At 41.1% G+C, this 72,089-nt stretch overlaps 1 long non-coding RNA gene across 1 annotated transcript; it reads right to left on the reverse strand.

Moving 5' to 3' along the window:
• Window positions 1-18,293: 18,293 nt before the first annotated feature.
• Window positions 18,294-51,024, reverse strand: LOC135981753 (uncharacterized). The gene is made up of 3 exons (XR_010598918.1): window positions 50,840-51,024; window positions 45,970-46,109; window positions 18,294-24,747 (listed from the first exon to the last, which is right to left on the reverse strand). It is a non-coding gene; the product is annotated as an uncharacterized LOC135981753 (long non-coding RNA).
• Between the last annotated feature and the right edge of the window lie 21,065 nt (window positions 51,025-72,089).

Consider the following 72,089-nt stretch of genomic DNA (forward strand, 5'->3'; position numbering starts at 1 on the left):
TTTCCCCTTAGAGTTCACAAAAGAATATGAAAGAAGAGATGCCAAAAGCAACGTTAGAGACTATAACCAGGGAAGGCAGAAAGAATCTTGAGGAAAATCTGGATCATGTACTTGATGAATAAATAAGAATGGCTGAAAATAGTTAAAAATCTTGCATCAGACAGGGTTCATCTACACTAGTATGGGTGTGTTGCCAGTGGATCTGCATGGTCGTGGACCATTGGCTATGACTCGGCCTTATACTTGCCCTGCTCGTGCTATGTAATGAGAATCATAATGGAAACCTTCTGTCCGGTCTCTCAATGATTTCCCCTCCTCGCTCCTAGTTCAGTGGTACCATATCAATTCCACTGTACTTATGTATGTGGGGAGCAGGATTAGTCCCTTAGGAAGTAAGGAATTCACTGTAAAAGAGCAGATAATAGAATAGTTGGAAAATTTCAGCATATACAAATCTGCCCTGTCTCCCATACCATGCCTGGTCTCTTGTACATCTGGGATCTGCACTACACAAAGCGTGTCCACCTACATCTAGACCCTTTCTTCCTATCTCTTGTATCTCACCATGTCCCAAAACCTTACTGGTTCTGCTGCAACAAGGTACTCTACAACCACTGGGTTCGAAGATAGGCTTTGACCCTAAGCAGCTAATGATGTATTGTAGCACTTTTTATACTTTCTTTCAAAAATCATATATAAATGGAGAGGCAACAGAAGATTTGGAGGAAATTGAGGCTGATCATCCTGGGAGGGGGGACTCCTGACACTGATAACTATCATGTTGTGGAACACTTTCCCAAAGGAAATGATAGAGCCGTAATCATGTGGGAAATTTAAAGTCGGACTGGAAAAAACACTTGAAAATGCACTGGAGGGACAGCTGTACATTGGCAGATGGGTGGACTGGATATCCCTTTCATGTATCTATGTGTGGGTGGAGAAGAGATATGGGGAATTCACAGAGATGAATGGAGAGGAGTCTAAGACAGAGGAAAGGATAATTTGGTGAACAACAGACAGGAAGAGAATCAGTAGAAGAGGAAAGGAGAAAGATAGGGACCCTTAACACTCTTCCTTTGGACTTATAAAGTGAGAGAGAGAAAGGAAACGGTATAGGGAAGGGGGGGGGGAAACAGGATGAGAAAATAACATGCAAATTAAAAGATCTAAAATATTGGAAAAGACCAAAGGAATGAGAAACTCAAAATTAAAAATAGATTAACAGGAGAACATATCTGTAATAGGAAAGAGATGGGAAGGAAGGAGTTTGTGAAAAATGAGCAGCAGTTTAAAACAAGCCAGTTGCATAATACAGAGGGAACAGGGTCATTTTTTATTTTAATGTTACTGAATAGAACAAAGAAATTATTTTGATTAATATGGTTAATGAAATGAGACACACTATGTGTATTAGGAAATTGATTTGTAATATTCCGATTTTAACCTGTTGAGCTTGCCACTGTTGTATGTATTAGATGGAATAAAGGGCCTGCAATGGGGTATACCTGGCCCTCTGTGGCCCCGTTCTGAATGCCCTGCAATCATACTACATCCTGCCCCAGGAAGGAAAAGAGGAAGTGAGTCCTTTAGGCCTGCCTAGAGAAGCCTCATGGAAGCAGCCAATCAGAGCCCAGCAGGCTCAGATAAAAGCGTCTGAAGGGGATGAGCAGGTCAGTTCCTGGCTGGGACTAGAGGGGTCAGCAGGGGGCTGTGTTCTGGCCAAATGAGCTTGACTGGCTGCATTTACTGGACCTGGGAGAGAGAGGACCTGAAGACTCTAACCCTGAGGTAACTGGATGAAGGTAAAGGTACCAGATGGAAAGAGGTGCAGGGAAGGCATTGGTTACTAATTAAAGGAAGCATGTCTGCTGTTTGTAGGGCCCCTGGTCGGAACCTGGAGTAGTGGGCAGGCCTGGTTTCCCCCCACTGGAAAAGCAGTGTAAGCCCCAAGAAGGGGCATGAAGAAGCCAGAAAGAAAAGTACTGGCTTCTAAGGCCCCAGAGATGGGGCTGAAGACCCAGAGGAGGGCAGACTGTTTACTGAACTTCTTGCTACCTGGAAAGGGTTCTCTTTTGACTGTGTGACTTGGCTGGGGGCTGAGCCACTGGAGAGCTTCCTTGCAAGAAAGGCAACCTAGGGGGGTGCTAGAAGCAGGAAAAAGATTGCACTACCACACCCATCTGCTAGGAGGTACTCAGAGGTAAGTGCCCCCTATGACAAGGCCCAAAGACTCAAAGTTGTTACCATGACCCTTTTACTGTCCAACATTAAACAGTTTTAAACAGAGACCTCAGCCTGCTTAGTACAATGGCAAACTCTATAAAATTCATGCCAAAGGTTAGAAATGTATTGATTGAATCACACAAAAGGAGAAGAAGATGAGGAAAAGAGCATTGAAACTGAAATTGATTTATGCAAAATAAGCTTAATGAAAATCTGTCAAAGTCCCTTTTTGGAAGCAGTGAATATTGGTTAAAGTCTCTTATTCATTCAAACAGTCCTTCTTGATGGGGAAGAAAAGGGTCAGTTCTGTTGTTGAATTCTTAGTTGAGAAGAATAGTCACTTTCCTGCTTCTGACAAAAGACAGACACAGAAGGAAGAGATGATAGGAGAGTTAAGATGGGGGGAAATATGGCTTTTGTTGATCTTCTCAAGATACAGGGTGGCTGGTCAGTCAAGGATGTATGTTTAGGGGTGACATGTTGGCTGCAACAGCTGTTGCTCTGTCCCTTGGCTGATCTCCCCAGTCAGGGGCATAATCTGGTTGGTCTGATCAGGTCCATCTCCTGCACTAGTGCTTTTCAGTCCAAGCAGAGCTGGAGGGGCTGTCTCATCACACACCATGCTGGTTCCATCCAGTACAGGATCAGGAAGAGAGGGAGCTTGTGTGAGACTGACTGACTGACTGGACAGGAAGAAGATGGGGGAGGGGGACAGAAAGGACATGAGAGAGTGGAAAACAGAGCAGGATCTCACATGTATCAGGTTGGGATCCTCACTGGTGCAGCGATGATGGTCAAACATCCTCAGAGAAGTATCAAAGTTTGGTGTCATAGCAACAGTCCTCCCCCAAAGTCTTTTTGTGGCCCTTAAAAAAAAAAAAAAGGCAACGGGAGGAATAATCCATCATTTCATTATTTTGTCCGCCAATTAGGCCTAATTTCTGATACATCTGTTTTGGTTACTTAATTTTCAATCCTCTACCCCTCTTCTTTACCCGTCATAATCTTAAAACAGTCCCTGAGTGGTATCAGCAGTCCCTTTCTGTTTAAGTCAGTCTTTCTGTCTCTTCACATCTTTTCTTAGTTGTGAATAATAGATCATTGTAACAATTCATGAACCTTTACCATTTTTTCACTAGTTAGGCTAACAATTAAAGTAGGACTGCTAGGCCCCAGCTATAATACCACACAAGACGATTTGGTGTGTCTTAACAATATGGGTAAAATCAATTAGAGATTTTGCTGCCACCAAATTAAAAACTTATTTTTAGTGTTCATATTTACCAGGCTTAAGAGAATCTCCCTGGATTCCCATGTAATAATAAACAGGGTACTTGGAAGGGTGGCCTGTTATAGCTTCTATTTCTCTCTGCTCCCACAACCCACCATTTTTTATTATTGCTATTATTATTTTAAAGGAATCAATTTTTTTTCCAGGGAATGGGGGGAAATAAAAAAAGATGGCTTTTGTATTGAGCTCTAGCTGGTGGTAGATCTCTCAGGAGTAAAATTTGAAGAAACAGAGGTCCTTATTGGTCTAATGCAGTGCATTAGACCTGGTGGTGCGAGATGCCCTTTCTGGGTGTGCGAGACACGACAGACTTTTTTAGAAGGTAAATCATCGTACAGGCACGTACGTATAACTACTTTGTTTCATCAAACCTATGTATTTATTAACATTATAGATTTTTAATGATTACTGTAATATACAAACAAATATATCTAGATTTAAGGGGTGCGAGAACATATTTTTTAGGTCTAAAGGGTACGAGAACATATTTTGATTTTTGATAAGGGGTGCAAGAACATATTTTAAGAATCAAAGGGGTGAAGGCTGCAGTAAAGGTTAAGAACCACTGGTCTAATGTATCATTCACAGTGGAGATGTGTCTCACCTTTCTTTGATTTGTTTGGCAGTGGCAAACTGAACTTACCACAGGTGATTGTTTTCTACAAAACAAATATCCATTTGATGTCTTGTAAAACATTAATTGAGGGTGGTTTGGAAACAACTCACAATTCTTTGGGTCTTCCTCACAAAATCAGGGAGGGGAGTAGAATTGGACAAAAGGTCCCAGTTTTGGACCATCTGTGAAAGTTCACCAAATTAATATGCCATTTCTATTATGATTGCTGTAAGACTCTTTAGAACAGGTGTGTAATGCATCTTACAGTATTATTAAAGCAACTTTTCTGAACTCTGTACTTCTAGCTAATTATACAGTATATAATCATAAAATTATTAAAGACCCTGCTTATTCAAGTAAACTTCCCTCCTTCCTAATACATATCCAAGTCAACCTCTACTCCTAGAAAAATCTGTCTAAATAGATGAAATTTACATTATGCCCTGAAAACAATGAAATCCATTAGCACGACGACACTGGCATAAAGAACAATGGTATTAATTTATGACCCTTCTTTCATACCTGGTACATTTTTTATTTCCCCCCCTCACCCCCATTTTTCTCCTCCCCTGGCAGGGTTGCATTAATTCTCTTCAGCACATGATCTTCAATACCTTTTCTGTCATACTATTATATGAACCTGATTAAGCTAAATAGTTCTAGTCGACCATCGATAGTGATTAACACTTGGCATATTTACTAAGTATACAACGCTTCCAAATTATACTACTTCTGAATTTCAAAAAAGGCAATGGAGACTATTAGAAACCCATTACTGATTATCAACCTACAGGTCATAGTTGATAGATTTTCTGAAGCATCCCAGCTCTTTGGCCTCACCATCAGTCTCGGGAAGACAGAGGTCTTGTTCCAACCAGCGCCAGCCATCTTCATCCACTGCACACAGCTGAAAACTGTGGATCAGTTCACACATTTGGACAGCACAATCTTGAGTGATGGTTCCCTTGATAAGGAAATTGCCTCCAGAATCAGTGAAGCCAGTCAGGCTCTTGGCCGACTTTAAATAAAAGTCCTTAACCATTCATCTCTCTACCAAATTAATGATCTACACGGCAGTGGTCCTAACATCTCTCCTGCATGGATGTGGGACATGGACTCTTTATAGATGGCACATTAAGCAGCTTGAGTAATTTCACATGCACTCACTCCGCTCAATAATAATGAGCATTTGCTGGCAGGACAGAGTGACCAATATTAAGGTCCTTGAGAGAGCAAACAACCAGCATTGAGGAAATGCTATTGAGAGTACAACTAAAGCCTTGTCTACACTACGGGGAAGATCAATCTAAGTTAGGCAACTTCAGTTATGTGAATAACATAGCTGAAATTGATGTACTTAGATCTACTTACGCAGGGTCCACACCGTGGTATGTCAATGGGAGATGCTCTCCTGTCGACTCCCCTGGTGCTTCTCATTCAGGTGGAGTACAGGAGTACAGGAGTCGACTGGTCTTCACTGGACCCACTAAATCGACCACTGATGTATTGATTGCTGCACGTTGATCCCCTGGTAAGTGTAAACAAGCTCTTAGGTGGACCAGATATGTCATCAAAATGGAAGACCATCATCTCCCCAAACAGGTCTTCTATGGGGAGCTGAGGCAGGGCAAAAGAAAGAAGGCTTGTCTGTATGAGTGCTTCAAAGATAAACTGAAGAACAGTCTCCAGTGAGCTGACATCAGCGTCAAAGAACTTGAGCAAATGGCTCAGAAAAGGACTCTCTGGCAGTCTTTGATAAGAACATCATGCAACAAGTTCAAGTGGGATTGATGAAATTGTCTCCAGGCTGCACACAGGCTAAAAAGTGCCACAGAGCTGCATCATCAAACATCATAGATAAGGACGTGCCATGTCCTCAGTGCAACCGACTCTGTGCATCAGGGTTCAGACTTCAGTTGTATGCAGAGCCATAGATGAGAATTGAGACAATATTGTTCTCATGGTCAGCAATGGACTACCAACAACAACACAGATTACTGAATAATGATATGGAGCTTATCATATGCAAACTGCCAGAAATACAAATGATCACATATCAAAATTTTAAATTCTGGAGTACTCAAATTCCAGTCTTGAAATTGTGGCAGGTAATCATAGCACTGCAATAATTGTATTGTAATGACTAAGTCACACTTTTTAAAATAGATTAGAATCAGCATGACGGAACAGGAAGTACCTGGGGATGGATACTACTGCTGTTACCCTATAATAATAATAAATGTAATACATACAGTACAGCCACCACTTCCTTCGTTTATAATTTTATTTGTGCCCTTAAGTGTGTGCATGTATGATGGTCACCCTCTTGGCTGACTCATTGGAGACTGAACTAGTGACCTTAAGGCCAAACTGTGTTTTTGATAGATGATCTGTTTGCTTATATGACTTCTATTGCAATAGTATCTGGATGCCTCACACATTTAAAACAAAAAATAGCAATAACAACTTCCTTCCCACTCTGTAGACAAAATAGCTTGATTAGTTGACAGAAGTTGTGGTGGGTGAGGGGAAGATGAGGAGACTTAGGGCATGTCTACACTGGAGCTGGAGGTGTAATTTCCTAATCAAGTAGATGTACGTGTGCTAACTCTGATCAAGCTACTACACTGAAAATGGCAGCGTAGCCTGTGCTCATGCAAGCACAGCTAACTGCCCAGACCATATACCTAGGGTTTCAGACAAGATTGTGTTAGGGGCCACTAACTTGTCCTTCTCCTCACATTGCTTCAGCGATAGCATACTAAAAGTAGCAGTATCTCGATCAGAGCAGCCTGGGTATGTCTATCTGAGCTGGAAGTTACGTCTCCGCTCCAATGTAGACATAGCTTAGTTATGGGAACTTGGGTGACTAAAGAGACTGGCTGATGCATTCTGTACCACTTGGAAATTTTTCAAGGAACTTGAATGCATTGCTATAGTTAAGCATGATGGTCACACATGTAGGGGTTACTGTGGCCAGCTTTGTGTCGCACAAAGTGGTTCAAGATGATTCCAACTGTGGAGCAACTTGACCTGAGGACAGTGTAGAGTTGACCTGAGGACTGTGGACCTGAGGACTGTGGCAGACGGAGCATTGGAACATCTCTTTGAGCACATTGTTTCCCAGCACTCCCCAGAGCATATGGACTGAGTGCACACTGCAGCACACTTGGGAGGTGGGGAGCAGAGGATGCAACATGCATTCCCTTCCATGGGCCTTAACTTCTAGTCAACCACTCCCATATTAAAAGAACAAGGAAATAGTCAATTAAATGGAAAGGTTGGGAGTTCAGGACAGAGGGAAGGGAAAATCTTTGGTATAGTAGGCTTAATTAGCCTGTGGAACTCGTCACACTACTATTGAAGCTATGAGCTTAGTAGGATTGAAAAAAGATTGGGCTTTTATCTGGATAACAGAAATACCCATACTTAAATAGTAGTCCCTATGAGCTTAACATAGGACTTCTTGCTGCTTTCTGGGGAGCAGCTTGTGGTAGCCCTTTTCAGAGAGGATCTCAACCAGATGGACCACTAATCTGATCCAGTATGGCAATGCTTATGTTTCTTGTCCCTTGGGGATATTAACTCCCCCAGGGGAAGGGGCAGGGAGCAGGGTAGTAGGGAGCAGGCCTTCAGGAGAGTGCAGGAACTGAAAGTTTGTCTGCCTCCTGATGGGGGGAGGTTAGAAATGGGAAGGGAGGTTCTTAGTAGCCTCCCCCATCAAGCATTCACATAACTTCATCTTCAGTGTTAGTTATAGATCAGTAACCACTGTTGTCAGATGTTTGGCTGCATGTGCTCCTCTGTATCCATCCCAGCTCTGTGCAGGTAGTTGGCACATCAGACCTTAAGCAAACCGCCCAATGAGCACAAGATCCATTGAAGTACAAAGGCACCTGGCTAGGTTTATTCTCGGCAAAGCATAGCAATAGCGCCTAGCAGACTCTACGAGGATACTACGACATGTATACCTGTGACAATGGACACAGCTTGGCTGGCCAAAGACACTCCTTTTGAGACGCAATTTTTTACACCAGTACAAACAAGTTACATATTGCCCCTCTGATGAGGTTAGTTACTGCCCTTTGATGTGGGTTCTTACCATCCATTACCTTGTACATGTTGGTTTGATCAAAATATCTCTATCCGCAACACTGTCATCCTGACCTTATCTTTAGGAGGGGGTCAATGTGTTCTCATTACCTTTGGGAAGGGGAATGTTTGTACCATACTTGGTATTGGGGTGTTCTGGTACCATCTTTCTGGAATGTGTTTGCTTGACTGTCCTATGCCTAGCCTTTCTTAGGAATGTGTGTGGTTTTTTGCAATACCAGCCCTGTTCTTGCCAGGTTCTATGAGCTTGCAAGCAGGCAGAGCCTGACTTCTGCTAACTTTGCTTCTTTGCTTTATATCAGCAAAGCTTGACCACTACTTTAGTTCAGGCTTTAGGCCTCACACCAAACTTCTCATACAAGGCCTTATGTCTCAGGTTTCTACTACAACCACTAGAGTTGAACTGCAAGAACAATAGCTAGAATCACAGGCCAGATGTTGTGGTCTTTACTCAGCCACAGGGTATGGCCTCAGCTCTTATCCAAGCAAACTACCAGTGAAGTCTGAGAAATGTTTGAATAAGGAAAACAAAACAAATAAACAAACAAAAAATTCCTCAGATTGTAAATTCTTTGGTGCTGAGGAGTTTAGTGATTAGTACAATAGTGCTCTTATCCGTGATTTGGGATCCTAGGTACTACCACAATACAGATAATAAAAATCTTTAAAAGGGTCCCAAATTTGTTCCATATAGAAAGGCAAATGAAGAACAATTTCTGACAATTCAGCCGGGGAAAGAGGCTCATGGAAGGAGACAGATGTAAATTGCTTTTTGCAATTTGCTGTAAAATCACTACCTTATTTAATTTTCATGATTCTAGCCAAAATGTGATTTGTTTCCCAAACAGTGCCAAGTTAGTTGCACAACCCTTGTTGCAATCAGAGCTGTTTAGCCAGTGGACTGGACTGCAAAGCAGCAGCCGCATGGATCGTGAAGTAACTTAATATTCGCAATGCATTAATCAGAGAAGAGAAACCTGGCTTACAGTCATCCGTCAGGTGCAAAGAGGGGGAGACCAACCAAAGACAGCATGAGAAATACAGTGGAAATCTAGGAAGCTGACAGACTGCAGACATTCAGGGAGGGGGGAATATCACAGGGAAACACTTTTCTGAACTGTGATTTGTGATGCAAATCATCCAATTTTGAACTTTGGTAACTTTTATTTTAAAATTTATGATTGAATGAAAGCAAAACATAACACCAGGTTACATTCCTTTTTGTATTCTGCATTTGCTGTTGTCACAAGATAAATGTTAAGTAAAAACACCCAGTAGCACCAGTCAAGATTTTGCCCCCATCTTGTCCGGTATTGCACAAAGAAATAGAGATGGTGCCTGTCCTGACAAGCGTATAATTTACAAACTGTCAGTCACATATCTTTTTATATGGTATGTCCAGTTTGATTCACCACCTCATATCAGTCCTTCTTCGGGGTTCTGTAGAGGAATAACAGCTTCAGCTTCTAGTCTTAGCTCCATAGGGACTTGCTCGAGGGAAGTATGAATCAGTGCACTACCTGGATCTTTGTCCTCTCCATTCCCTGATCCCTAGTTTATGTTGTGCCAGCCAGCTATGCCAACTCTAAGGGTTTGTGGTAATTTATTATACCCTTTTGAAAGTATTTTCCTTAACTGTGTGGCTAGTGAGTACGGAGGAGATGGACTGGAGCCAGAACCATGGCTAAACATATGAACGCATCACATGTCTCTACTGCACTTGGAATAACATTAGACAACTTGAGTGAGTGTCTGTCTTCCTCAAAGTGTGTATGTCATCAAGCACATGTGAGCGAATTAATACGAGTGGAAGAGAAAAGGGGGAGAAAGAAAATGTGCTTGAATGTATGACAAAACTCTTACATATACATTTTCTGGAATGTTATATAGAAGATTAATTTTACTAATCCAAAAAGTAAGCAATAATTTCAATGGGTTGCAGTCTACTTTCCATGTACAGATACTTTATTTGAGCTGCAGATGAATAAAGATACTACAAATGTTGATAAACAAGTTTTCTCATGCATCTCTCACAATCTGCTATTGCAGGAATGGTTGAGATACCTGGGACCTTCTGTCACTTAGAAGAAAGATTGAAATATGAAGAGGGATTTCTTTAACATGCACACCTTATCAGCAGCAATGTGGAGGCAGAAGCAGAAAATTGTGCTTGAAAGTTGTATTTGTTTAAATTACAGTCTCTTTCCCCCATTCTTAATGCTCCATAGTGAATTAAAACTAAGGTTCACTGACACCAGTTTTTAAATGTTTCAACAAATCCATTACATGGATTTTTTTTAAACCTACTAGTTCTGCACTTGTGTTTCTTACTCATACTTTCAATGGGATGGAATTCCAGGGTTAGTGACTTTCTGGATGAGAATGTAGAGGATTTTCCCAATACCAAAGGAGCAGAGTTTACCCCCGAACCAGTGATAGCCAGTGGGAAGGGCTATTTATTCAAAGACACGTGCCTCCATGCTGCTGCCATGCTTTTTAGAACCCTAGCTCCATGGTGGAGCCCTCCTGCTAAGAGCTCCCCTGAGGGTTACTGTAAACATGCGGGACTCACTGCTGCAGCACTTCCTGCTGGTTGTCTCGGGGAATTAGCTCATCCAGCCTCCAGAGCCCCCTCTGCAGGCCAGTGTCCCGCTGCTGCTGGCCCCCATGTCCCTCCCAGGACCCAGTGCCCTTTGTCTTTGGGTGCTGCCCCCTGGCAATACCCCTGCAGTTTCAGGGTGTCCCCACCCAGGGGAACCCCCAACCCTCTATCCCCACCTTGCCTCAGTCGTGAGCTACTGCCAGTCACCAACTAGCCCCCATTCCCTGGGGCAGACTGCAGTATAAGCCACTCATCACTGGCAAGGAGGGTTTGGGCCTGCTGCCTCTGCCTACCCGTGGGCTGCCCTCTGCAACTCCCAGTACCCGTTGGCCTTCTGTTAGGCCTCAGCCTGGGACTTTCCAGGCTGGAGCCTCCCCAGCTCTTCTGCCTTTCCCCAGCCCTGCTCCACTCAGGTACTCTGTCCAGGTCCCTGCAGCCAGGTCTGTCTCCCTCTACAGCTATAGAGATACTGCTTGCTCCTGGCCCACTGCCCTCTTATAAGGGCCAGCAGGGCCCTTATTAACCTAGCTACAGCTGTGGCTGCTTCCCAATCAGCCCAGCTTTCAGAGCTGCAGCCCTCTCCAGGGCAGCTTTTGCCACTGCAGCCCTCTTTCAGGGCTGATTTCAAGCCCTTCAAGGAAGGAGCGGGTGACCACCCCACTATAGTTACTATCTCTGGAATTTGTCCTCAGAGTGAGGGATAGGTTTTCCTGCATGGTTAGCCCTGAGTTGCTCTGTGCGTCTGGTGGGGTGATGGTGTCAGTGAGAAGCATCTCCCCAAGTTCACCCCCTCTCATTCTCAAGCTGTCCATGCAGAACTGTGGAGCACATGTGGCAGAACTTCTCATGTTAAAAGGAAAGTGTTGTGGAGCCTACCCACACAGGACAGCTTGAGCCATTGCTCAGCTCTACTCACAAAAGCAGAGAGTATCATGGGACCTTAAAATATTTCCTCAATACTGTATATGGAAAACACATGCATTAATAATTAGTTTCTTATATTCGTTTGTTAATCACTTACCTTTGTATATGCTATTTTTTCCCAAGCTCTGTTTGGATATTACTATAGGGCCTGAACCTGCAATGCTGAGCTTCCTCAAACACCACAGAATCGAGCATGCTAGTCAATCAGAAAAGACTCAAACACCTCACAAGATGGAGCACAGAGGGGCTGATTCCTGCTGCTATAGTGGGAGGAAGCCGCACAATAGGACAAGGGTGAAGTCTCCTCATGATGAAGGAGCAGCATAGGGCTAACATTATGCAGGTTCTACACTAAACCCCTATCACAGGGTCTGATGGAGAAGGTGTGCTGGGGGATGATCAGGACAGGAGGACTCAAGCCCATAGCACTCTGGAGCTTCTAGGATGGGGAGCTGTAAGAAGTCTCCATAAGCCAGAGTAGCCCCAGGGTTCTGTGCCCCTTTTGGGCTGCCTGTACTGTGCTTCTCAGGAAGTGCGGTGCAAAATCTGCCCTGTAGTTTTCAAGCTAATCTCCAAGTTTAGAGTACATTTAAGGCCAAAGGGAAATTGCATTTTGCAGTAGTATACACCTCTCATTACATACTATGAGGCCTGTCATCTCAATACTCAGGAAATTATGCACATAAATCTGTACACATTCTGAACAGACTAGACCCCTGTATTAGCAATTCACTGGTATTCAATTTTGTAGACAAAAGGGGAAAAAAAGAATATTAAAGTCATGCTGCATGTGACACTTATATTGCTCCCAGGCAACTGCAAAACTACATGTTCTTATCTGCAGCTTTTATTACTTTGCTGAAAGGTTAGTTTTGGCATTTGCTGAAATATTCTGTTTGCTTAGCCAAGTGTGGCTTCAAAAAAAGGATTAAATCAAAACTGACATTTTGTCTACAAAACTAAGTCATACAATGCATCATTTTGTTTCTGTACTTTATCACAAAAAAACTGCACTTAAGTCGCATTAAGGTTTTGTTATACAGATTGACTAAAGCATGAAAATCCAAAGGTAAGAACGATGTGCCATAATTAACTTTTTTCCGGTGTGCCTAGGTGTTGCAGTATATGGTACACAACACCACAGACCAGTCTTTATTCCTTGCAGTGCACAATATTTTTAGAAAGTAAAACAGGAGAGATTTGATTATATAAACCACTGCTGTGTACTGAAGGTATGTGTATGCAGTTTTATAACCAATTATACGGATATGCATCAATGGACTTGCTGAAGGGTCGATTATTGACCAATCAAAGTTGAAGCAGAAGAGAAGACTCCTGTACCTATTGAACCTGAATGGGATTACTTCTTCACTGTACCTGAACTCTGCTCCAGCTCAATGGAGGATCAAGCCCATTTAGGTTCAGGCTCCTCTGTAGAAAATGGAGACTGATGAAGAGCTCACCACAGTTCCCCGTTTCTTTGTCACCTGGCCCTGGAGTAGGTTAGAATTGCTCTCATGCAGCTTTGACTCAATTTGTGTTGCTGCCATAAGGTCTCTCGCAGACCTTTCATTCTTGGAGAATGGGGTAAAACTGCTCTGTTACTCTCTCATCCATCTCTGCTCCTGACAACCCCCCTGCCTCCCCTTATGAGGGAGGAATTCTTCAGGAATAATCCCAGTCATTTTTAAATTTTCTTAGTGACACGGTGAACTTGGCAGACTGGAGACTCTGGCCCAGATATGCTTCTTATATGACTTAAACTCAATACTGCTCTTTAGAAAAGATTGTATAAAAGTGAAATCCAAAGCTATCTCCAGGTTTAGCTAAAAGTCTGATTCCATGAATCTAACCATTTTAACTTCCCACCCATTCTCTAAATTGACTCTTACAAGTAACACAATTTCCTGTGACTATATATTTAAAAAACTACAAATCATAGCCAGGGGAAAGATACATGGGGGGGGGGGGGGGTAAAGTTAGAAGTGATGTCCATGGTGTTAAAAGTTACATATCAGGAAGTGGGAGTCAATATGTGTTAGGGAGTCAGAGTCTGAGGTGTAATTAACATGCCAAGGAACCAGAAAATAGTGTGTTTTATACCAATTTAAACTGGCTACATATGGCTCCACTTGTGGCATCTGCAGAACATTGGATGCGGGGTGGAAGATGAGAAGGTAAAATATTGTAAAGGCATGGATGATATAGAAGTAAAAGGGGGACTGGATCTTTTTGTCATAGGTCAAATGATAGACACTTCCTATGTATTGGTTAGAAACCATTGTGATTCTGGCAGGCCAGATGCCTGATCTTGCCCAAGCTGCAGACATTAGATAAGAACTGACAACCTTGTAGCTGGAGACAGACCAGGTCACCTGAGTTGGGTTTTTTTGCTCAAAATACAGTAGAACCTCAGAGTTACAAACACCATGGGAATGGAAGTTGTTCGTAACTCTGAACAAAACATAATGGCTGTTCTTTCAAAAGTTTACAATTGAACATTGACTTAATACAGCTTTCAAACTTTACTATGCTGAAGAAAAATGCTGCTTTCCTTGTATTTTTTTAATAGTTTATGTTTTAACACAGTACTGTACTGTACTTGCGTTCTTTAGTTTGTCTCTGCTGCTCCCTGATTGCATACTTCCTGTTCCAAATGAGGTATGTGGTCAGCTGGTCAGTTCTTAATTCTGGTGTTCATAATCTTGAGGTTCTACTGTAGGTATCAGTCTTATAAAAATGTATTTAGTGTTTAGACTCTGAGATTCTTGTAAGTTGCTGCATGCATTAATTTTACTTGTAATGTCTGTATTCCATGCTATAAGGAAATATGTAAGTTTTGCTTTCGAACTTTGAAAATGTTTGCTGTAAACTCAGGCATGGGAATCATTCCCTCCCCTGCCCATCCAGAAGAACTATCAAAATCAGATGGGACATCAAGAATCATTGCAGTACAGAGGATTAGTTAATGGCTATTTGCAAGAGAGCTCATCCTGTGGGCTTGGAAGCAGACTGAAGGAAATAAAGCCACAGGGAAATTTTCTCTCTCTTTCATCGTTTGAACTCTGGAAGGCCAGAGACTCTAAACTGAAGCCAGAGATCCCCAGGAACTGCCTCCCGGATCTGCCCTGAAAGACACTTTTTGAATTAACAGATCACTATAACTTTGTCACTCTTAAGATTTAGCTGGTAACCCATTTCTGTGTACGTTTGCTTGCTTAAAAACTCATTTATTAACTTGGAAAAAGAAACCTCTAGATAATCTATTATAGCGTTGACTACAGACATTGTCTTTGGTGTAAGATCTAGGATTCCATTTGATCTGGGGTGAATGACTGGTCCATTGGGACTGGAAGCAACCTCAATGTGATGTGATTTTTTTTTGGTGTTAAGTGATTAAGTCCAGAGAGGCTGCTGCAGGGGTAGGTAGGCAAGGACACAGGGGACCCTGACAGACTGGAACCCAGATGATCACCCAAGGGAAGGGTCAGCTAGGGAGGGACATCGCATTTAGGATGTTTCATTGTTTTGTATGACCTGTGGCTTACATGACTAAGGATAAAAGTATGCAGATGCTAGACTGAACAAATTGTATGTGTATTGAGTGCTTCACCACTGCTGAGTGCCCCTGAGAGACTTAAACTGTAACCAGAAGCTGCACACCTTTTTGGTGGAATTCTGGACAAGAGGTGTGTTTAAATACTGGGGGATCTGAAGGATCAGAGGGGGTAGACTGCTGGACAATGGGTTCCAGCACTTGGAGGGGGTGACAGATTGGTCTGTACCCCGAGAGTGTCTCTGGACCCTAAGATTGGGACAGTGGCTAGACTCCATTCAGGCTCCAGGAGCCTAAAACACCTCTGGGATCCAGAGCACTGAAGCTTAGATTCCCCTCAAGCAGTCCTCATGGATGGCCAGAGGGTGTAGTCAGTAGGCTTGGGGTCAAAGAATAAGGAAATAGACATCATTTTCCCCCATGTGTCATTTGGGCAATACTGCATCCCTTTTGGTCCCACCATTTGCCCTTCATAATCCTATGAGACAGGGTTAGGATACTCTCTAGCCACTAATTCTCATTGGGTGGGACTGTAGTTCATGAGTGTAGCTTTAAAACAGGAGAACCTCTCTAAACTATATGCAATCCTAGCTACTACTCACTTCTACCCAGTCAGTAAAAAAGACTCATTATGCTGTGGGCTAAGGGATCAGGGTCAGCAAAACAATATTAATTAGCTATTACAAAGAGTCCAGCAGCGAACAGCCAACACAGTTCTTCCCTGGGGTACGAAAAATGGACTCTCTACAAAGAGAAAAAGTTCGGAATACTTCAGTTCTCTGAAAAATGAATGTGCTCTAACAGTAAGCCTGAGAACAGACAGGTCAGTTGGGCAATTTGCAAATATCTTATAGATGTTACATAGCATCATAGAAATGTAGGATTGGAAGAAACCTTGAAAGGTCTTTTAGTCCAACCCCTTGGGCTGAGGCAGGACCAAGTAAACAACCTGTCAGGGATGGTCTAGGTTTATGCAACCCAATGAACCCACTCCCAATTAAAGTGATTCCACAGACTCCCTTGGAAGCCTATTTAAGAACTTATCTACTATTATAGTTAGAAAGTTTTTTCCATAATATCTAAGGCTAAATCTCCTTTTCTGCAGATTAAGCCAATTACTATTGTCCTACCTTCAGTGGACAAGGAGAACAATTGATCACTGTCCCCTTAATGACAGTCTTTAACATATCTGAAGACTGTTATCAGGTCCCCTCTCCCCCAGTCTTGTTTTCTCAAGACTAAACATGCCCAGTTTTTTTTAATTTTTTGCATCAGGTTTTCTAAACCTTTTATCATTAGTAGTCTATGGGTCTATGGTTAAATGTTGGCCCTGACCCTTAAGCTTCTGCCCACATGTCCACCATAAGCCATTCCCCCAGAGTATTACTTCTGGGGTCAAGGTTGGCACATTAACAGAAGCAAGGTGTGGCATGTGACCCCCTCTAAGAACTCCTCCCACTGCCCTCTACCAAATGGAATGGATTTCAGCCCCCTAGAACCTCCCTGAGACGGGGTTTGACTAATCAGGGCAAGTTCTGAGGCAGGGTGACCAGTCTGCAAAAAGACCATGGGACACCTCTAAACTCCTCCCACCACTCTCAACCAATTGGTGTGGGTTTCACCCATAGACTCTTCTAGAAGGTAAATGTGTATCAATCAGAATAGGAATAGCACGAGGGTCTAGGCTGGAACCCTCAATCTCTCTGGAGCTTAATGGTAGGTCAGTTGTAACCCCATCCCCAGAGGCCCCATTGCTTTATGGAAGAGGCCATCTTGTTTCAGGATCCTGTTTTTTCTGAAATCATGGGAACGTTGAGGGGAAACATGGCATCCTTCATCACCCACCATGAGAACTACAAAATTGATTTTAGCTCCGATTGTACTTGGTCACCTGCGGAGAAAGTGCAACATCAGTGACAGTTCTGAGGAGGAGGGAGCTGCCAAAGGTAGCCCTTTGGCCCAGTTGTTGATGGATATGCCTGAACCTGACCCTGAGACCCAAACACTCATGAGGCAGACTGATGAGCTTGATGCCCGGTTGGTGTCCACCCCCATGGAGGAAGGTGACCAGACACGTCTGCTAGGAGCATGGCATAACTGCCAAACCCCCAGAAACACCAAAGAACTCTGACTCTGTTGCTCAGGAGGGGTTGAATAACATGACTAGGCGTTTAAGAAAAATGCATTAATATTGCCAAATAAACTGATAAAAAACATCTCTCCATGGAAAGATAAAGGGTCTTTGTGTACAAAGGCTTGATAGTTAATGGTTCTAACATGCTCAACTTAGTCAGGGCTTTCACCCAGACACACTCCATTCCTAGCAGCTGTACACCTAAAGGTTGGGATGTGTTTATGACTGCCATGGTGGAGCTGAATGTACCATCTTCCATTATGGGCAATACAGTCAACAGATGTTTTGGAATGCCTGAAGGCTTCAACCACCGACACTGTGGTTGATCAAGCATTAATATAACTATCAATTTTTTTGTTTCTTAAAAAGCAAAAATTGGCTTAAGGACCCAACTGTCTCAGTGTGTAATGTTTTTCATGCTTAAAGAAGGTAATGCTTAGCTTTAAATAAAACATGTCTATATTTTTCAAAAAGATTTACTATCTATATATACTGCCTCTGAATTGGCTGTTGTAAAAACAAACAAAAACCTCCAACCAGACAGCAGTTGTCTTTAAACCCCCATAGGTGGGAGGTTATTGAGAAAGATGATTATGAAAGTCATTGCAAGATAAACACATCTGGACTTGTTGTAACATGTTTTTGAGTGAGCCTAGACACACCTGAGATTTCACGTCTTTTTTTTTTTTTTTTTTTTTACACAAAATTCATCACCATCTGGTGATTTTGCACTAAGTTGTTTAAAACAAAGTTTTAAAATCCGGCCAAAATATAAAACCTTGCTACAGTGATGTAAGAAAAGCATGCAGTAACAGCCACAGGTGACAGACCGGGGATCTTGTAACTGTTTAATGTGAAACATTGTTGGTGGCATTTTGTTTAAAAAATTCATAATGCTTCTAGGAAAATATGCTGTTTGAGGGGGTACAAGCTGGTTCATTCTTCCATTTTGTTCTTATCCAGGGTCTTCTCTTGAGATCTGTGTCTCAGGTCAGGCATGAGCAAAAACTGATTTTTACCCCTCACAGGGCTACTGACATGTAGGATCTCAAGAAAGGTGTAATTGAGCTATTGAGAGATTGTCTGAGAAACAGCTGTACATCTGCTGTACCACCACTTTTGTAGTCCATTTACCTGAGCAACTTCTTCTCTGGAAAACCTCAGGCACCTTCCTCCTTGGACATGGATGGTGGGTGGCCATCACAACCATCAGTCCGTCTCACAAGTGCTTGAGTCTTAGGTTCAGGTTCTGGAATCTCCATCAGTGGCTGAGCCAAAGGGCTGCCCTCAGCAACTCCCTCCTCAGAACTGTTGCCAAAGTAGTGCTTTCTCCAAAGGTGACCGAGTGCCCTCAGGGCTAACATGAACTCTGTAGGTCTCACATGGGTGATGAAGGAGGCCATGTTTCCTCTCCGCATTTCCATGATTTCTGAAAAATAGCCTCTTGAAACAAGACAACCTCTGCCATACAGCAATGAGGCTTTTGGGGGTAGTGCTGCTGATCAGCCAACTGCTGAGCTCTAGATATCAAGGGTTCCGGTCTAGACACTTGTGCTATATCTATTCTGATTGGTATGTGTTTCCCTTCCATGAGGACCTACAGAAGTGACATCAAAGCCAATTCGTAGAGAGTGGTGGGAGGAGTTCTTAGAGAGATCATACCACCTTCTTGCGGATGGATCACCCTGGAACTTTCCCTGATTGATCAGACCTACTCTTGGGGAGGGCTGTGGAGCTGAAACACACTCCAATTGGTAGCGGGTGGTGGGAGGAGGTCTTAGAGGAGTCACGTGGCATCCCTTGCTTCCGGTCATGTGCCACTCTCAACCCCAGAAGTAATACATCAAGGGAAGTGCCTATGGGGTCAGGGGAAGGGTCAACAGTCAACCCATAGATTACTATCATTATTTTTTTGTTGCTCTCCTCAGGATTCACTCAAGTTTGTCCATGTCTTAAAGTTTGGTGGCCAGAACTGGACACACTACTCCAGCTGAGGCCTCTCCAGTGCCAAGCAGAGAGAGACAATTACCTCCTATATCTTATATACATATACTCCTGCTAATACACCCCAGAATTACATGTCTTTTTCACAGATGGATCACATTTACTCCTTCAATTTGAGATCCACTATAACCCCAGATCCTTTTCCACAGTGCTACCACCTAGCCAGTTTTTTCCCCCCATTTTATAGTTAGGAAAACAAATCAAATAAACAATTGCAAAGTACTACACTTATCTTTATTGAACTTCATCTTGTTCATTTCAGACCAGTTTTCTAATTTGTCAGGGTCATTCTGAATTCTAATCCTATCATCCAAAGTGCTTGCAAACCCTCCCAGTTTGGTGTCATCCACAAAAATTGTATAAGTATACTCTCCACTCCATCATCCAAGTCATTAGTGAAAATATTAAATAGTACTGGAGCCAGGACTAACCCCTGTGGGACTCTGCTAGATACACTTTCCAGTTTGACAGCAAACCATTGATAACTACTCTGACTATGGTCTCTCAACCAGTCATGCACCCAACTTGTAACTTCATCTGGACCGCATTCCCCTAGCTTACTTATCATGTGAAACTGTGCCAAAAGCCTCACTAAAATCAAGATGTAGCATGTCTACCGCTTCCCCTTATCCACTAGGCCAGTAACACTATCAAAGAAAGAAATTAGGTGGTTTGGAATGATTTGTTCATGAGAAATCCATACTGGCTATTCCTTATACCCCTGTGATCCTCTAGATGCTTGCAAATTGATAGTTTAGTAGTTGATTGTTCCAGTATCTTTCCAGCTATCAAAGTTAGTCTGATTGCTCTATAGTTTCCCGATTCCTCTCCATTCCCCATGTTAAAGACAGATATTATGCTTGCCCTTCTCCATTCCTCTGGGACCTTACCCCTTTTCCAGAGTTTTAAAGATAATTGCTAATGGTTCTGAGATTACTTCAGCTAGTTCCTTAAATACCCTAGGATGAATTTCATCAGGCCTTGCTATATTGAATACATCCAATTATCTAAATAGTATTTAACTTGTTCTTTCCTTATTGTAGCTTGCATTCCTTTCCATTGTTAATATTAATCATGTTGAATATCTGGTCACTATCAACCTTTTTATTGAAGACAGAAGCAAAATAGCCTTCTTGAGGTACTCGGTTATTAGCTGTTCTTCCTGACTAAGTAGAAGACTTACACTTTCCTTTGTCTTTTCTTGCTCCTAATATATTTTTTAAAAAATCTCTTACTTTTTATGTCCCTTGGTAGGTGCAACTCATTTTGTCTCTTAGCTTTTCTAACTTTGTCCCTACCTGTTTGTGGTATTCTTTTGAACTCCTCCTTAGCAATTCATCCATGTTCCCACTTTTTGAAGAACTCCTTTTTGATTTCCAGGTCATTAAGGAGCTCTTGATGGAGTCATATTGGCCTCTTGCTATTCTTCCTATCATTCCATCTCATCAGATTAGTTTGCAGTTGTGCTTTTAATATTGAGAAATGCTATGTTCTGCTGAACTCCTTTATCTCTTACATTTTTCTTCTTATGGGACCTCACCTACCAGTTTTGAGTTGTGAGGAGTGCTTTAATCTAGGTTTAAAGGGAATAGGAACCAAAAGCCCACAGGGAAAAATAAAAAGACAACCTTAACAGATGGTTTGATGTTTGAGTGTTGTGGGGAACATGGAAAGTTACAGTAGGATTATAAGAGCAAGAAGAGGGAGAGGGAGATCAATTTATTAGATGTCTATATATAAGAATTGAAGGCATACGGGGAATAAACAGGAAGAACTGGAATTACTAGAACATAAATTAAATTATGATTTAATTGGCAGCTCATAGACTGGAGGGATAAATCTCCTCACTGGAATATCAGTATAAGGGGTATAGCTTGGTCAGGAAGGATAGGCAGGGAAAAAAAGGAGGAAGTGGTGCATTATATACACACACACAGATATACATATACGTATTTGTTCTGAAGTCCAAAAGGAGGTGAACGACAGACCAGTTGAAAGTCTCTGGGTAAAAATAAAAAGGGAAAAATAGGGATGATGTCATGGAAGGGGTCTATTGTAGACCACCAAATCAGGAAAAAAAGGTGGATGAGGCATTTCTAGAGCAAATAACAAAAATATCCAAGACACAAGACCCAGTACTAATGGGGGGACTTTAACTACCTGGACAAATGTTGGAAAAGTAATATGACAAAACAAAATTTCCAAAAAGTTCTTGGAATGTACTAAGGACAACTCTTTGTTGCAGCTAGTGGAGGAAGTAATCAGATGGACAGCTGTTTTAGACTTGCTTCTGATCAACATGGAGGAATTACAGTAACTTCCCACTTAATGTCCTCTCGCTTAATGTTGTTTTGATCTTACGTCCCTGCTCCATTACAGAACATACTCAATTAAAGTTGTGCAGAGCTCCGCTATAACATCATTTGGCTGCCTGCCTTGTCCACAGCTGGCAGCCCCGCTATCAGCTCCCATACACCCACTCAGCACCTCCCGCCCACTGGCGGACCCCACTGATCCGCCCCTTCCCCCTGCTGGATCATATTCAGGTCAACTAGCCATATGATCATCTGAACAATTACTAGATCATATGGTTAGTTGATCTGAACCTCTGTGTGTGGTCATGAATACAGTGCTGGTGCAGAAAAATTATACTTAAATCCTCAGCTGGCACTTATGTATTTTCTACCAGTAGGAACCTTGCCAGTATTAGGGGATTGTTCCTCAATCAGTTAAATGAAAAATTGCCTTCTCAGCAGACATCAGAGGGTTTCAACTCTTTGTATTTGCACCCTGACATTGCAGAACACCAGATGGGTGGGACTTTTCTGTACCACCACTACACTGCATCCCCATCCACAGAAGGAGCAAGAAGTCTGTCACCATCATGTATGACCAACCACATTATATCTCTGTGAGTAAATGCCACATTACCACCATCATTACGGAAATAAAGACAGACCAGAAGAGCCACATCTCCTTTCGCTTTGGCAAGATGATTATCAAGCTACAACCTGAGCTCCCAGAGAGTGTAGATGTTAAACAGAAAAATGCTATGGTGACCCTAAAAAAATTACAGGGACCCTACTTTCTACAGCAACTATTTCAAAGTCTGGGCTGGATGTATCCTCCCTGGATATCACAGGGCACCAGCAAAGTAAGGGACTGGTGTGGAAGTTAGTATCCCAAGCCTTTCTTGACAAGCCATCCTTCTTTTGAGAAGACTAGAGATTATTAAACCTCACATAAAAGCAGCTGCTCAGAAATAGCCAAAGATGAGGCAGGCCATGTCTCCTGGGCTGTCCTGAGTATGGTGGGTAATCCAGCTGCACTGGAGGGATCAGGGCTTATGTATATTAAAAGAAGGAAATCCATTGCGCCTATGACAAAGGGGACCCCAAGCCCTTTATTTTAATGGTTTTTGATACACAGGGCCAGCCATAAGCCAAAGACTAAGAGGAAGTTGGGTAGAAAAAGAAGATGCTCTTCACCTGGTAAAAAAGATATTTTAAAAAACATGATTTTTGTTCACTGTGGGTCTGAAGAAAGCACAAAATCCAAACTAGACTTCCCATGCAGAAGAGCATACACAAAAGTACATACATTGAGATGGCAGCTCTATCAGCCATTAGTCTAGCCCACTTGACTTTCTATATCTGAGAATAGCATAGATTATATGGATTTAAAAAAACATGTTACTGTTCCTTTAAAAGAAGACGGAACCAATTCCACCATGGTGAACAAGGTAGGTCTGGTGAATTACTCTATGGCTTCAATTTTCAGCCACTTGGGTGTCACATTGGGAGATCATTTCATAAGCCAGAACAACAACTGTTGCCCTTGTAGGGCCTTTATAGAATCAGTGCTCAACTATAGCATGGACATCCTCACCACACAATTTTACATTGGCCAGTTTTACAAAGACACCCACAGCGAACACAAAACAACGGAACTGGATGGTGAGAACCACATGTTTAAGACAGTCGAACCTGACAGCCCAGGGCAAAAAGATATAGGGGTTGGAGCATCTCCCCAACCTGTTTTTTCAGGAAAACATGTTGAAAGGAGTGGGTGTGAAAATAAAACTGATATGCAGTAAAGATACATTCTGCTTAATCATAGAATCATCATAGAAGATTAGGGTTGGAAGAGAGCTCAGAAGATCATCTAGTCCAACCCCCTGCTCAAAGCAGGACCAACCCCAACTAAATCATCCTGGCCAGGGCTTTGTCAAGCTGGGCCTTAAAAACCTCTAAGGATGGAGATTCCATCACGTCCCTAGGTAACCTATTCCAGTGCTTCACCACCCTCCTAGTGAAATAGTGTTTCCTAATATCCAACCTAGACCTCCCCCACTGCAACTTGAGACCATTGTTCCTTGTTCTGTCATCTGCCACCACTGAGAACAGCCTAGCTCCATCCTCTTTGGAACCCCCCTTCAGGTAATTGAAGTTTGCTATCAAATCCCCTCTCATTCTTCTCTTCTGCAGATTAAATAACCCCAGTTCCCTCAGCGTCTCCTCAGAAGTCATGTGCCCCAACCCCCTAATCATTTTTGTTGCCCTCCACTGGACTCTCTCCAATTTGTCCAGATCCTTTCTGTAGTGGGTGCCCAGATGTGGCCTCATCAGTGCCGAATAGAGGGGAATAATCACTTCCCTAGATCTGCTGGCAACGCTGCTACTAATGCAGCCCAATATGCCATTAACCTCTTGGCAACAAGAGCACACTGTTGACTCATATCCAGCTTTTTGCCCACTGTAATCCCCAGGTCCTTTTCTGCAGAACTGCTGCTTAGCCAGTCGGTCCCCAGCCTGTAGCTGTGCATGGGATTCTTCCATCCTAAGTGCAGGACTCTGCACTTGTCCTTGTTGAACCTCATAAGCTTTATTTTGGCCCAGTCCTCCAATTTGTCTAGGTCCCTCTGGACCCTATCCTTACCCTCCAGCTTATCTACCTCTCCCCGCAGCTTAGTGTCATCCGTGAACTTGTTTTTTGAATCTTTGCATTTTCATTCTTTTTAGCTTTCTCAGCACTTGGAGTAGTGTGGACCACTGAGGAGCTGGAGCTGTGTTTCTCGATTTTTTTGTCTTTTTGTTTTTTTAATCAGATTCTTCTCTTTTGTCCATGGGCTTGATGTATCTTTGTGTTGGATGGTCCTGATTCTCTGGTTGAGTTCTTCCTTTGCTTTATGATGTTGTTAAGGGTTTCAGAGTGGATTCCCAGTTTTTTGAAGATTGCAATAGTGATGGCTTCATTATGTCATCATTAGGAGAGTTGCTCAGGTCTGATTAGGAAACAGAAGTTCCAATTTAGAATAAAATATCTGCTTACAACATTATTACAAAACAAAACAAAAAACAGACTAAATTTTAGCAATAAAATATAAGGGTATTTTGTGCTGTTTAAAAACCATATAAAAGGCATTGCTTTACAAAATCCAGTTCAGGATGTAACACATACACACTAATTAAAAGCAATATTTCACAAAATTATCTTTCAACACAGGATAAAGACCCAGAGGTACATGTTTCTTCTGTTTTCCCCCAACTGCCTTTGGCTTAATGAGAAAGCAAAATTTTAGCTAGTATTGTTCCCCAAATCCTTTGTTTACACAAATACTCTTATATCTTGTTTAAAACTAGCTTTTTCAAAGCAGTATTAAACATATGCATAGTTAAAATTAAAATTAAGTTTTCCTAGCTCTGGTGAATTACAGGTTGAAATTTCTGTTTCCATGCTAAATAGATCACACTGCAATAAAGAAACATCATTGGTAAGGACAGTATACACAGAGAGTTATTCAGAGTTATAAAATAAACATTTTACCTCCTGCAGTCCAGCAGCAGCAATTCTCTCCAGGATGATTTCTGTTGTAAAAAGACAGTCTCTAAAAAAAGTTCTGGTTTTTAATCCCATGTCTACCTCTTTGTTTCAAATCAGACTTCAATATCTATATTTAGCAGGTTGTTTTGAACACTACTGCTCTGAATTGATAGATACATGAGGAATTTATGCACCCATCCCCTTCCCAAACATTCCCTGTTGTGGTCTAGGAGTGAAAATGTATGGGCTGCTTTTAGTTATTTTTTAGTTAAAATATATTTTTCTATTTCAATTAAAAATAGAGCACTGCAGTCTTTTTACAGTGTTAAACAGTAAATCATCATACACAATCCTGAATGCTACTGTAACCCCACTCTAGGAATCTTGCAGCTGACAGTGAATATCTTAGTTTTTTTTTTCATTTAAAAATGTTTTTGTGCTTAAAGTTTGTTTGTTTTAAAATAAAAATGGTGTGACGGGTTGGATCACAGAAACCCCCTGGGAGCTGCCACCTGATGTACCAAGACTACCTCTGCTCCTGTTTTCCCTGCCAGCTCAGGACTCCAGCACCCTGTCTTGCTGAGCCAGACACTCCCGTCTGCTCCAACAAAGACCCAGGGTCTGAATTACTTGCCCCAAAGCTTAAGGTTTACCTGAAAACAGCTCACAGAAGTGTGCATGTCTTTAGCACTCAGATACCCAACTCCCAATGGGGTCTAAACCCAAATAAATCTGTTTTACCTTGTATAAAGCTTATGCAGAATAAACTCATAAATTGTTCGCCCTCTATAACACTGATAGAGAGATATGCACAGTTGTTTGCTCCCCTAGGTATCAATACATACTCTGAGTTAATTAATAAGTGAAAGGTGATTTTATTAAATACAGAAAGTAGGATTTAAGTAGTTCCAAATAGTAACAGACAGAACAAAGTAAATCACCAAGCAAAATAAAATAAAATGCACAAATCTATGTCTAATCAAACTGAATACAGATAAGATCCTCACCAGTTCCACAATGCTCCCTTTTACAGACTGATCTCCTTTTACCCTGGGTCCAGCAATCACTCACACCCCTTTGTTCCAGTTTCTCCCAAGTATCGTGGGGGGTGGAGAGGCTCCCTCTTTAGCCAGCTGAAGACACTATGGAGAGGTCTCCCAGGGGTTTAAATAGACTTTCTCTTGTGGGTGGAGACCCCCTCCTCACTCCTATGCAAAGTCCAGCTCCAAGATGGAGTTTTGGAGTCACCTGGGCAAGTCACATGTCCATGCATGACTCACAGTCTTTACAGGCGGAAGCCATTGTCCACATGGTATCTTGTATGTCTCCAGGAAGATTTCTTATGTGGATTAGAGCATTCCAAGATGCATTGTTCCCCAAGTGCTTCCTGATCGGGTACTTAACCTTGAGAATTCCTTCCTAAAGAAGCTGACCAAATGCCTCACAAAGCTTACTTAGAAATCAAGCAAGTATACAGCCAATATTCTTAACCTCAAGAACAAAACGATATATGTGTACATATAGGATGAATAAATATAGTAGACCATAATCTTTACAGAGATATGTTACATGGCACAGGCAGCACAAAACATATTCCACTTATGTCATATTCCCATAAAGCCTTATGGGAGGTACCATCACAAATGGTAGCACACCATCACAGTAAATAGCCCTCAAATACCCTCCACTTTGAACTGTATGATAGCCTGGACTTGTGCTTATTTTTACAAAAAGAGTGGAGGTTTGTGGCTCTTTATAACATTCAAATTTTGGGTTAGACCAGGGTTACTTTTGAAAATAAGCTTTTAAAAACACTTTTCATGACTTTTTGAATAGTCAACGAGATTGACCAATGGCATTTTACAGCTCCCTAAGGTTTTAATTTAATATTTTTTTCAGAAGTCGTCACTCATTTGTGTGTGTGTCTGCTCACTTAAGGCTGAAGTGATCTAACCTAATTACCAATTATTTTTAGCCATGACAGGGCATAATATATTTAACCCTGATGGGGTGTTTAGGGAGCCTGGGTGTCTGTTTACATCTTCCCTATTGTTCACATGATCATTGGAGGCCATAGAGCTACCCAGGCCATTTCGGGCGGGGGAGGTAAACCAAGGATCCCAGTTCAGTCCAATGGGTTTGAGTCAGATTTATTGTTCTCAGGCACATGGCTCAAAACTGCATGTTTTATAAAGCTATAAAGAGTTCGTTTTATTTTAAACACCAGTATTTTATTTCCATTGGATTCTTCTATGAACATTTCAGTGTTTTGCTGTAAAATAGGTCTCCTTTCTTAAAGACACAGTAGCAAGGTTCTCACAAACTATTTTATTTAAAAGACAGAGAGACCTTGAAAGTACCAGGGTGGCTGCTTCAAACCCCCATTTTATTTTAAGGCCTTATAACAGAAACACAGATAGCTATGGAGCAGTAACAAGCCATTGTGTCTACACCTTTCCCCTAAACACTCTTGTCTTTATGTTTCCTTCTATTAACTACATAGATTTTTAGTGCTGGATATATGTACCCTATTGTTTTACATTTTATTTGGAATTTTGCCCTTTTTACTCTTTGTGTATTACTAGGTTACACTCAGTTTTAATTTTGAAAATAAAATATTTGTAAACTTTTGAGAACTCTTGCAGTTTTCTTTGCAGGTGCCAGAGCACCATTGGAGCTAAAACAAATTCCATAGCTCTCACAGGGCCAATGTTTCCTTCTCCATGTTTCCACAATTTCTGAAAATGTGCTTTTAAAACAAGATGGCATCTTTAATATCAAGGGCTTGAGGGCTTCCTTCATAATATTCTGAGGCAATGAGTTCCACAGGTTGACTGAGTGTTGTATGAAGCAGTACTTCATTAGGTTTGTTTTAAATCTGCTGCCTATTAATTTTGTTGGATGATCTCTAGTTCTTGTGTTATGTGAAGGGATAAATAACACTTCCTTATTCATGTTCTCCACACATTCAAGAGTGTGTAGGCCGCTATCATCTCCCCCTCAGCTGTCTCATTTCCAAGCTGAACAGTCCCCATTTTTCTCTCTTTCCTCATATGAAAGCTGACCCATATCCTAATCACTTTTGTTGCCCTTCTTTGTACTTTTTCCAATTCTCATATCTTTTTTAAGAAAGGGCAACCAGAACTGCATGCAGCATTCAAGGTATGAGCGTACCATGAATTTATATTATGATATTTACTGTTTTATTATCTATGCCTTTCCTAATGGTTCCTAGAATTCTATCCTAGGTTTTTTGTCTGCTGCTGTACATTGAGCAGATGTTTTCAGAAAACTATCCACGATGATGCCAAGATCTTTCTTGGGTGGTAACAGCTAATTTAGACTACCGGTATGTCATTTTGTATGTATAGTTGGGATTATGTTTTCCCAATGTGAATTACTTCGCATTTATCAACATTGAATTTCATCTGTCATTTTGTTGCCCAGTCACCCAGTTTTGTGGGATGCCATTGTAACTCTTAGTTAAGTCCAACGTTGATTGCAATCCCAGTAATCTGCAAATCTGGCAACCTTACTGTTTTCTCCTTTTTCTAGATCATTTATGAATATGTTGAACAGTGCTTGTCCCTAGGTGAACCTGCTTTTTTCCTCTCTCCATTGTGAAAACTGTCCATTTATTCCTATCTTTTGTTTCTTGTCTTTTAACCAGTTCTTGATCCATGAGAGATCCCTCTTATCCCATGACTGCCTCCTTTGCTTAAGAGCCTTTGGTGAGGGACCATATCAAAGGCTTTCTGAAAGTCCAGTACACTATATCCACTGGATCACCCTTGTCCACATGCTAATTGACCTCTTCAAAGAATTCTAATAGATTGGTGAGGCATGATTTCCCTTTACAAAAGCAGTGATGACTCTGCCTCACCATAATATGTTCATGTATATGTCTGATAAGGTTGTTCTTTACTATAGATTTTAAACAGTGTGTCTGGTATTGAAGTTAGGCTTACTGGCCTGTAATTGCCAGGATCGTTCTGGAGCCTTTTAAAAAATCAGCGTTACATTAGCTATCCTCCAGTCAGCCGGTACAGAGGCTGATTTAAGCATAGATTACATACCACAGTTTGTAGTTTGGCAATTTCATATTTGAGTTTCTTCAGAACTCTGGGGGGAATATTATCTGATCCTGGTGACTCATTACTGTTTAATTTATGAATCTGTTCCAAAGTCACCACTACTGACACTTCAATCTGGGGCTAAAAGAACAGGAGTACTTGTGGCACCTTAGAGACAAACAAATTTATTTGAGCATAAGCTTTCGTGGGCTTTTGCGGATACAGACTAACACGACTGCTACTCTGAAACCAATCTGGGACAGTTCCTCAGATTTGTCACCTAAAAAGAATGACTCAGGTCTCGGAATCTCCTTTGCATCCTCTGCAGTGAAGACTGATGCAAAGAATTTGTTTAGCTTCTCCATAGTGGGCTTGTCTTCTTTGAGTGCTCCTTTAGCACCTCAATCATCCAGTGGCCCCACTGACTGTTTGGCAGGCTTCCTGCTTCTGATGTACTTAAAAAAAATGCTGTCTGTTTTGTCTTCTGGTAGTTGCTCTTCAAATTCATTTTTGGCCTGTCTAATTATGCTTTTATACTTGACTTGCTGGAGTCCATGCTTCTTTCTATTTTTCACAGTAGAATTTGATTATCGATTTTTTAAAGATGTTCTTTTGTCTCTAACTGTCTTTCTTACTGCCATGGTGGCATTATTTTGGTCCTCTTACTTTTATTTTTCCTTAAGTATTTATTATGAATAATTATTACTTATTATTATAATTATTATTTTATTATTTATTTGGGGTATACAAATAGTTTGAGCCTCTATTATGGTGTTTTTAAAGTTTCCATGCAGCTTGCAGGCATTTCACTCTTGTGACTGTTCCTTTCAATTTCTGTGTAACTAGCCACCTCATTTTTGTGTAGTTTCCTGTTCCAAAGTTAAATGTTACTGTGGTGGGTTTCTTTATTATCTCCCCCAATAAAGGTGTTAAATTTAATTACATTATGGTTGCTATTACTGAACGGTTCAGCTATATTCACGTGTTGGACCACATCCTGTGCGCCACTAAATCAAGTATAGTCTCTCCCCTTGTGGGTTCCAGGACTAGCTGCTCCAAAAAACAGTCATTAATAGTGTCTAGAAATTTGATCTCTGCATCCTATCCTTAAGTGACATATTCCCTTTCACTCTGGGGACAGGTGAAATCCCCTATTATGATTGGGTTGTCTGGTTTTGTAGCCTCTCTAATCTCCCTGAGCATTTTAACAATCACCATCACCATATGCCAGGAATATCTTTCTATTTTGGTTTAAGTGGAGCCCATCATCTGGAAGGTGGAGGTCCTACTGCCCACAGGGCCCCACCAATTTGCTCATGTTCCTGATTGGGCCCACCTAGAGGCCTAGACTGAGACCAGTTGGCAGAGGGGAGCATGGGCAGGCCACAGAAGTCATGGCTCACCCCCGAAAAGTAAAAGCAGACACACATGGCGCAGGCCCCAGAGGTGAGTGCTCAGGAAACATTGAGGCCTGTGTTTTCTGAACTGATGGGTCAAGGGGAAAGGTGACACTACCACCAGAAGTTTTGCCTGTGCCCTACAGTGCATGCTCAATGGGCAGGTCCTAAATCATAGCTCTCTTAGTGCCACTCCCTGACTAATCAGCACCAAGACATGTGAATAGAGTTTGACAGGTGGAGTTGTGAAAATTTGACAGCTTGTGTACTCCTAAACTACTCCTTTATTCAAGGTTACCTCACAAACAGTAATTATTTGAGCCACACATCAGCCACTGTAAATCTTAGAGCTGTGCAAAAGATGATTGTATCCTATCTATGCACTGTTTTCCCCATCATTTCATGTTAACAAACACTTTTTACCCTCCAAAATGAAATCCTTAATTAAAGGCAAATAAAGACTGGGTCTTTTTCAACCAGGAACCATTGGAATTAATAAACCTAAAACCAAATAACCAGTGCATTCTCTAGATATTTTAACACATTATTATGTTGGTGATTACTCACTAGTAAACTAAAGTCATTGTATAAATTTGGAGTACTTCTGATTTTTCAGTTGTAAATACATCTAGGGCTGGTATTTCTTTGTCAGTATCATGTGCTGAAAATTATTTTGAACAAGTAGATAGTGTTTTGTCAGTCACTATGTCATTAAAACTGGACTAGAGAGAACCCCTTTTAAAAGACCCGATAAAGGAATAAATGTATAGCTTAATGTGAAAGACAATGAAAAAATGACCTTTTCAATAGAGAGGGTTAGTTAAATTAGCATGTATTACTTGTGTTTTACTCAAGCTGATTGAGTTATTTGATCAAATATGTTATTCATTTAAGTAGTTTTGCTCCCCAACCCAGCTATGTTAGACCTTGTCAAGAAATTAGAGGAGGCTTTTTTTTCTTTTTTTGTCAAAAGCAAAATGTTTCATGGAAATGTATCAGTTTTGACAAAATGTTGTCAGGAAGGTGTCTCAGATCCATGATGGAATTTGAGGGGGGGGAAGATGAGAGAAGAGAGTGGGAGAGAAGGCCAATAACGTGGTAATCAGGGCACTCATCTGGGAGGTGGGAGAGACAGGTTCAAGTCCCTGCTCCAGATCAGGGAAAGTGCCCTATCACCAGGCTATTGGCTATTCTGGGGTGGGTTGGTCTTTTTGTGTGTGTGAAGAGTTTTGAAAGGTCTCACTCTGAAAAGCTCTAATTTCTTCTGTTTGGTCATGCACTGGAATGAAAACCAATCAGGAAACCTTGAAATTTTTCTCTAAACAGAATTGGTGTTTTCTAGCCAGCCCTACTTTTTTTGTCACTGACTTAAATGGGTACAGAGTTAGGCCCAATTTTCAAATTGTTTGTGTAAGTTTTCCACTTATGAGTTTGTAAAGTTTTCACTTAAATTGAGGTTTGATTGTTTTTTTCAATTGTTGGTGCGTGACTCGTCACCTAAGATCATCTGGTATTGTATCTTCTCCCAGCTTGAATGAAGACTAAATTTTTTTAATGGGAAAATAATAAATACTATATATCCAACATTTTTGCGAGCACACTGTCTGTTCAAGTGGAAGTCTGAGTATTACTGTAAAGAATATTAATTCCCCAAACATCAAAGCAATATGCAGGTTTATGAGCATGGTCAAAACAACCATTCAGAATATAAACAAATGCTTAAGAACATTATTTAACCTGTTCTCCTGTGTACCAAACCAAAATCTGGAATAATAGAACCCTCTTTAAAGAGCACTAGTTAAAGGCATAGTTTTGTTAAATCTTTGAGCAATGAGAAGATGCATTTAACAGAATTCTTCTCTATGTAAAACATAGCTTGTTCATCTAGCCAGGAAACACTAAAGCAGCAAAACCTGAAATGACTTACATTAGGGCATATTTGCCATAATATTTAAGGTGGTGGGGCCAAACATGAGAGAGATAGGACTTTAATATTAGTATAGAGGTAATAGCATGTCTTCCTCATAACGCATGGCACAAGTATTAAGCGCAAGGAGCCGTTATATGTATTACTTAGTAATAATGTATATATGTACATAAATTTATATCACCCAAGTGGGCTTTCAACTACAAATAAATGCTTTTATTTTCCAACCTGTTCAAATAAATGTGCTATACTAGAAATAAATCACTAATTCCCACTCAACCATTTATTACAGCGGTAGAAAATGATTATAATATTCTTGGTCAAAAGGGACATCAATCAGCACTAAAAAATTTCCATAATGATGAGTGCATGCAGTGTTGTTATAGCTGTGTTGGGCCCAAGGTATTAGAGAGACTAGGTGGGTGAGGTAATATCTTTTATTGGCCCAACTTCTGTTGGGGAGAGAGACAAGCTTTCAAGCTTACAGAAGTTCTAAATCTTGTCTCCCTTACCAATAGATGTTTGGTCCAATAAAATATTATTTCACCCACCTTGTCTCCATAATGAGTTCTTTCACAGAAGAAACAGGAAACTGTTCTTTGGCAAAGATCCTAGCACCTCAGATGTAGTCTGGAATGAACAGTTCTCTGTGCATATGGCCTGATCCAAAGCACATTGAAGTTAATGGAATCTTTCCATGAGTCCCTGGGCTTTGACTCAAGCCTTAGGCTCCTAAAACAGTGGTACAAAGAAGAATGCTCAGAAAGCTACTTGCATTTATGGATGAAAAACACACTTCCCATTTTTTTAAAGAGGATGGCTTTCTTTCTCTTTTGCAGTGTAGAAGAGCTTTGTTATATACCATCTGGTTTTATGTGACCAGCTAGGTATCACTGAGCCAGATAGTGGCTCAGCCTTCTCAGGTACACATAGGGGAGAGATGAGAAAATGACAAAAAGTACCTCTATTCATTTTGCCCAGAAGCCAGACACAATGTGGTTAGGAAACAGAATGACTACTCTAGGCTAGTGCCACCAGCAGCAATAGAGCAGAGTCATGGGTGAGACCTCCTCCTCCCCACCCCTCTTTCCAGCTTTTCAGATGCCGGGGTGAGGGGATAGCATCTGTTTAAAGGGTGGTGGAGATGCCACTGCAGTTTGAACTCCAAGGAGCCCCAGAAAGAAACTGTTCAGCTTTGACTCAGGCTTCTCTCATGCACAGAAAATAAATATGAAATACAAGTTGTAGCCATGGTGTCCATAGATGAGTATACAACAAGTCATGGAAATTACATGAAATTTCTAGATGATCATGTTTTGATTTTTCTTTGTATATTATTGTTGCTGCATTGTTCATTCCTTTTGTTTAACTGAAAACAGAATTTTTTCCTCCTGAGGTAAGTCCCAGAAGCATTATCAGACTTATTGATATGTTATGCGGGAATCTAATCTCTTTTGTTCTTTCCTTAACAGGATTAAGCTGCATTTCCAAAACACAGAGTTTGCTCTGGCAATCTCAGCAAAGCAGTGAAAAGCTAAGTGGAGATAGATCCTGAACTATCTTCTTACCATGGTGATGGATGTTCCCTCCAGACCCATGTGATGGCAAAGCACTATGGGAAAGCTTGCACTGTCACTACTTTTTTGATGAATAACTACATTTTTTTTCCTCTAAGGCAAATCAGTTTGGATCCTTTCACAGGAACTAAATTCACACGAACAGGTAGCTTTCCATGAGAGAAGTCAAGAGAGGGAAGGACCTGTCAAGGAGGTTGCTGAGGGAGTTTTAATTATTGGGATAATCTTTAAACAAACTAGCTAAACTTTGTGTGTGACTTGATCCAAGTCTCTGAAGCTTTTTGGGATGGCCTGTCACAAGTAAATACAAACTCCTAATATTGCTGAAACAAACCTCTCCTAGTGATGTTGTTTAGAGCAGGGATGTCAAACTAATTTGGAAGACAGGGCTGGATTCCATCTTGAAGTATGACTTAGAGGCCAGGATCTAAATGTGGGACTTCATACTCCCCTCAATCTCCTATTGTTACTGCAAACTTTCCACAGGGATTAAGTGGTGAATACAGACTTTATGTAGCAAGTACTTCTATTTGTTCCATCCTTTATTCAGTATCACTCAGTGAGGCATGTCTCCCCTTTAGGGCACCACTTCTTCTGGCCTGTGTCTTTTCCTTCCACATCTTCTTTAGTCTGTGTTTCTCTCCCAGTTGACCACTGTGGTCCTGACCCAATAGTCTTTCTGGGCCCTTATATTTGGATTCTTCCCACAGAGGTTGTAGGAGAACCCAGGCCCACCCTCTAAAAGTCCTCTAGTCCCAGTTCTCAAGGGAACAGAGGAAAGGAAACTAAATTAAACCAAGAGTAGCACCAGCTGGATTCTCCAACCATCTGTCCTACAACTCTATGCTCATAGGTAACTGAAGGTAGCTGGATTCCCAGCTGTGTGCCTCTCTGGAAGCTGGAGGTGAAAGGTCTGTCCTCCCTCCCCAGGCTGGGGCTTTCTGAACTGAGCTTCTCCCTTTTATATCTCATCCTCCAAGATTGACATGTCTTGCAGGCATGGTGGGTGGGGGTTGCCTGAGCCCAAAGTGGCTCTTTAACCCCTTCATGCCTGGTGGAGGGTTTGTACATACTATCACACTGAGTATGTCAGTCAGGACACATAAGCACATCATGCTGGCTGGATTCAGGTCATAGGCCTTAAGTTTGAATACAAGACACATATTTGTATTTTTAAATTCTAAAGCTTCATACAGACATTACAGGCTAACTTCTACCCTTACTTACAATCTGTGCATACCCAGAGAAGTCAAGGGCAGCATTTGACCTTCAGTATTCCTTACCAACCAACAAGAGAATCAGGTAATTATCAGATTTGCAAAGTAAGGATGTGGGAGTTGCCCTCAATTTAAAAAAAAAGAAGGGAAAAAGAGAGAGCAAATGAATTGGTCCAGAAGAATGAATTATACATAGCCTGTAAAATATAATTAAATACAGGAAAGCTGGGTATATAAATTAAGCTGAGCACTCATGCAAGCAAATACATACAGTAGTGTTCTGGATTTATTCAGCTGTTGATATCTACTAGCTGAACTGATATTATTTAATTAAAATAATACCCATTACCTTTTATAATTGTTTGTGGTAAGAAATTACGCTTTCTGACAAAACTGCTCCATCTGCAGCATGTAAGAAGTATCAGCTGGAGATTCTTAACTTCCCCCATGAGTCAGCCATCCTTTCCTTATTTCCTCTTGTCAAAAAGTTATTCAAAGAAAGTTTCTGGAAAAGTGACTGCAACCTTTTCTCTCAATCTTGTCCTCAGTAAATGACTTAACAAGCATCGAGCAAATGAATCCACTTTCTGGAAGGTATCTGCGGAGTAGGAATGTGGCAGCTGCACAAATATAGCTTTTCACAGTTTTCAGCTAAGAGGAAACAGATCATCAAAACTTGAATGCTTCATTTTATAATGATGTTTCATATTGTGCTACTTTGAAAAGGGAAGTGCCTCTTGACAAAGTAAAAAAAGCCTCCAACACTGGCAGCTGATGTAAACAAAAAAGTCTTCTCCCAAGACAAGCTGAAAAGTGTGAGACTCATTCTCAATCTTCTACTTCTCTAGGTTAATGCGAACAATAATGAGCATAATGACAGCTCACAAGATTAGTTTTGAAACAATTCTTTGATGCCACTTTCTAGGGAAATCATGAAGTTTTTTACCCCAAAGATGCCTGCCAGAAGTTTCACATGCCATATTAGGAGCAAAATAGAAAGTGTGATGCCTTCTGTTTCATACTAAAGGCAACGTGCTGATGGAGAGCCTTGTTCACACATGAAGCAGCAAAGAGCTGGAAAATGGTCAGAAACAGTTCTGAGACACCATAAATCCTAGGAACTATGTCTTGGTGCCATGGCCAAAGGTAAATGAAGCTGCTCATAGAACTTACACTAGGGATGAGGGACAGGGCATGGAGCACCTGCTCAGCTCATACACAACCAGCACTACAGTCTTTGGGCAACAGAAGCAGTCGTGGTTCTGTGATGGAATATATAAATCCCTGTTTTTAAGGCTTCCAAAGTGCAGCTTCAGATAGCAGGGGAATATAGGTTCTTCACCTGAGATCCTCCTTCCTTAGAGCAAGTAGTCAAGAGTGGTGAGGAGTAGGCAGAGCCATGGTTTCACCTATCTGCAGGTCTGCGGTTAGTCACCAAATTCAGGACCAACTAGGTGAATTATAAAGAATTAAGGCCTGGATCCAGCAAAGGATTTAATCACATGCTTAATTTTCAGCATGAGTGATCATACTGACACCAAAGGGACTACTCACACATTTAAGTGCTTTGTTGGAACCAAGGTCTAAAATTGTGGCAATTGCATTTAATGGCTCATAGGTCCTGGAAAGGTGGCAGATTAACAATCCACATCAATCTCCTCAAATTTCCTTTATTTTTTATTTGACTGGGTTTAGTTTCCTCAAAAATGAATGCTAAGCATGACAAACCTAATTATAACATTATAAATAAATGACATCAAACACTAATACAATGCTCTCTCCTTAAATTGTCTATGCTCCATCCTCTTCTTTTTGTTACTTAAGTTTAATCATGCATCCCATAGCCTAGATAGAACTGCGATAAAAGGACATTATATTACTCTTTATACTTATCTTTTATACGAAGGTGAAACAAAAAAAATGCTTCAGTACTTGTGAAAATAGACTGAGCGACTGAATGGACTGGAGTAAAGTAAAATGACTCCTGCTTTTGAGGTTTACATCTTGGAGCTTTCTTCCTGACAACTTTTAAAGACCACACATCCTGGGTCTCTCCAAAGGAATCATGCAGCCTTGCTAAATGATCATTAGATGCTTTGGGCCACACCTAATTTCCTCAACTTGTAAATAATATTCTGCTACTAGGAGTGAAGAAAAGTTTTGTTGCTGTTGGTGGTTGTCATAACTATAAAGGGAAGGGTAACAGCTGTCCTGTGTACAGTACTATAAAATCCCTCCTGGCCAGAGACTCCAAAATCCTTTTCTCTGTAAAGGGTTAAGAAGCTCAGGTAACCTGGCTGGCATCTGACCTAAAGGACCAATAAGGGGACAAGATACTTTCAAATCTTGGGGGGGGGGGAAGGCTTTTGTTTGTGTTCTTTGTTTGGGAGTGTGTTCGTTCTCGGGACTGAGAGGGACCAGACATCAATCCAGGTTCTCCACATCTTTCTAAACAAGTCTCTCCTATTTCAAACTTGTAAGTAAATAGCCAGGCAAGGCGTGTTAGTTTTCCTTTGTTTTCTCAACTTGTAAATGTACCTTTTACTAGAGTGTTTATCTTTGTTTGCTGTACTTTGAACCTGAGACTAGAGGGGAGTCCTCTGAGCTCTTTAAGTTTGATTACCCTGTAAGGTTAATTTCCATACTGATTTTACAGAGATGATTTTTACCTTTTTCTTTAATTAAAAGCTTTCTTTTTAGAACCTGATTGATTTTTCCTTGTTTTAAGATCCAAGGGGTTTGGATCTTGATTCACCAGGAGTTGGTGGGAGGAAGGAGGGGAATGGTTAATTTCTCCTTGTTTTAGATCCAAGGGGATTGGATCTGTGTTCACCAGGAGTTGGTGGGAGGAAGGAGGGGAATGGTTAATTTCTCCTTGTTTTAGATCCAAGAGGATTGGATCTGTGTTCACCAGGAGTTGGTGGGAGGAAGGAGAGGGGATGGTTAATTTCTCCTTGTTTTAAAATCCAAGGGGTTTGGATCTGTATTCACCAGGGAATTGGTGAAGGTTTTTCAAGGCTTCTCAGAAAGGGAAAAATTGAAATGGTGGCAGCGGAACCAGAGCTAAGCTGGTAGTTAAGCTTAGAAGTTTTCATGCAGGCCCCTACATTTGTACCCTAAAGTTCAAAGTGGGGATCCAGCCTTGACAGTGGTAGTTTTATTTTATATTGTTTTTCTAACCCAGTTGACAAGTCTGGAATAAATAAACAACTATGTCCTTGATAGGTGAGCTCCTTCACAATATAGCTATGTTTATCACCCTCATAATAGTGTACACAAACTTGGTACAACTGTTGTCTTTTGGCCACTCTAGTATTCTGGTGTCGGTACATGCTGATCTATTCTCTTCCCCTTCTAATTTATCTTTTAGCAAGCACACAGTGTTTTGCAAAAGTTTTACTGGGAGAATCCTCCAGTACTCCAATTGTTGCTTCATCTTGAAGCATTTTTTTTTCTGGAACATTTTCCACATTGTGTTTCAACTCCGTGGAAGTTAAGGCCCTGATCCTGCAAATACTTATGCTTTACTTTACACACATGAATGTAGTCAATGGGTCAGGACTACTCACATGTTCAAAGTTAAGCAGATGAATAAATGTTTGTAGGATTGGGGCCTAAAATAGTGATTACAGCAAATCTTTTGTTTGCTTGGGTAACCCACTGGTAAGCTAAAGAGCCTTGGCTTTTTACTTCAAGTTGTAGCAGCTCAAGCTTTTAGCTCTGGAAATCCCCAGTTCTGCCCCTGGTGTGTCAGACAAGATAGCAATCATTAAATAAATTCCAGGTTGGGTGCAGAAGGAGACCAGTAATACATACTTGCCAGTGGGTTGTATTATCCAAAGCATTGTCTTTGGTCCTACTAGCCTAATTCCACTGAGGAGGAATAAGACAATTGCCTTTATTTTTTAATGATATTAAAAGTTTCAGTTTGAACATTTACCTCAGAAATGTTTTTATGCCTTCCAGGCATGCTTTCTGCTAGATACTGAATAATATGCATCTCATCAATAAAACAACAACCAACATCAGAATCATAAAAACATAACTTGGTTTTTGGTTACCCTGTGTGCCCCCTCCACTCTCTCTTTTTCAGCAGCTCCTCACATTGCTGCTTCTTCAAGGGAGGGGAATCAAACTCTAGGATCAGGTGCAAGGGAAAGAGGCAGTAACCACCTGTTTGACTTCCTCTCCCATACCCCTCCAAATCGTAGGCCAAAAGCTTCTCTCTGGACCAGCAGCATCTCACAAGATCAGCTATTTGTGGTTCAAGATCCATGGATCCTACACATACCTCTCCCAAAATGTGGTGTACTTCATCCAATTCACTAAATGCCCCAATAACAACTATGTGGGTCAAACCAGACAATCACTATGGCCTGGTCTACACTAGGCGTTTATGTCGAACTTAGCGCCGTTACATCGAATTAACCCTGCACCCGTCCACACTGCGATGCTATTTAGTTCGACATAGAGGTCTCTTTAATTCGACTTCTGTACTCCTCCCCGACGAGGGGAGTAGCGCTAAATTCGACATGGCCATGTCGAATTAGGCTAGGTGTGGATGGAAATCGACGCTAATAGCTCCGGGAGCTATCCCACAGTGCACCACTCTGTTGACGCTCTGGACAGCAGTACGAGCTCGGATGCTCTGACCAGCCACACAGGAAAAGCCCCGGGAAAATTTGAATTTGAATTCCTTTTCCTGTCTGGCCAGTTTGAATCTCATTTCCTGTCTGGACATCGTGGCGATCACAGCAGCACTGGCAACGATGCAGAGCTCTCCAGCAGTGATGGCCGTGCAGTCTGTGAATAGAAAGAGGGCCCCAGCATGGACTGATCGGGAAGTCTTGGATCTCATCGCTGTGTGGGGCGATGAGTCCGTGCTTTCTGAGCTGCGCTCCAAGAAACGGAATGCAAAGATCTATGAGAAGATCTCTAAAGACATGGCAGAGAGAGGATACAGCCGGGATGCAACGCAGTGCCACGTGAAAATCAAGGAGCTGAGACAAGGCTACCAGAAGACCAAAGAGGCAAACGGACGCTCCGGATCCCATCCCCAGACATCCCGTTTCTACGAGGCACTGCATTCCATCCTCGGTGCGGCCGCCACCACTACCCCACCACTGACCGTGGACTCTGAGGATGGGATAGTGTCCACGGCCGGTTCCTCCGACATGTTAGGGGACGGGGAAGATGAGGAAGGAGATGAGGAGGGCGAGGCAGTCGGCAGCGCTCACAACGCTGATTTCCCCAACAGCCAGGATCTCTTCATCACCCTTACAGAGATCCCCTACCAAGCGTCCCCAGCCGTTACTGCGGACACAGAATCTGGGGAAGGATCAGCCAGTAAGTGTTGTAAACATCTAAACATTTATTTTTAACAGAACAGGAATATTAACAATTAAAAGAATGGGTTGTTCATGATTACTTTGCCCTAGGCGCTTAACGGTTCAGTCATAGGCAGTGCAAGTTTTGAAAAAAAAATCTAGCAATGTCCGGTTTTCCGTGATTGTCCTGCCCAAGCCGCTCTACTGTTTAGTCCCTGCTACTGCAGCTACAGTAAAATGCGGTCTATATGTCCGGGGATAGAGCAGTAATCCTCCTGGGACATCTCGATGAAGCTCTCCTGGAGGTAATTGGAAAGCCGTTGCATGAGGTTCCTGGGGAGAGTGGCCTTATTGGGTCCTCCGAAGTACGACACGTTGCCGCGCCACGAGACTATCAAGTACTCGGGAATCATTGCTCTGCACAGCAGGGCGGCATACGGCCCTGGTCTTTGGAGGCTTTCCCGGAGCATTCTCTCTCTCTCGCTCTCAGAGATCCTCATCAGGGTGATGTCGCCCATGGTGACCTGCTTTGAATTAGGTAGGGGAATGTTAGTGTTGGGACTGCTTGCCCGTTCCTTTACAGAACTGTAACCGCTGGTTTGCAGCCACGCGGTGGAGGCGGGAGAGGGGCAGCCGAAAGGGATCGTTCCCGGGGACAGCCGCGAGGGGGTGGGACAGGGGCAGAGTTCCCGCTTGCCGGATTGCTGGCAGCAGGGACTGACATTGCTTTAAATGTGAAATGAGGCCAGTGGTAATATAAAAGTTTTAAACTGCCACAAGTCTACGGCTTACCATGTCTGCCTGCTACACAAATTCCGGTGTCCTGCCCCGCTTCTCCGATCTGCAGTGCAAGACCCCAGGCACTGAATGCGAAGGCCGAGAATTCGACCTTGTCCTGAGTGCGCATGTGATAGGTGCTGTGCATGGTTTTGTTCACAGAGAAAGACTATGTTCTTTGTTCACAACTACATTTATCTTTCTGAGGAATTCACTCCCTTTTTCCCATTTCCACAGCCCCATCTGCGACTGTCTCACAACCTAGCCTGGCATCAGACTCCCAGAGGCTAGCGCGGATTAGGCGTAGGAAGAAGAGGACACGGGAGGACATGTTCTCGGAGCTTATGGCCTGTTCCCAAGCCCAGGCAGCACAGCAGACCCAGTGGCGGGAGAACTTGACCCAAATGCACCAAGCAAACATGGATCGGGAGGAGAGGTGGCGGCAGGAAGACCAGCAGGTGACTCAAACGCTGCTTGGACTACTGAGGGAGCAAACAGACACGCTCCGGCGCCTTGTGGATGTTCTGCAGGAACGGAGGCAGGAGGAGAGAGCCCCGCTGCAGTCCATCTCTAACCGCCCTCCCCCGCCACCAAGTCCCATACCCACCTCACCCAAAGTGCAAAGAAGGAGAGGCGGCAGAGTCCGTGCTAACTCTCACTCCACCCCTGCAGAGAGCTCTAGTAGCAGAAGGCTCTCATTCCCCAAAATTTGAAAAGTTCTTTCCTTCCCGCCTGACACAAGCCCCCGTCCAAGTTTCACCTCCCAGTTCCATGTGTAGTTGATAATAAAAAATACGTTTCTGTTAACTACTGTTTCAATCATGTTCTTTTGGAGGAGGAGGGGAAAGGGGGTTGGTAATTGGACAGGACAGTCACCTTTGGCAGGGTACATAGGCGGGGGCAGGTACAGCAGCAGGGCACATACACAGTGCAGTGATGCAGTGACTAGTTACCCTGGTTAGTCTGGGAGGTGGTTTTCATGTTATGTGGTGGGGGGTGGGTTGCTCTGTGACTTTGTGGCGGGGGAGGGCAGTTACAGATCTTAAGCGGCGGTCCTTATGCAGGATCACAGAGCCACGCAGCAGGGGATCTGTAACCGTCCTCCCCCTGCCACAAAGTCACATAGACCCCCCATACACACAGTCCCGATCAGGAGGGGTGACAGGCTCCGTTGAAACAACCATCCCACCGCAGCGGAGCCTGTCAATCCTTGAGTTTAGAAGCTTCATTCGCGTCACTACACTACACCCGCTCCGCACCACAGTCTGCGTCCCAGTTTTAAAAAATTCCCGCGAAAACAGTATTAAAGAAAACGGTGTGCATTAACAAAGTAGAACTATTTTTATTTCGAAACGTCTGTTGGAAGGGGGGTGAACGGGGGGTATGTAACTGGATAGGATAGTCAACATTAACTGGGTAAAGAAACGGGGGCAGGTTCAGCTTCTCTGTACACAAACTTTAAAGTCACAGGTTACCCTGCTCACTCAGGAACTTTGCTTTCAAAGCCTCCCGGATGCACAGCGCTTCCCGCTGGTCTCTTCTAATCGCCCGGCTGTCTGGCTGTGTGTAATCAGCAGCCAGGCTATTTTCCTCAACCTCCCACCCCGCCATAAAGGTCTCCCCCTTGCTCTCACAGAGATTGTGGAGCACACAGCAAGCTGCTATAACAATGGGGATATTGGTTTCGCTGAGATCACAGCGAGTCAGTAAGCTTCTCCATCTCCCCTTGAGACGGCCAAAAGCACACTCCACCACCATTCTGCACTTGCTCAGCCGGTAGTTGAAGAGTTCTTTTTCACTGTCCAGGGCGCCAGTATAGGGCTTCATGAGCCAGGGCATTAGCGGGTAGGCTGGGTCCCCGAGGATGACTATAGGCATCTCCACATCCCCAACAGTTATTTTGTGGTCCGGGAAGTAAATACCTTGCTGCAGCCGTCTAAACAGACCAGAGTTCCTGAAAACACGAGCGTCATGAACCTTGCCCGGCCATCCCACGTAGATGTTGGTAAAACGTCCCCTGTGGTCCACCAGTGCTTGCAGCACCATGGAAAAGTAGCCCTTTCGGTTAATGTACTGGCTGGCCTGGTGGTCCGGTGCCAGGATAGGGATGTGAGTTCCATCTATGGCCCCACTGCAGTTTGGGAATCCCATCGCTGCGAAGACATCTATGATCGCCTCCATGTTTCCCACGGTCACTACCTTTGGCAGCAGTACATCAAGGATTGCCTTCGCTACTTGCATCACAACAACCCCCACGGTAGATTTGCCCACCCCAAACTGGTTCGCGACTGACCGGTAGCTGTCTGGCGTTGCAAGCTTCCAGAGGGCTATGGCCACTCGCTTCTGGACAGTCAGTGCAGCTCGCAACCGGGTGTCATTGCGCTTCAGGGCAGGGGACAGCAACTCACAAAGTTCCAGGAAAGTTCCCTTCCGCATGCGAAAGTTTCGCAGCCACTGGGATTCATCCCAGACCTGCAGCACTATGCGGTCCCACCACTCAGTGCTTGTTTCCCGTGCCCAGAATCGCCGTTCCACGGCATCAACATGACCCATTGCCACCGTGATGTCCTCGGTGCTGGGTCCCGTGCTTTCTGAGAGGTCTGTGCTACTCTCAGACTTCAGGCCATCACCGCGGTGCCGTAGCCTCCTCGCCTGACTTTTCTGCATCTGCCTCAGGGAAACCTGTATGATAAGCTGCGAGGCGTTGAGAGCAGCCACAACTGCAGCGATGGTCGCAGCGTGCTCCATGCTCGCAGTGCTGTGGCGTCTGCGCTGTCAATGACTGGAAAAGTGCGCGAACTGATTTCCCGCCGGCGCTTTCAGGGAGGGAGGGCGGGAGTGATGGACGGATGATGACAGTTACCCAAAAGCACCCTCGACACATTTTGTTACCCAGAAGGCATTGGCGGCTACACCCAGAATTCCAATGGGTAGAGGGGACTGCGGGAACTGTGGGATAGCTGACCACAGTGCACTGCTTCGAATGTTGACGCTTTCACCGTTAGTGTGGACTCACAAAGTCGAATTACTGTCCTTAGTGTGGACACACACGTTCGACTTTGCAATATCGATTCCAAAAATTCGATGCAAGTAAAATCGAACTACTCTCGTAGTGTAGACAAGGCCTATGTTATCAAATGAACTCGCACAGAAAAATGATAAAAGACAAAACACACTATCACCTGTGAGTGAAAACTTTTCACAAAGTGATCACTCTATAGCTGACCTCTAAGTCCTCGTCTTCAAAAGAAACCTACACAGCACCTTTACAAATGATTGTGGGATCTTAAATTCATAATTTTACTAGACTCTAAAAATCATGAACTGAATAGGGATACTGGATTTATGGCTTATTACAACAATCTGCAACGCACTAACCACCCTCCCAGGTTTTTTTCACCCTTCCTTCCCTCATCTGACTGGAGGGATGTTAATTGGCCATGTTATCTTGAATAGTCCCTTGAAATATATGTTAACAACTTATGCTAAACAATTTGTTCTATGCTGACATTCTGAGTACATTTCCTAGACCTGAAGAAGAGCTCCGTATAAGCTTGAAAGCTTGTCTCTCTCACCAACCGAAGTTGGTCCAATAAAAGATATTACCTCACCCACCTTGCCTCTCTCATAATTGTCTTCTGGCAGTCTAAAAATAATCAGTATAATTAACATAATAGCTCTCTCTCCAACTGAGAAACTAATTTCTCAACAATAATATTTTTCAGGTGGAAAAATTAGAATGAAATAAAATAATTATTTTTCAGGACCATTTTGCAAAGTGAGGATGGCAAAGTTTGACTGCATTTTCTAACCTGCTGTAATTCTCTCCCTTTCCCAACTGTAATTCACTTTTCTTTCCTCCTGCATTGACATCTCAGTCTGAAAATTGAGTAGGTTGCATGTAATTGTTTCTTAACATATATATGCTGGTCTTTTACCAGCAATATCTTAAGACATATGCTTTGAAACATTTATCCTTAAACTTGCATTTGGCATTTGACAGCCCATTTTCCATAAACAGTGGTCAATGTTCTGGCCCCAATCCTGCAAAATTAAGCATATATGAAATCCCATTTAGAGTTAAGCATATGCATAAATCTTTGTATGGTAATTAGAAATTTTGAATATTTAGAGCATTGCAGTCAATTCACTGAGACGTTTCCCTGTAGAAACAGAAAAATGTCACTTAATTGCAACATGCTAATTATTTGCCTTTCAGTTCCAACCATTTGCGGTCGCTTTTGCAACATAGTGAACATTTCAACTCTTTTTGTACATTCTTATATCTGCTTCCACAGTTGTACTCAGATGTGCAAATGCATATCAAGCCTCACACGTTAACAGTTTAATTCCTATGCAAATAAATGCAAACAATTAAATAGACTCACACAAATGCCTATGCTGCCCTTACGCAAAGAAACAATCATACTCCAATATTGTATTTTTTTTAAGTATGTCCTCAGAAGAAGCATAGGGGTTTGTGAGTGGTGGAGGGACGACACCTCACTCTGAAGATACTCTTTTGGCCCTGGAAAACACAAACCAGGAAGGAGACTTATACACTGCAGCTTGCAAAGACATTGAATCATTTAAGTCCATTGCATAAGGGAGTAAGTCCTCAGGCTGTTTCTGTATTGTATTTCCAACTGACAGCAAACCTGACCTACAATGATGTGTTGATCTGGAAGCATAACAGCAAACAGAAGTATTCCCCAAGGAGCCAAGGATGCACTTTTGTTTGATAGAGGAGAAAAAGCTCCAACTGACATGCAGACATTTCACTTTCTTATTACAGAAGATGATAAGCTTGTTCATGGCAAGATACAGAAATCACTAGAACTTTTTCCTCTTCCTGCCTCTCACATTAGCTTTTACAAAATTGGTGAAGGGTAAAAAAATGAAACCAGTGGAAAAACCTCCAGTGATGTACATACAGATTTGAAATGTAATGGAGGACAGCACCTCAGCTATTGCCAGTGCATGTGGTATTTTTCATAGATAAGGACAGTTATGCCCATTATAAATGTGTGGCATGTGAATGACCTACAACAGTCCATTATAAAGTATTTGCAGATAATACAAATTATCTGTTTCTTCTGGGTGCACAATGAGCTAATTACTTTCAGATCAGTCCTGGCACATGCATTCTTGTTATGCTGAAGTTTGTAGCACATTATAAAATAGCTTGCTGCAGCATTCACCCTTGTAACAGTTTGTAATCCACTAGAGTGCTTCTCTTTCCAACCAGATACCCACAGTCAATATAGACTGAACAAACACTTATTTCCAGTATATTATGGCTGGTACCAATTGAGTGGACATGAAGATGACTGTGCTGTTTCAGTGCATGTTATGCTTGAGGGCAGCTATAATGTTTTCTAGAATCAGAAACAGAAGCTTACAAAAATGAGTAAAGACATTTTACTCCCAGTTTAGGAATCCAAACACTAATTAGAGAAATACTAAAAAATAAACAGCTCATTGCAATAAAGACTTTTAAATATAGTTTATTTAACTTTACAAGTAATTATAAAAATATAAGTTAATGTTGTTGGCCCATAGAGGTTATATAATATCTAATAAAAATGGCGTGTCTTTTTGTTTATTTTTTTCTCCCTTTGTGTGTTAGTAACTTTGTTTCAAATGATGCTGTATAACTAATTGATACTCTGGGTTATGGAAGGTGCTAAGGTAATAAGGAAATGAATCACAAATATAATGCAAAATTCTTAGTCTGAGATAATAGCATAGGAAGTTGACTCATGCTTAACTATCATATTAGCAGCTTCTGTGTAGAAAAATGAATGCAGATCTCATTAATGATATGAAAGCAAACTGTAGTATGAATATCTCTAATGAAAACATAACAGTAGTGGTAGTGTACAGTGTCCCTTGGAATAAATAGCTGCTCTACTTCTGTACGGTATATTAGTTCACTCTTTGTCCATTCTTTATAACTAGAAGCACTCGGGTTTCCTGGCATGACTAGCAGCAGCAGGGAGTCTGACCTCTGATTGAAAGCCACAGCATAAAGGGGAGGAAATAGACATTATGGCCCATCACCCATTTATAGTGAATATGGTTTATAGCTGTATATTTGTGACCATTATTTCCAGGCTCTTCTTTGATAAATGATCAGTTTTCCACTCACAAAGCAATGTCAAGTTTGGTAGAAAATAGGGCTGTCTAAGAATTAAAACAATTAATCAAAATTAATTGCATGATTAATCACACTGTTAAACAATAATAGAATACCATTTATTTAAATAGTTTTGGACATTTTCTACATTTTCAAATATATTGATTTCAATTACAACACAGAATACAAAGTGTACAGTGCTCACATTATATTGATTTTTTATTACAAATATTTGCACTGTAAAAAAACAAAATAGTATTTTTCAATTCACCTAATACAAGTACTGTAGTGTAATCTCTTTATCCTGAAAGTTGAACTTAGAAATGTAGAATTATGTACAAAAATTACTGCATTCAAAAATAAAACAATGTAAAACTTCAGAGCCTACAAGTCCACTCAGTCCTACTTTTTGTTCAGCCAATCGCTCAGACAAATATGTTTGTTTACACTTTCAGGAGATAATGCTGCCTGCTTCTTATTTACAGTGTCACCTGAAAGTGAGAATAGGCATTCGCATGGCACTGTTGTGCCGGCATTGCAAGATATTTATGTGCCAGATGCACAAAAGATTCATATGTCCCTTCATGCTTCAACCAGCATTCCAATGGACATGTGTCCATGCTGATAACGGTTTCTGCTCGATAACCTTCCAAAGCATTGTGGACCAATGCATGTTCATTTTCATCATCTGAGTCAGATGCCATCAGCAGAAGGTTGATTTTCTTTTTTGGTGGTTCGGATTCTGTAATTTCCGTTCAGAGTGTTGGCTCTTTTAAAACTTCTGAAAGCATGTGCCACACCTCATCTCTCAGATTTTGGAAGGCACTTCAGATTCTTAAACCTTGGGTTGAGTGATGTAGCTATCTTTAGAAATCTCACATTGGCACCTTCTTTGCGTTTTGTGAAATCTGCACTGAACGTATTCTTAAAAGAAACAACATGTGCTGGGTCATCATCTGAGACTGCTATAACATGAAATACATGACAGAATGCAGGTAAAACAAAGTAGGAGACATACAATTCTCCCCCAAGGAGAGCCACAAATTTAATTAATACATTATTTTTTTAATGAGAATCATCGGCATGGAAGCATGTCCTCTGGAATTGTGGCCAAAGCATGAAGGGGCATATGAATGTTTAGCATATCTGCCACGTAAATATCTTGCAATGCAGGCTACAAAAGTGCCATGCAAATGCCTATTCTCACTTTCAGGTGACATTGTAAATAAGAAGCGGGCAGTATTATCTCCTGTAAATGTAAACAAACTTGTTTGTTTTAGCGATTGGCTGAACTAGAAGTAGGACTGAGTGGACTTGTAGGAGCTAAAGTTTTACATTGTTTTGTTTTTGAGTGCAGTTATGTAACTAAAAAAAAATCTACATTTGTAAGTTGCACTTTCACCATTAAGATATTGCACTAGACTATTTGTATGAGGTCAATTGAAAAATACTATTTCTTTTGTTTGTCACTTTTACAGTGCAAATATTTGTAATAAAAAAATAATATAAAGTGAGCACTGTCTACTTTGTATACTGTGTTGTAATTGAAATCAATATATTTGAAAATATAGAAAAACATCCAAAATATTTAATACATTTAAATTGGTATCCTTTTGTTTAACTGTGCGATTAAAACTATGATTAATCGTGAATAATTTTTTAATCATGATTAATTTTTTTTAGTTAATCAGGTGAGTTATCTGTGATTAATCGACAGCCCTAGTAGAAAACAATTGCTTGATAGTGAAGCTGAGTATGAAATAAACTTTGCCCCAACTGCTGAGCAAATGCAGCAGTCACAGAAGCAAGAATATCTTTGCATCCATGCAGCTTCTGTTCATCTTCCAGCTGTAGCCATGCTCACACTCCTTCTCCATCTGGCTTTGCTGCTTACATTGTCCCTACCTACCACCATTTGTCCTGGTGGTGGTGGCAGGCACAATGTCCTGTCTGCATGGCTCGGAGAGTGTGCTATTGTGCACCTGTTTGGCCTGCAGTAACCTATACATGGCTCTGTGCTCTGTGTAAAGGTGAATCAATGAGACAGTTGTCATCAGGTACTGATCCCATGTCTTAGTATCTGTCTACATCTTGGTCCATGATCAGAGGATGGAACTAGTTCAACAGATCCCCAGGTATGAGACTTCTCATAGACTCATAGACTTTAAGGTCAGAAGGGACCATTATGGTCATCTGGTCTGACCCGCTGCATGCTGCAGGCCATAAAACCGTCCCTACCCCTTCCCTGGACTCTGCTGTTGAAGTCCCCAATCCTGTTTTTAGTGACTTCAATCGGCAGAGACCCTCCTGCTAGAGATCCCTGCCCCATGCTGCGGAGGAAGGCGAAAAACCTCCATAGGCTCAGCCAATCTGCCCTGGAGGAAAATTCCTTCCCGACCCCAAATATGGCGATCAGTAAGACCCCGAGCATATAGGCAAGAGTCTCCAGCCCGACCCCTATTAGCTATTATACTATTTACCTACCATTGCTTGGCTTTCCTTGACTACTATGTTTTACCATTAAACCATTCCCTCCATAAACTTATCTAACTTAATCTTAAAACCAGACAGGTCCGTCGCCCCCACCGTTTCCCTCGGTAGGTCGTTCCAATATTTCACCCCTCTGACGGTCAGAAACCTTCGTCTAATCTCAAGTCTGAACTTCCCCACGGCCAGTTTATATCCATTCGTTCTTGTATCCACGTTAGTACTAAGCTGGAATAATTCTTCTCCCTCCCTTGTATTAATCCCTCTAATATATTTAAAGATAGCAATCATATCCCCTCTCAGCCTTCGCTTTGTCAGACTAAACAACCCAAGCTCCTCTAGTCTCCTTTCGTACGACAGGTTTTCCATTTCTCTGATCATCCTAGTGGCCCTTCTCTGCACCCGTTCCAGTTTGAGTTCATCTTTTTTAAACTTCTCAACTTGTGTGTGTGTGTTCGTGTGTTGGTTTCTCTCTCTCTCTCTCTCTCTCACACACACACACACACACACACATACATAACTAGTAGAGCTCCATCTCTGGCGGGACACTCACCAGACTGCTTAGGGCCTACCTCACTGGGGCCCATGTGCTCTTTAAGCCCCTTGAGTCTGAAAATAGCCCAGGCACTGACCTGGCTGGGATTCCTGGGCAAACTCTTGGGGTGCAGATCCTCTAACACTCTCTTCGGAGACCTGGAAAAGCACAGTCCAACTGCCAACACCTAGGAGCTGTGTTGATCCCTCAGACTACACCGTATATTAAGCATACTCTCTCCCATAACTCCAGCTGTGTAAGTGCTCTGGGTTTACAGTTTAACTTTTCAGGGGAACATAACATTGAAAGTCAATAGACACATAGACGGACTTTGCACAGGACTCTAAACATCATTGCTCTTTACCTAGCAGTTTGATTTAATTATTTAACAAGAGATGCCAAATAGCTAAGCTTAATCAACTTTATTAGTCAAAGATTATCACAACATAAAACAGACAGGAAGCATACATACATTCATATTACCAACCCATCTGGAAGGCAGCAGTGCAGCAGTCACACTGCCTTGGTGCTGCACTCTGCCTCCATATATACACCGCTACCTTGATATAACGCGACCTGATATAACACGAATTCAGATATAACGCAGTAAAGCAGTGCTCCGGGGGGTTGGGGCTGCGCAGCAAGTTCAATATAACGCGGTTTCACCTATAACGCGGTAAGATTTTTTGGCTCCCGAGGACAGTGTTATATCGAGGTAGAGGTGTACTAAGATTGAGGGTTTTACCATTTTTTTTATTACTTCTTATTTATTATTTTTGACATGTTTTGGAAGGATGTTTGCTAGACTAGCACAGACCCAGCAGTAAACAAGTCAAAGTTTGTAACTAGGTTATTACCTTAACCATAATATTTTAGAAATCAGCAAAAGCTTAGAGACATTCTTCATTAGTTATAGCTTGGTACAGAGGGCATGTTAGCTTAGCCTTAACAAAATTGTTTTTTGTGTGTGTTTTTTTGTTTTTTGGAATGTTTTTATACCTAACACTGAGATTACAATACTTTACTTTTTCCCATGGTTAAACAGTTTAACATGAATATATTTGATAGTTATACAAAACCGTACATGAATATATATAATTTTATCTATGATATTGGATAACACTATAAACCATTCAGATTTTCTGTTATCTGGCTCCATACATATTTGGTAAGACACAGAGCATCAAGCTTAGCAGAATACTTAAAGTCTGGCAAGTAGAGTATATTTCTCAAGCCTCATTGTATTCTCCTGCTGTATACAGAGCATGTGTCATGAAAGGGTTACGGCACCTAACTATAGTACAGTTTCTAAAGCATTCTAAAGAAAATGTACTATACTTAGTCACAATTAGCTACTTTCATATTCTGGTTACATAACCTCTCCTTTTTAATCACACTTACAGCTACAGCAACAAACACATTCCATGATTTGATTAATATATTTTGCTTTTGAGCTGAATGCATCCATTTACCATTAGTTAGCAAAAAAACAATTTACATTCCTGGTTAATGATTCTGTTTGTGAGAACTATGTTCCCAAATATATTTTATTAACAAGAGTTCATTTCACAAACCTTGTAAAACAGAGGTTCCCAAACTGTGGGGAATGTTCGGAGGAACGTGGTGGGGCCCGGGCCAGCACCTACAGGGGGCAGGGAAGGAGTGCCACCGAGCCCCAGTTTGTGCCCAGCTCTGCTCTGGCCCTGCTCCCAGCTGTGTCCTCAGCTCCCGACCCAGCCCTGCTCCCAACTTTGTCCCCCAACCGCAGCCTGGCCACAGCTCTGTCCCCGGCCCCACCCCCGGCCCCAGCCACAGCTCCAGCCTTGGCCCCTGGCCATGGCCCTGCTCCTGGCCCCAGACCTGCCTTGAGCCGTGGCCCCAGTCTTGGCCACCTTATCCCTGTCTGTGTCTCTCCCCCTTCCCCAGGAGCTGTGGCCCCACTCCTGGCCCCAGCTTGGGAATGGCAGACAGGGTTAAAGGGGGGGCGTGACCCTGAAAAGTTTGGGGACCACTGTTGTAAAGTCTATTACTTATCTGGTAACTGCACCTTACAACATTTAACAATGTAAAACTTTGCAAGCTGGGTTTTTCCATTTTGCCTTTTGGCCTGGTTGTAAACACTGTGGGGCCTTGGCTTAGTTCAGTCAACAGCAGCATGAGAGACCCATAGAACTAGACAAAATAATAAATACGCCTATACACATTTCCTCAAATTTTGGAACTGTAAATTATTTCTCTCATCCTCTTCATTCAAGTCGATTATGTTAGAGGCCCTCAGATTTATTCTCCAAGACCTCCATTCTGTGCAACAATACAAATAGTCTTATAGTAATGTGTGAGATAACATTTAGAAGGTAAGCTTCAAAATGTTAACGGAAACAGTTTCTAGCTTTTGAGCTGTCTTCCTGATAAGCTGACATAAGACTTTCTCTTACTATATGTTTATACAGAAACAATCATATTTGGCACAAAAGGGCCAAATCCTGATCATGGATCTGCGAACTATAGCAATTCAATGCATGATAGAGTTTTGTGGCTCAATATTTATTACTCCTGCAGCTTCATATGAATAGAATGTAAGTAAAATGCATGTCATAAGAATCAGTAATGCTTTCAGTTTAATATTACATGGTATTTTAATGTAGATTCTGGGGAGCCTCTAGAGATAGGTAAATGCAATTTCTGAGCAATTTCCAATTGAAAAATTAAGGATACTTCTCTAAAATATGTTTGATTTATTTAGAGAGTTCTGAACTTAAAATGTTTAGAGACATACAATAATATAGACACAATGCAAGGAAGTGTCCATAGTCATCTCAGTATGGGTCCTGAATCCTTCTAGTCATTATAACTCCACACATTAATAAACGATTGTTTTGGTCTTAGAAGAAGGGAGGAAACAGACATAGAAGAGAGCAACAAGGGAGCCAACGCAGGTTTCTGTGTTGTGTTAAAATGAAGACAGAGAATTAGTCAAAGAGCATGTGGGCAAGGAAACCTTTCCTGTAACTCAGGCCCTAATCCAAACCTCATTGAAGTCACTGAAAAGAATCCACCCTCACATTAACTTCTGTTAAGATTGGTTCGGACCCACAGCGAGTACACAAGTCACTGTGCTACATCAGTGTTAAAAATTATTTACAAAGCTCATCTGAAGGAAGTGTACTATCATAAGTAAAGGCTAATAGGATCATTTAATTCCTTTGTCATCTTCTGTCTTAAAATAAATCTGCTTCCTTAATTCAAAGTGATACGGTGATTATTTTTGTTCACGCTGTCCTGGTTTAGTTTTGGTGCCGTAGGATTAGAGTTTCCAAGTTCTATAATATTTGATTTCATAATAAAACTGAGCCCTTAAAATTAACTTGGAACCAAGCCATTCCTAAAATGAAAGGTAGGACAAGGAAAAGTGGCAGCTTGCCAGTGCTAGTGGATTCAGTAACTCAGGAGACTTTTGATTTGATGTGATAAGTTACTTTTCCTTATAGTCAATTTGTCAAATGGATTTTTTTAAAAACTTTATTAACATAGACATTTTCCTAAAATATGTCCTCTGATGCTTATTGTTCCAGAATTGTATGCGTCATTAAAAATGATACAGACACAAATGCTGAACATATTCCTTAGCACAGGAACTAACCTGTCAAAATGGGAAACAAGATTTAATTGTGGAGTCCCATCTCAAAGAGAATCTGTCTCTACCTGTCACATGAAATCTAAGTACTGTGAGCATACATCAATCTTCATTCAGGTGGCCTCTTCCTATTCGCATTTATGGCTGGTTTAAGTGGCATCCAGGGACCTTGGTGCCACTTATCATAGACACTGGGTCACTCTGGCAAGCAGTTCATTGGTTTCTATTCAACAGTGCTGATCCTTGGCACTAGAGCTGGTTGACCTGATGGAATCAGGGATTTTGGAGGCTGCTTAAACTGAGTATAAGTATGAATATGAGAGGCAACACTGTATAGAACAAGTACTGGTCAGTACATACTTTATTCTCCCAACAAAAGCAAATACCTATTGAAGCCTAAAATAAAAACCTACAGTAGAAACCAATGAATTAGCTGTCAAAATGAAGAGAGAGTAATTCTATGATAGACTATCACTGTAATAAAAAAGAAGGGTGGTACAATTTTTTTTTAATGTCACATTCCACCTGATGTGAATTGGCTAGGAATGTTATATAACGCTTTGAAGTTTGCTCATTATCATCTTTTAAATTCTGAAATTCTTGCAATGTAAAAATTGAGGGGCAAGTAAGTTTGGCCCCTCCATAATCTCTGACAGTAAAGCGTAACATCAACTATCACTGAGCCAGAGTTTCTGCCTTTAACTATTAACAGAAGAATGCATTCAGCTGAACATAGGAAGAGGATCATCTATCAGCTTCAGCTTCACTATTTTACCAAATCCTTTGCATTGGCAGATATTGCATTATACAGCACCTGGCAGCAGAGCTATCACACTGTGAACAAGAGAGAGTTGATGTCAATTCTGACTTCTTTACTTCCAGTCAGACCCACTAACATTTTTTAAAGTTGTGTGAGATTTCCTTTATAGTGTAGTTAGCTTGCCGTCAGAAAAGTGACTGTAAAAATATCACTGGAGGAGATTCTTCTCAGCAACTTCCATATCAACTTTCTTCACTTCACAAGTTGGTTTATTTTTATTTGTTCACTCCATGACAAAACTCAACCTGGGATCTGAAAATTCAGTGTTCTTTTTTCCCCACATCACTGGTAATGAAAATTTGAAGCCAGTTTCTGTCCCATTTTACACTTGTGCAGTCTCATTAATGGCAGTGAAGTGGCATAGTATACATGAGCATTGAATTTGAGCCTTCTGTAGTTATTATAACTAGAGCTGGAAAAAACAAAATGGAAGTGGGGGGATTTTGAAACAAAGTATTTGGCGATTCTCCCATTTTGCAACAAATCAAAATTAGTAATTGCATCAAAATTTTGAGAACTGAAACATTTCAACCTGCTCTAGTTAGTTAACTTTATTTCTGGTTAATTTCAGCCAGCTCACTTTCAACTGATAATTCTATTGGTACTGCATAAGATAGGAAGCAATTCACCTCAGTCTTCCATAGCAGCAATGGCTCTCAGTACTAGTGTATATATATATTGACTAAGATACCCTTCCTAAAACCTGTCTGTAAAGATGAACTGCTCAAACTGCCTGATAAGTAAAGAACTTTTGTCATTAGTACTTTAAGTACTGTGCTAAGGCATATGTGAGTCACATGGGATATTTACTAATGTTATGCTCAGATCGAGGTCAATATATGACCCTTAGTAACTATGATGTAGTGTGAATAAAGAGGTCATTTCTTCTTCCCCTCTATAAAATGTTTAAATTCCTAATGACACTTTTGTGGGGGAAAAAATCACCATCATCATGCCCTTCACTGTTAAAATAAGAAAGCAGTCCAGGATTTTTTCCTTATCATCTGTTTTTCTAAACTGTTTGCAAAATCCTTGGCATTTGAAAGAAGACTTTTCTCAAGCGTTAAATCTTTACTTTTAAAGGCTTTAGCCCACGGGGGGGTTGAACCTGATCTCTCCATGGAGTATTTCATGCTAGCCCTACGGAGTTTTCGTTTCTGCAGAAGTCCATGTTGATCTGATACACAGCTGACAATAGTTTTTTTCTGACCTCTTCAATCCTTTCGTTTTTTCTGACAGCCAAAGTATGGGGTTTGGGAGTCAGAAAGGGAGAGAAATGGAAGGGAAGTCAGACAAAAGATTTATTGTGACTAAATATACTCTGAGATAGGACTGTAAATAGAAATTAAACCTTCATTCCCTTCACATACTGTTGGTAATATGTTGTGACATCACTTTCAGAATCAGTTCTCTCACTATTATTTCTTGTTTTTTCTTCTGGAAATAAATGACATAGTGGCAGAGTCACTGAAATTTCAAAATTCCAGAATGTTTTACAAAGAGCATCACCCCTCACATGTGCAAAGGCCAGAATGTTGGTGCACAGTGTGCCCATAAATTATCAAAATAAAAATGAGATAAAATAGCTTTTAAAATAAGGAGGTGCAGCTGCCAAACACTATAGGCACAGGCAAATGGGCAAGTGTGGGACTAGGTAACTGATTGTACCTGGGCAGATGACAGAGACAATAGCATTTCCAGGAAACCCAGGCACTAGCATGATGCAAATGGAATCAGGGTTTTTTGACAGAGTAACAGGATCAGGACACGGGAGGTTCTCCAGCTGTTCTGTGCCTAATCAGCTCTTGGCCATATTGAGCCTGAACAAGGAACAGTTTTCTTTCTCAGCCATTAGGAAAGAGGATTCCTTTAGAAATCACTGCCAAATGTGAGGTAAACAGAGAAAGATACATCCACAACAATTAAAGTAAACTTAAAAGCACAAACAAAAATAAACACTTGTGTTTCCTCATGCAGTCCTGCCACACCCATGTGTGGTAGTGCTTACCTTGGTAAGTGGTATTTGCTGGGTTCAGACAGAATGAGAGAAGCCCAAGAGCCCAAGACCAGAGTGAACCCTTTACATTAGATGAAGGTTTCTGACCGTCAGAGGGGTGAAATATTGGAACAGCCTTCCGAGGGAAACGATGGGGGCGAAGGACCTGTCTGGTTTTAAGATTAAGCTAGATAAGTTTATGGAGGGAATGGTTTAGTGGGATAACCTGATTTTAGTCAAATGAACAGTGTGCCATCGCTGGTAAATGGTATCAATGGCCAATGAGGGTCTGGCTGGAGAATCTTGCCTACATGCTCGGGGTCTAACTGATCGCCATATTTGGGGTCGGGAAGGAATTTTCCTCCAGGGTTGATTGGCTGAGGCCCTGGAGGTTTTTTGCCTTCCTCCGCAGCATGGGGCAGGGATCTCTAGCAGGAGGGTTCTCTGCCAATTGAAGTCACTAAGTCACAGGATTTGGGGACTTCATCAGCAGAGTCAAGGAAAGGGTAGGGACTGTTTTGTGGCCTGCAGCATGCAGGGGGTCAGACCAGATGATCATAATGGTCCCTTCTGACCTTAAAGTCTATGAGTCTATGAGTCTATGAGTGGACTACTGTAACTTCCATATTCATCATTCATACATGTTTGTGATATTTCATACAAAGCATGCGATGAAAGATATCATATGCAAGGTCATGATCTGTCAAAACCTATTGTTCTGTCAAAAAAGGTATATCCTTAGTGTGTATGAAGTTATGAGATTTTGCTGTCTGGTTGCTATTGAAATATATTGTGAGTGTGGGATCGCCCACTGCTACTTCTCCAGTGACAACAAAGGAGGTGATACACACCCAGGCGAGTGTTAAACAACCATTAATCAGCAGGAGAACTGTAAACAAGGTATTTACAATTCTATAAGAGAACTGTGCAAGCAATGGGGATTGCTCAACTCTGTGACTCAGCAAGGCCCACCAGGACATATCTGGGCTAGTATTTTCCAGACACATGGACTGAGGGTATAAAATAAAGGACAGTGGCATTATGCAATCACCTCTCTCCTCCCCTACCTATGCTGAAGGCAACAAGAATGCTGGGAAATCAAGGACTTTGAACTAAGGAGACTGGTCCCAGGCTGAGACGGAAAGTCAGCCTATGTATTAAGAACTGTAACCTACCTGCAACATCCAGTGGGGTGAGAAAAACTGCTTGATCCAAATATTGCTTAGTCTAATAATGTTTAGGATTTAGACTGCATGCTTACTTTTTATAACTATCTCTGACCTTTATGCCTTCCACTTATAATCACTTAAAATCTATCTTTTTGCAGTTAATAAACTCATTTTAATATTTTATCCTTACAGTGTGTTCGTCTATAGTGCTTGGAAAATCTGCTCAGGTTACACAGGCTGATGCAGGTCCACTTTCTTTGATGAAGTGGTGGACTAGTTAATAAGTTTGCACTGTTCAAGAGAAGGTCTTGAGCAGTGTAAGATGATATATTTCAGAGGTGCAAGGCTGGGGGTTTGGGAGATTTGCTAGTGCTTCCCAGTGTATAGTTCATGAGTGCCTTAGAGAATATTCATGCACCTTAGTTGGGTGTGCCTCTGCATGCTGGTTGCTGAATGATAACCGTGCCTGTAGGGGTTTGTTGCCTATCACTGGCAAAGCATAGTGAGAGACAGTCCAGGCTGGAAAGTTAAGGGGGCACAGTGGTCCGACAGTTCCAGGTTGTACCCTGGGGATCCTGTCATATAATATATACTATTCAAGGCTCATCTTTATTATGTGGTCTCAAAGTGATTGCTGTCTTCCTGGATAGTATCTAAAACTCCATATCCAATTAAATTCAGTGAGTGAGTTTTGCCACCCTTGAATTGAAGCTAATAATTAATAAAGTTGTATTAAAAAAAACACTCTACTAGTTCTGTTAAATAAATTGTGCTTTCGCTATCAATAAATCTGTAAAGCCCTCCAGACCCTTAAGAATTATAGTTATATATAAATAAGTATATTTTCCATTACAATAGGACAAGTCCCCTTGTCGTCTACATGAAATAGGTATAGATACTTCTGAGCTCTTCTAGAAACATTTTCTATCTCAGTGTGCAGTGTATATTAGAGCACACAATACTTAGTATTGCTCTCTTAAAATCTGCTTGGGTGTTTATTATTTACGACACCCACATTTCTGTGTGCCTTCGGTATAGTTGAAAATCCTTGCAACAGCTGTGGCATATTCCTTGGGCATATACCAGTTAGAACTCATGCACCATATGCCAGTTCAGAATGATGATGTAAATACATGACAATCCATCTGCACTAAACTACCAATTAAAGACACATTTTAACATGCAAGGCAAATTGTCATTATAGCTATAATTTTATTACTTTCTTCAAGAAAACTTTGCATAAGATGTTTGTTTTGAGAAGTGGTCAGTTATATGTATTTATCCTGGTAAATGGTATTTATTTAAGAGAAATATAAGTTTTCTTATACCCCTAAAAATAAAAAGGTGATTCCAGGGACTGTGTCTAATCAAAATGAATCTAGTTAGCTTAAAAGACAACTTTTCACCTCCTGATGCACCATCTCTATTACAATAACTGTCAGTTTTTTTCTGCCAACTGGTCTTTCAGGTCCATAATACTGTCTTCTAAATCTATGGCATGGTCAATTTCCCAGCAATTCTCATACGATGGTATGTTCCCCAGGATACTCATAAACTAGCAGTTAACAGAGTCTCAGGTCTTCTTATTGGTCAATTCTGTCTGAGGTAAAATACTGGTATTTTAAATCCAGCACCATGTGGCATTGCACACAACGGCTAATTTGGTAAGCTTTTGCACCACCTCAGTTTAGACCTGCTGGTTGTTTACAGCCACATTTAGTTTTACCAGGATAAACAAATCATACCACATCAGAAACATAGTTCACCTATAGAATTGGGTCAGTTTCCAATGCAGCCAAGAAAATCTGATAGGGACAACTGTTATAAAAAAAGCCATATTTGGCTAGCACATAAATTCATCTCTCTCCTAGAAGAGGATGCTTTCAATCAAGTACTCATTATAGGTCTTATCAGAAAATTCTCGGCGTTATACATTGGCAAGGAAATTCCTGTTATTTTATCACAAGCATTGACCAATTAAGATGCCTTCCAGGCCCATGGGAAAACAGCACCTACTGGGAAACATGAATCACTTCATTGTGTAATGGAAATAAGAAAACCTGCTGAACTGAAGTTCCTGTACATGGGAAACCACATGCATACTGGAAAGAAAGCAGAGCCGATAGTAAAGCATCTGCTGGAGAAGAGCTAAGTTTTTTGTTACAAACAATAATTGTAATATTTGCTTGGAAGACAGCTGTTGGCAATTCTTTAATGTCAAGTGTAGACAGGGTTTATGTGTGAGTATTGAGTTCTGGCTACAAATTATTTTTACAATGAGGGAGATTGACAATCAGAACATCCTCCATCAGAATGCAATAAAACAATCAGTCCATTACCCCTATTCCTCAGAAGACAGAGGGGAACATCCTTAACTATAGGCAGGAAGATGAAGAAGTAACTTCACATTTGGAAGGGACAATTCTGTCAAACATAGTCATTGTTAGAGGGCTTTCCCTTCACCTCCTCCCCTGGTTCTGGTCACGCAGACAGAAAGCAGAAGACCAGAAGACCGAAGTGCAGGCAATGCAATGTTTATTGGGGTTAGCTCCAAGCAAATGTTTCCCAGTGTTCCGTTTCCAGCTCTGACGCCGCAGACCATTTACTCCATGTTCCCCTTCTCAGTTCTGATGCTGCAGAGCCTTTACCCTGTGTCCCCTTTCCCAGCTCTGAAGCTGCAGAGCCTTGCCTGTGTCCCCGTTCCCCATCCCCCCTTCCCTCCCCATTCCATATTTCACTATTCACTGCTCATTCCCTATTTCCCTATTCCCAGCTCCTCCTCCTTAGCAGGTCCAAATATACCTGCAGTGCACGCCCCTAGTCACACCCCTTACAACTTATGGTCATGTTCTGTTTGGGAGGGTTGTGAGTTGGGGTCTTCCCACCCCTTTTGTACCCCATGGGAGGGGTAAGGAGTGAGGTTGTGCTCTGGCCAAGGCCAGGCCTTTCTTTAGCTTTTAGTGTTTCTTATGCCTCCCCCCCGCAACCTCCCCTCCTAACTGGTTGCTTGACCTTGCCTTGAGATAAGAGGTTGATGCAGTCTTTAGGTGTGTACTCATATATTATATTCCCACCATGCCCAGTAACACTTTAATTGTTCTATCCCTTAACTCTTCCCATTGTACTAAAAGTCCCACCTAGTTGTGGGAAATGCAACACAGTGTCTTTGTTCATTGTTCTTCACACATATTAGTATAAGATATAAAAGTATCAAAAAGTCAAACCCAAAATTCTATCTCAGGCTGACAAACAAGCCTATACGCTAACAATCATTATATGACTTTACTGTCCTTGCCTGATACCCACATGGCCAACTGATTAAACCTGGATTCATACAAATTGGCCATGAAATGCATACAGAGAAGACACTAATTAAAAGTGAAAAAACATAAGAAGTAATATTCTGTTCTCTCAAAAAAGTGTTCATGTTCCCCCAAAAGCCAGAGAACACATCTAGTTGCCAGACTACCTCAAAACAGTTGCCTGTCCTGACCTGTCTCCTCAGGGTTCCCACAGAAATAACTAGCTTCAGTCTATTGCTCGGTCATTCTTAGAGGCAACTTCTTCTCTGCTAGCTGCTAATTGTTCACCTGGGCCTCTCTTATTTAATTCTAGCTAGAACTGTATGTGCCAATGGTAGTTAGTTACAGACAGTGGTTATCTGTGAACTTAAACCACTTCTAAATTATATCAGAAGGGAAGGCACATACTGATGTGTCTCAGATTAACCAGATATTTTGAGACTAGCAGAGGGTCCAAATAAAAATAAATCACTGAAATATGTAAAAAAAATCACCAACATTCCTTTTGCTCTGGGGCGAAGTCTACAAGACAAACTGTTACAGTGATGTGAAAGAAAGAGAAAAGGAACAACAGGTAAGCCTCATTCACACTTTGTCCATACCATAGTCCTACTGAGTGCATTCACACTAGGAAAAAATCCCTGAGCTGAAAAGAATACAGTTAAAGTATAGCTTGGATATTGCAGTGAGGAGGGACCTTATAAAACCCTGACAGATAAACAAACCTATCCATTGTATAATAAAGAGAAAGGAATGCAAGGCCTATCCTTGTCCCTTTAGAAAATCTGCTCTCATGGCTACTTAAGCATAAAAAGAGAAAATGGCAAGCATTCCCTTCAATGTTTTGTTTTACCCTCATAGTTCTTTCCTTGGATAAACAAAAAAGGAAGAAGACAACAAAAACTCTAATGTAGAAGACTATCCTGTAACACAGGGTTTGGAGAACATGTTATGGAGAAGCAACAGTTCACACAAGAAAAGGCTTAACACCATCATTGGCAATAAGCAAGTAATACAGCTAAACAAAAACACAATCTCCATCCGCAAATAATCACTTATCCAAATAATCAGTTATAACTAGTATAACTAAAATATATCACACACACACTTTGTATTTGCTGTAATTTAAAGTAGTGCATTCAAGTATTTTATTGAAATGTAAACAAAATGGAAACATACAAAACTTTAGCAGATATTAATTTTTTCTTCTCATACACCAGCATCCAAAATGAACACATAGCTGCAACTGAAATGAGCATTAGAGTGCAAACTTTTTTCTCACAATTTTATTGGCATGCTATATCTGCCAACATATGTGTGAATGTTGATGCAATGTTCCTTTAGGAATCCTGTGTGCAAGTATAATAGATACATATATGTAAAATGTCAAAACTTGCTTTATTATTATACACATCAATGTATATGTTTATAAGCTATAGATTGTACTTCCTTTGACTTTAAATAAATAAATAATCATATTCCTGTTTCAGGGAATATGCGGAAATAGCTCAACAAACTGCAGATCTGTCATTTATACAATGTAATGGCTTACCTACATGTATGTGCATAGTCCAATTAAACTAAGTGGGACTACCCATCTGTATAAAGATACTCATGTGTAAGTGTTTACAGTATCAGGACCTATGTAGGTAGATGAGTTATTCCATTAACCATCAAAGCTCTATGTTTGTACAGTATCTTGCTTGTTTGTGTTCATAGAGAAAAGGTTTCATGCCTTTTCTCACCTCACTTGCACATTGGCACACAGTAAAGAGGTATATTTAACTCCTAAGTCTTTACAAATTCCACTTTTAGTAATTCAGGAAGATGTGAAAGTTCTATAAAGTCTTTTAGGGCTCTCGTGACCAGAGTTCTGGAAGCTTAAAAAAAAATCTGTTTAGAGTCCCTTCACCATTATCTAAGATTTTTTTGAATCTGCCACATATTGAGAAATGGCATCATTAGGAGGATTCGTCTGAAAATTGGATCTTCCACTAGGCATTTCATTAAAATATAATTTGCAACATTTTTCTTTTGACATTTAGAGCAAATTTGGAGATGTCTTCTCTTCTCTTCACTTTCCCACGCCTCTCAGTGCTCATGTAACTGAAAGACCAGTCAGCTAGAACTTCTTAATTGCAATTCATTCACAATCTGGAAAATTCTAGTTTTTTGTTGTTGTTTTTTAAACTTTTAGGCCTCTAAGAAAACATTGGCATGCACCCAAAATTATGTGGCGGGTTTATGATGCTTAGCAAGGATTATATCTTCACCTGTGAAATTAGTTTAGCAGTTGAGAGCCCTACATTAAAGAATGAAATCCAATTTTCCAAAATGAAATATGTTGCATCGCTCAATGGAGGTGGTCTGAAAAGATGATATTCAGACTGTATTTCTACAGTGTAAACAGTAAAGTTGAAGCTTTATCAGAATGTCTGTTGAAAGTCTACATTTCCAAAATTCAGGCCCTGAGGTGACATATTCGCTATTGTCTTTCTTGCAAGCATTATATTATCCTACACTGAAATTCCACATATCACACTATTTATTACCAATCTGTGATGGCTTGGATCACAGAAACCCATTTGGGAACTGCCACCTGATGTGCTGAGACTACCTCTGAGCCCATTTTCCCTGGCAGCTTGGGACTTCAGTGCCCTGCCTGGCTGTGCCAGACATGCTAGCCTGCTACAAACACAGACCCATGTCTGAACCACGTCCCCCAAAAGCTTCAGAGTTAACTGAAAACAGCTTAAGAAGTGTTCCTGTCTCCAACACTCAGGTACCCAACTCCCAATGGGGTCCAAACCCCAAATAAATCCATTTTACCCTGTATAAAGCTTATACAGGATAAGCTCATAAATTGTTTGCCCTCTATAACACTGATAGAGAGATATGCACAGGTGTCTCCCCCCCCCCCCCCCCCCGGTATTAATACTTACTCTGGGTTAATTAATAAGTAAAAAGTGATTTTATTAAATACAAAAAGTAGGATTTAAGTGGTTCCCAAGAAATAACAGACAGAACAAAGTGAATTACCAAGCAAAATAAAATAAAACATTCAAGTCTATACCTAATACAGTAAGAAAGTGATTACAGATAAAATCTCACCCTCAGACATGTTCCAATAAGCTTTTTTTTTTTACAGACTAGCCTCCTTCTAGTCTGGGTCCAGCAATCACTTACACTCCTGTGAAAAGAAGAACAGGTGGTTACTGTCCTTTGTTCCAGTTTCTTTCAGATATCCTTTGGGGGTGGAGAGTCTACTTCTTGAGCCAGCTGAAGACAAAACGGAGGGGTCTCCCAGGGCTTTATATAGTTTCTCTCCTGCCGGTGGACACCTCCTCCCCTGTGTAGAATCCCAGCTACAAGGTGGAGTCTTGGAATCACATGGGCAAGTCACATGTCCATGCATGACTCAGTTCCTTACAGGCAACATTCCCAGGAAAGCTCAGATGTGGACTGACGTCTATCAAAGTCTATTGTCAGCTTAAATGTTTCTTGAATGGGCACTTACTGAGAATAGTCTTTTCTCAAGAAGCTGACCAAATGCTTCACTGAGGCTACTTAAGATCAAACAAGTACATAGCCAATATTCATAACTTTGAATACAAAAATGATACATGCATACAAGTAGGATGAATATATTCAGTAGATCATAACCTCTGCAGAGATATGTTACATGGCATATGTAGCACAAAACATATTCCAGTTATGTCATATTTACATTCATAAGCATATTTCTATAAAGCATTATGGGGCGCAACATCACAATAATTTCTGGAAGTGCCACTTTCCAGAAGTTGGTAATATAATAAAAACATGGCTACTTCCACTAATTTAGTGCATCCCCCACTAAGTAAACTTCTATTTGGGATGGGAAGCATCTGTGTTATTGGCTCACACCCCCACCCATCCCCCGGTATTACCAGGGAAGTTACTGGGTGGGGGGGAAATCATGTGTACCACATGTTGTTACAGTGTAACTAGGAATAAACTCTGCATTATAATTTGTATATTCTGCAATGGCATAGATTTAGACATTCACTGAAGGGTGTTTTATACTGGGTTTTAACATTTAGAAATAAAAGAAAATCAAAAGCATAATTCTACAAATTAAGTTACTGTTACCCCATGAATACTTTGCCTATATAATTAGTGCTGTAGTTCAAGTCTCCTGAAATTGTCTGTGGTATGAAAACTGTGTTCCGTGGAACCCAGATCTAGTTGTACCATGTTGTGCTAGTTATGGTATTTTCCTGAGAATTACCACTACAATTATAGCTAAAGTTACTACAGTTAATTATTTCATACTGTGCTTCATGAACAAGTTTCCTTAAAATACTGATTTATTATCCAAGCACAGAGGCATGGTTGTTATTTAAGATCTAACTTGCCTCACTGGTCACATTTGGAAGCTCTTCCTACAGCAAGACACAATTGTTGTTTAAGATTTAACTTGCCTCGCTGGTCACATTTGGAAGCTGTTTCTGTCTGTACTGACTCTATTGCCTGCCTGGTAAATAATGCTCTGGCTCCCCTGAAAATTGCTTCTGCTTCTCTGCATTCTCTGTGGACTCCTCTGGAATTAAACTAGGCTCTTGCTTTTTTTCCTGGTTTTAATTAAAACACTGAACTATGGGGTAACATTTTTTCACTTCAGCTGCCTTCTTTGTCTGTTTATTTAGGTTACTTGAAAAGTTAATGAAATCCCTAATAGCAGGAGCAGATCCAGGCATATGGTAAAGTGACATTCTAACTCTGTTTTGCCATCAGGGTGAGGAATATGAAAATCATGACATCTATAGATGCAAAGGAACATCCAATTGCCTACAAAACAGGGTGTGCTAGAGCGTACAAGTGTAAATCGATAATATCTGTCATTGCACTTTCTGCTGTAATGAAGGAAGGTTTCAGTGTGTCTTATTAACTGTAAACAAAAAGAATATTACAGAGGCACTGGGCATGCTGCTAGAGTTAAGACTCTCTCTGAATTCTGATACTATTCCTCTCCATTTTTACTGTTTTTTAGCTCAGAGGTACAAAATTTAGCATAAAGGTTTTATTGTTCATTTTGGCAAAGTTTCTTTCTCTTTCATTTTTGTATAAATTATGGCTAGACTATCAGCTAAGATTTGTGGCCTTACGCCTGAATATCTTTTCTTTAGTGAGGAAGCAAAAACCATAATATTACTCTAACATGATTCTAATCACTGGATTCCAATGTAATGTAAAGTATATTTTGAGTGAACAGCTAAACCCCCTTCGGTAAACCTAAAGTCTCACCTTCAGCGCTGGTGTCACTTTTTTCCCCACAAAAAAGGTTTCCTGATGAGCAGTGACTATTTTTTTAATGTCGATTTTTCTCAAAATATTCTATCTTTGACATTTTTCATTTCCTGTTAAAATTTCAATGATGCTTTTTTTGGTTTTATTTCTAATTGAAATTTTTTTATCAAGATTGGGTTAGAAATTAGTACTGAACACATTCATTTACCAACAATTCAGCTTAGAATAAATAGACATGTTGGAAAATGATTTCAATAAAAATGTCTATTCAAAACAAAATCAATTCAAATATCATGGAATTGTTTGAAAAAACAATATATAGGTTCACTGTGAATGCTGCAAAACAAACAATTTTTTTAATTATATATATAAAAAGATAAAGAGGCACTGATCTTAGAACTAACAATTCATAGTAGCTTAGGTACAAGTGATCATGGCTGGATCACATTTACCATGTGAAAGCAGAATAAAGTCCAGACAGGTAATATATATATATATATAGTTGGTGCACTAATAGGACCAATTTCACAAAGCTGAAAACATTTATGAGCCAAATCATCTGAAAGGAAGAATTTAATCAGAAAAATGTGAATGATAATTGGGAATCATTTAAGAATATCTTACTAGAAGTCCAAAAATCTGCAAACAAGGAAGAAGGCTGTATTGGTTAAAAAAACAAGCTGGTTTATTGGGGAAGTGAAGGAAGCTATGAAAAATAAAGTTAGATAGATAAAACAAATGGAAGAAAAGGGAAGTTATAGTAATTAATATACTGTAAATCAGAAGTTAGGAATTATAGAAAATTATAGAAAATTGTTCCTCATCACAGGGAGAAATCTATGGCCAGCAGAGATAAGGACAATAAGAAGGTGTTTTAAAATATATTAGTAACAAAAAGAATCCTGACAAAGGTATTATTCCATCACTAGAATGGAATGGAAATGGTAGAATTAACAATACTAATGCAGAAAAGGCAAAAGTGTTCAATAAATATTTCTGTTCTGTATATGGGGAAACACAGATATAGTCTCCTCATATGGTGATAATAACAATCTTTCCATTCCACCAGTATCTCTTGAGGATGTAAAATAGCAGCTATTAAAATCAGACATTTCAGGTCCAGAAAACTTGCATCCAAGAGTTTTAAAAGAGCTGGCTGAGAAGCTCAGTTGACCATTAATGTTGATTTTCAATAAGTCTTGAAGCACTGGGGAAATTCCAGAAGAGTGGAAAAGCTACAGTTTTGCCAATTTGTAAAAAAGATAAATGGAATGACCTGGGTAATTACAGACCTCTCGGCCTAACATTGATCCCAGGCAAGATAGTGGAGCAGGTGATAACAGGACTCATTTAATAAAGAATTAAAAGAGGGTAGTGCAAATAATGCAAATAAACATGGGTTTATAGAAAATAGATCCTGTCAAACTAAGTTGATATCTTTTTTTGATAAGATTACAAGTTTGGCTGATAAAGGTAATAGTGGTGATATAATATACTTAAGTTTGGTACCACTTGACATTTTGATTAAAAAACTAGACTGATATAAAACTAACATAGCACACATTACATACATAAATACTTGACTAATCGATAGGTCTCAAAATGTAATTGTAAATGGAGAATTGAGCATGTGTTTTTCTAGATGGGTCCCACGAGGATTGTTTCTTGGCCCTATGCTATTTAACATTTTTATCAATGACCATGAGAATTACTAAATGATTAGAAATCATGCCTTATAGGGATAGACTCAAAGAGTTCAATCTATTTAGTTTAACAAATAGAAGTTAAGGCATGACTTGGTTACAGTCTATAAGTATCTACAATATTTAATAATGGGCTCATCAATCTAGCAGAGAAAAGTATAACTTAATCCAATGGCTGCAAGTTAAAGACAGAGAAATTCAAACTGGAAATAAGATGTAAATTATTAATCATGAGAGTAATTAACTATGGAACAATTGATCAAGGGTTGTGTCCATTGCTGACAATTTTAAAATAAAGATTGGATGTTTTTTCTAAAAGATCTGCTCTAGGAATTATTTTTTGGGGGAACTTCTGTGGTCTATGTTAGACAGGAGGTCAGAGTTGATGATCACAATGGTCCTTTCTGGCTTCTGAATCTATGAATCTATAAAATTTCCTGGGAAATTATTTTTCCAGTTTCTGATTGTCTGTAATCAACATATGTAAGAGCTGGTGTAAGATTGTAACTCATTGTAAAGATTTAATTTAATTCATTGTTAGTATGCTAGCTTTTTCAATCTTTTAAAATTGCATGACAGTAGAGTAGTAAATTACAAAAGGATGTTGTAGATCAGGGATCGGCAATCTTTGGCATGGGGCCCATCAGGGAAATCCACTGGTGGGCAGGGACGGTTTGTTTACCTGCAGCGTCCACAGGTTCGGCCGATCGCAGCTCCCACTGGCTGCGGTTCGCCGTTCTGGGCCAATGGGCTCTGTAAGAAGCGGCGGGGGCCGAGGGGTGTGCTGGCCGCCACTTCCCAGAGCCCCTATTGGTGTGGAACAGTGAACCACGGCCAGTGGGAGCTGCGATCAGCCGAACCTGCGGACGCTGCAGGTAAACAAACCGTCCTGGCCCGCCAGTGGATTTCCCTGATAGGCCGCGTGCCAAAGGTTGGCAATCCCTGTTGTAGATGATTTGCCATTCATACTATTATGAATCTGTGATTTTACAAAATAATAAAAATCTCCAAATCAGGCCTTGATATGGTGAACTACATCTTTGTAACCTCAAGGCTAGATTACTGCAACATGGTCTGCCCTAGGATATCCTTGTGGAGGGCTTGGACTATGAGCTAGTTTTTTAAAGGTATTAGGGCACCTAAAGATTCAGTTAAGTGCTTAGTAGGGCTTTCAGAAGTACCTAGGGACCTAACTCCAATAGGACTTAGGTGCCCATCTCAGTGCTTTGGAAAATTCCACTAGGCCCCTAACTGCATCCTAGGACCTTAAATACATTTTAAAAAACTGATCCTGTGAGCTGAAATTTTCATGGTGAGCACATATCAAACACCTTCTTTGGTTCCCTCTTCTAGAGCTGGTTGGGAATTTTTTAACAGAACATTTTTTTCTTGAAAAATGTCCATTTGTCAAAAACAAAACTTTTCATGGAACCATATCAGTTTTAATGGCCCAGGATGGAATTTCTGGAGAAGAGGAAAGAGACAAATGCAGGTTGACAGTCCTCATCATCTGTGGGTAGCAAGTAGCCCAATGAATATATAATTATTAATATAAAACGGAATAGGAAAGGACAGAGAGAAACCAATTCAGAGCAGGGACTTGAACCTGATGTCCCACAATCAAGGTAAGTATCCTAAACATTCGGCTATTCGTGGGTCTGTGGTGGGTCTCTCTCTTTCTCTGTTTTTTCATGAAAAACTTTGGAGGGTTATATTCTTATGCAGACCAAAAGCAAACTCTGGAACCTCAATTTCTCCTTCTTCTTCGAGTAGATGCAGTCGTGTATTCCACTTATGTGTGTGTGTGCCCATTGCACCAGAACCAGAGAAATTTGTCTTGCAGTATCCGTAGAGGGGTAATGTTCACACCTTATGGCCATAGCACCTCCACTGGCTATATGAGGTGGCACCATGCTGACACCCCTCATTACCTTCTTACCACCCATTGCTAAAGCCAAAGTTATGTGTGGTTTTTACCTCACATTCCTCTATTTACTGACTTCGTTCTCTAATTGTATATAGTTAATACCCCTGCTATAGTCAGTTAGACTTAGTGTTAGTTAGTTGTTTAAGTTTTCCCTGGCAGTGTCTTCACCAGGGTTTAAACATTACCCATGTCGGGGGACAGTTCCCTGAAAATGATCTGCACACAAAATGCTTGCTATGTCTAGGCGAAGTCCACATCAAGGAATGGTGTTCGATGTGCAGACCATTCGCCAAACAGACTCAAGTGATGAAGGATCTTTGTCTGATGCAGCTTCTGCTTCAGCACTGAGACCCTTGTCAGATCGAGGTTGCCCTTGGGTCGAAGAGTGCTACTTCTTTGCATCCTGGAGGTGACACCTTTCTAAAGAGACAGAGGAGTCATTCCCCATTGAATGTGCCAAGGAAAAGGTCATATAAATCTGACCAAGACCATTCCAGGTACTGTCGGGACTCATCTCCCTCCCCCAGAAGAAGCATGGATTGGCACTCGATGAATGCTACTGTGCAGGATGCATCAATCCCGTCAACCACACACTGCACCGGTGGTGAGAGACCCCTTATAGTTGACTCTGGTTCTGGCCCCAGGGCATCCATTGACTCCAGTACTGACAAAGATGAAGCCTCCACCCAGCGGCATATCAGGCAACAGCAGAGATCCTCTTTCTGTCCCAACTTCTCCCAGAACTTTGTCAGGGCTGGGTACTTTATATCTCTGTTCGCTGGCTGGGCCACTGAACCTATGGGTCCGTCGGTGCCGCACCCTGATGCTTCTCTTCCTCAGGCAGTGGAAATGGGTCCAGTTGCCAGGCTCCATGGCACCAGGGAGCTCCTCAGCACCAGGAACTTGGGTATCCCTACAGCTGGTGCCATCTTGCCATGGCAGCAGTCAGCACCTTCCACTTTGACACTGTTAGTTACTTTGGTAGCAATGCTCTCAGATGGATACTGACTTGGGTTCAGCAGGAACTTCAGGTTTTGGGTCCCAAATTAGGAGAATGGATGTATTTAAAATGTCAGTTTTAAAGGTATATGCAGTAATATCAGCTAAATGGAAGTCTGACAAAGGTTGACCAATTAATTTACTGAGTAGTAGATCTATAGGGGTACCCATTACAAAAGTATGCATGATGTAATTTACATATCAATGACAGAATATAGCAGGCATGATCCTTCCTAAAGATGACCGTTATTTAAAAATAAATAAATACATAAAAATTGAAAGAGCCGACAACTCCTCTCAGCCAGTCAGTACACTTGAGACATGTCTTGTACCTCATTTGTAACTGTTGCTAAAGTACTAACTATAGATAGACTTTGCACTCTAACAAGGGATGATTCATATGGATGTTTCCTTTGGTATTCAACAATAAAAGCAATAACAATAACAAATTACATTGTGTGGTACCCTTTTTTGTGGAATTCTTTTACTCCTTGTAAAAGTCTGTCTG

This window comes from Chrysemys picta, chromosome 2 (genome assembly GCF_011386835.1).
Source record: "Chrysemys picta bellii isolate R12L10 chromosome 2, ASM1138683v2, whole genome shotgun sequence".
Lineage (NCBI taxonomy): Eukaryota > Metazoa > Chordata > Testudines > Emydidae > Chrysemys > Chrysemys picta.